At 40.3% G+C, this 72,089-nt stretch overlaps 1 long non-coding RNA gene across 1 annotated transcript; it reads right to left on the bottom strand.

Moving 5' to 3' along the window:
* Positions 1 to 14,527: 14,527 nt before the first annotated feature.
* Positions 14,528 to 38,651, bottom strand: LOC126427039 (uncharacterized). The gene is made up of 3 exons (XR_007576505.1): positions 38,447 to 38,651; positions 36,967 to 37,951; positions 14,528 to 17,031 (listed from the first exon to the last, which is right to left on the bottom strand). It is a non-coding gene; the product is annotated as an uncharacterized LOC126427039 (long non-coding RNA).
* Between the last annotated feature and the right edge of the window lie 33,438 nt (positions 38,652 to 72,089).

The following is a 72,089-nucleotide window of genomic DNA, read 5'->3' as shown; positions in this document are numbered from 1 at the left end:
TCAATTTATGTCTAGTTTCATAGGCATGTGTGAATGTATTTCCTTCAAACAGATGTGAGTTTTTCTGTTCAAAGAGAAGTATTTCATATGTGAAAATGGAAGTGATTATCATGAAGTCCAGGCTTTTGAATAGTGGTTTGCATGAATGTCTACTATTGGTTCCTGTCATTGCTGAGTTTTTTTTTTTTTTTTTTTTTTAAGATTCGAAGGAGGTTTGTCTTTTCAGCACCCCAAAATATTATTCCATATCTTATAAGTGTTATGAAATATGCGTGGTATACAGTTTTCTTCATTGTTAAATCCGTTACTTTGTGTAGTACCCTCATTGCATAAATTAAACTATTTAATCTCTTTAGTAAACTGTCCACATGGTCGGTCCATTGCAAGTTTTTACTTAAAGTTATCCCAAGAAATTTTACAGAATCAACTGTGGTCAGTTCTTTACCTGAATATTGTATTTGAGATATACATTCAGTAGTCTGTTTGGTCCTGAAGTGTATGATTTGGGTTTTTTCAAGATTTAATTTCATAGCATTATCTTTTATTCATTGTTCAAGTTCTTGTAGAGTTTGTTTCGATTAACAGCCTCAAAAGTAGAATGTAGTACATTGTCAACACCCACAAATGATAATGAAATATTAAAGGTGATAAAGAGTTTAAAATCAACAATGTCTGCAAGTGTGGATGAAGTGCCTGTGTCAGTAATAAAAAACATTGCACAACAGATTATAAATCCCTTGGTACATATTGCCAATTTGTCTTTCAGTGAAGGTGTGTTTCCTGAGAGGTTGAAAATTTCGAAGGTTAGATCTCTGTTTAAAAAAGGATATCCACACAAGGTACTAAATTATAGACTAATATCCCTCCTCCAATCATATTCCAAAATTCTAGAGAAATTAATGAGAACCAGACTCATAAATTACTTGATGCTTACAAACATCTGAACTGCAATCAACATGGCAATTGCTTAGGCCATAGCACAGAATCAGCTATCGGTGCCTATACTGAAGAGATTGTCAGGAATCTTGACACTATAAGACGTGTACTGTGAATTAACTTGAATCTTTCTAAAGCTTTTGATACAGTAAATCACCAAATTCTATTAAACAAGATGGCGGCAATAGGTGTAAGGGGAGTTGTGAGGCAATGGTCTGAAACTTACCTTCAAGATAGAACTCAGGTGGTAGAAATTATTGCAGAACGTAAAAAATCAGAAAATCAAGTGTGTTTCAGATGCAAAGAAATTGGAAAAAGGCGTCTCACAGGGCAGTGTTCTTGGTGCCTTATTATTCTTGCTTTATACAAATGACATAAGAAATCCAAATATTTCTACCAAAATAATGTTGTTCTCAGATGACACAAGCATAATTATAAGTGATAATAAAAAGTCATTAATCACCACAACTGACGTACTCCTGAATTATATACAGTGGTTTAATGCTATTGAGTTAATAGTTAATCTGAGTAAAACAAATTATATACAGTACGACAAAACAAACCAGATATGGACCTCCAGTTAAAATTAATTGATGAGGAGATAGAGAGTGTGCAATCCACAAAGTTTTTGGGCATGCACATTGTTCAAATCTTAAGCTGGAAAGACCATCTGAAGTATTTATCCCACAGGCTCAATTCGGCATGTTTTGCATTGAGGATATTATCTAGAGTATGCTGCACAGACTGTGCTAGACTAGTGTATTTTACTTTCTATCAGTCCATCATATCTTATGGCATAATGTTCTGTGATAAAACTAAATCAAGCTTAATAGATGTCTTCAAATTTAAGAAAAGAGCTATATGAATCATAACACACAATTCTCCAACAACTCATTGTAGGCCCCTTTCCAAACAGCTACAAACACTCACAATATCATCACTATATGTATCTAAAAGCATTCCGTGTACAAGAGCACATACGAAAAATCTAAGGACTGCCACAATTATAATACTACAGGGTGTATACGTGGACAAGGGAAAAAAAAATTCCTGATTTCTCCCGGATTTCCCGGTTAAAAATACACTTTCTCCCGGGTGAAAACATGCTTATTCCCTGTTAACTGACAGTATATTTTCTCTCGGAACTGTATAACTTATCAGTCCTTTGAATGATTATGGTTTTATTCATGGGCATAGAATTTCCCAGCGCTTTAGAAAACAAAGCTTTTGTAAGCCAGTCATAGCTCATGTCTCGAGATCTCGCCAGCCGATGACTGCGGGTATTCAGAGCTTAGGACACGTGATGTAGTCAGCCAATAGCAACAGCACTGTTAAGTAGTGCGAACACACAAACAGAAAAAGTTAATGGTTTAAATTAATATACATAGTGTTGCTACATGAAACGAAAAGCTTTCACATATGATATTGGTCTATACGATTAATAAGCTGCAAGAGAAGCTAAGCTTTCAAATATAATGTTGGTCTTTTGGCGCGTATTACAATTTACAATATATCACACAAATGTGCCAGTAAAATTTTTGATAACGACATAAATGTCTGATATTCTGGACTCGAAATTCATCTAAATGGCTCATTATCAAAGAGTTGAATTTAGGAAATTCGTCGTACATTCTCACACATAGTTCAACTTGCGTAAGAGGAAATGTGCTTTGATGGTAACGCTTTTGAAACCACCATTCGGAATATTTTTCCGCGACCTGTTAGAAACAGGTTCGTTTCTGCAGTTGCCAGAGAGTGCCAGATGGCAGGTGTCACCGCGCTTGCACAGCTATGGTGACGTAAGGAGCCCATATGTTCGTACGTGCAAAACATTAAAAGATCTTACATTATGTCATAAAAGAAACAAGACATCAGAGGATACTCCAAGAGCATCGGAATTTCGTGACCCATACTAAAATGTGCAGATTTAAAGTGCACATTCGTATGTCCAGATTCCCAGTGAAGTAGGCCACGACCTGATATTAAGCTTATCAATGTGGTTTTCGGGATGTAAATTTTCTTGGTCAGTTTCCTTAGCAAACTGACAAAAATAACTTCATTATTGTGCAAGGCAATTACTGCTTGACTGTCAGGAAGGTGGAAATAAAATAAAATCTGCAACTACCAACACATTTTAGCCTTCCATAATTATGTGAATATATTTTAATTCACTTGATAGCTCCCAGCCCCAGAAATCTGTTTTGTTTTCATTTGACGTGAGAGCAAAAAAATTGTTCAAATGGCTCTGAGTACTATGGGGCTTAACTTCTGACGTCATCAGTCCCCTAGAACTTAGAACTACTTAAACCTAACGAACCTAAGGACATCACACACATCCATGCCCGAGGCAGGATTCGAACCTGCGACCGTAGCGGTCGCGCGGTTCCAGAGTGTAGCGCCTAGAACTGCTCGGCCACCCCGGCCGGCACGTGAGAGCAGTAAACAAAGAGGAAACAGCAAAATCACTAAATGTAAACACGGGTCACGTGGAGACTACCCACTGTAACTCAGACTGCTCTGCGCATCAGCCCTGGGTTTATGATATTTCCGAACCGGGGCAATACCCCGCCACTCCCCGAGCGTTTGAGATAGGACGTCAAAAATTCCAAAAAGAAACGAATTTTCAAAAATATGTTCATTTTGTAGCGCTCAGCTTTCTGAAGAGTCTGAAAACATATGTGTTCAAGGAAATGTAAAAAGTTATTTGGTCTAAGTGTGCCAAAGTGCAGTGCCTCGCCTCCTCACACAGAATTCTTCTATCGCATGCCACTGCACTTCGCTCTGTCGAATTGAAACATGTATATTTTGTATTTTGTAATGGATGCCATCGAACCATATTCAGGACAATGGAAATTAAAATGACCTTTGGTGCCTCTCCTGCTTACAGTCAGCTGGTTTGAAATCCTGTCCCTCTTTTTTATTAAAAAAAATAACTCTTCAGAAAATATGCATTCTTTATTCCCTATCAGCTAACAACTTGCTGCTTTGTGTGACATAAAATTAAATATAGGACACAAAGACCCAGTAAAGACATGAGACAAGCAAGACAATATACAATCCTTAGCCCCTAGAACTTTTTTCTCTCTAATCTTGCTACAGCTTCATATGGCGTGCTTTCCTTTCTGCGAAAGTTCGTCAAACGTTTTGCTACATGAAAAATCGAAATGTTGCTCTCTAATACTGAAAAAGCTGTTAATACAAATAGGGCCCAAGACAGGTGTGGTTTCCCGATCTAATTACGTCTATTTTGTCACAGCAACAATTGTAACATACACTAAATGAACGAGACTGTTTTGGCACGAACGGTCTTTTTTGTAACGACAGAATTTAATTCACAAAGTACCAATATCAAATCCCTATTAGGCCTACTACAAGCAAAAAGCTTTACGTTAGGGGATAGTTTCACACTTCATTCATACGCTCCAGTTTCTCAAACATGATCGAAAAGTAGTAGTACGGAATTTTTATACAAACTTGGAATCGTCATATTGTTCCATAATTTGTGTAATGTCCCCGTTTCTTCTCCTTCCTCACTCTAACAAACAGGCTTGTTATCACTAATTCTGTAACTATTCCTGCCAATGTCAAAGCTTATTCACAGGTTAACTTCACTAACTCTGCTAGAATCACCGGTTTAGTTATTCCGCGGTTATTCTCTGGTTAGGCGTTGTTACATGTTCGTACAACGCGTTTTCCGCACTTCTTCCAGATTAGAACTTAAAGCGGCTGCTAGCTGGGCACTGTGCAACTGGCCCTTACTAGTATAGCGATCTGGCCAAAAATTTTCCGTCAAAATTTCATTTTCTTCGATACACCGAGAAGGGAATATGTAATCTTTATTACCTGTTATTCGTTTATTTCCACTTCTGTAGTCTGAATGTATGGATTTCACTAATTATTATAACAATGCTCATCATTCGCAAACCCAATCAACCAGACAATCAGACGGCGGTTGGCATTCAGCCATTCGGCTCTCCTCCGGTCAGCTCGTATAGCCGCTTTTGTCTGTAGGAACGTTTGTTTCTACATGCGACGAGGATTGCCCTGACAGAGTCATCATGTACACTATGCACGCATTCACAAATCAACTTATGATTCATTCAGAAATCAACTTATAATGTGTTCAAAAAGCGACAGGGATGCGTTTCAAAGTCATATGAATAATCGATAGACTTAAGTGCGCTGGATGCTAGTTGCTTTGTGAAACAACGTTTTTTCCCCCTCAAGAATATGAATTTGCCCACACCCCTCCCCCTCCTAGATCTGGACCTGCTGCACATGCATTAATCTGGCAACTTGGGCGCTCCAGTAAAATTTTTCCCGGTAGCATCTAGCTGCTTGCTGCGTCTGCTTACACAGCCAACAGCCACATTTCTGTAGCCAGAAGCGGGAGAAGGTATTACTCGACTGCGCATGCGCTTGATCCCGCTCGTAACTGCTAAAACGAATCTAATGTAAACAGTTGTGACGGCACGCTCGTCACAGGCAATTTGTTGTTAAGAAGCATCGCATGGTCTTCCTAAAGCCTTTGACTCATTTTGCTGTTGGTAGACGCTTGTATGAGCACTGTGTTTTGTTGCTGTATATGGTGCATTTCCTTTGCAATTTATGTTTTATTTTCGTTTTTTCTCTCGTTCATGTCTTATTGCTGCAGTGTTATCTGTAGTAGCGGGATACAGTAATATCCTTCGTTAGAGTATCAGTTCTTACCAGTCAAAATTACAAAAATTTAACTGATTTAACTGAAAACAAAAACAACGAAAAATTCCCAGGTTTTTCCTGGTTTTCTCCCGGATGAAGAAATTCCCTGGCTTTTCCCGTATCTCCCGGCTGTCCAGAGTTGTATACTCCCTGTACTAGAAGTCGTAAGAATTTGTATGTAGAAAGGGTATGGACACAACGAACGCAAAAGCATGTAAGTTATTTGAAATAAAACTATAGAATCCCCTTCCAGTGTACATAAAGGAATTAATAGATGAAGTAAAATTTAAGACTGAGCTTAAAAAATTACCTTTTAAGCAAAACTTTCTATGACATAGATGAGTACTTTGAATGCGTAGAAATTTATTGCCAAAAATTTGAATTTATATGTCTAAATTTGTACTTTTAAAATGCCTTAAAGTGATATTCCATTATTATGTTTGTAGTATTTGTACTTGTAGGGTAACTTTGTTGTGACAATTCCTACATCATGTAAATGATTTACAGGAAGATAATGAAATGAAATGAGACACTTTTATGTGAAACTTGAGGTTGTCTGTTACAGAGTGACACATCTACAGATTCAGTAAGATATCTCAATAAATTTCTGTATTATTCCAAAGTAGTAAAGTCCTTATTGACTAACCCTGTATAGGAGACCATGAGTTCCATGAAAATTTATTATTTATTTTTGTATCATGAGCCATTTGAGATTGGACAGTGACGCTGGCCAACTTTGCATGTGTGAGTCAACCAAGGAGAAGAAAAAAAAAGGAAACAAAAAATGCAATACCTCTACAGACTTTGGAAAACAAATGAAAATTGTAATATAGTCATTGTTCTGAGCTATCAGTCACTACTGTCAATTCATAATCACATTTTGAATTATGTTGATATTGGTGGAGTTCTAGAACAATGAAGTATATGTTGTTGGAAGATTATTGTAGTGAACTGTAAGAATATATGGCATTTGCATATGAGGACTTTGTCATATTTATTAGAGAAATATATGTATTGTTCTCTTTCACTGTCTTCCAGCACACATTGCAGGTCCAAGACAAGTAGTCCAAGATTTATGTATCCAGAGTGTACAAAGCAGTTGACAAATAACAGAATAATATTTTAGTGATCACTGCTTCAAATAAGCCTGAACATCAAAATAACCAAAGAGAACATTACTTCTCTAAATTCCCTGAATCTCTAGAAACAGTACATTTCAGTGTTGTATGAAAGCTGTTTACAAACAGATTGATCAAGAAACATTACTCTTCCCCAAAAGTTCTGGTCTGGTTTATTGAACATAATAAGACTTCATCTTGAGGCACAGTTAATAAATAAATAAATAAAACAAAACAGTGAAGCTGGTGCTTTCTTCATATTGGACTAGGCACAAACTATTTCTTAATTGCAGCACAAATTAAATTTTTGTGAAAAAAAAACAGTAAAATAGTTACTTGCAACTTGCCAGAACTCTCATATCTGCTAGGTTGAATGTAGTTGGACGTATAGATACATGTACTGAACTACTGATGATAAAATTTTGATAAAATGGTTTGATGTTGCACTAATTTCTCACTAAACTATTGTCTGGTGATCAACACAAGTTATTATGCTGAATCGATAAAATGGCTTCAGCCCCAGTAGTGGGTAGCTTCTCACTATAAATTAAATGAATTAATAAATGAGGTGGAAACATCAGACTGTGTTCACAGCTATAAAATAACTGATATTTCATTACCACTGTACTGACTAATTGACACAGAGATTCACTGTCCTAAATTCTGATTATTTAAGAAATTCAAATGAACTACTCACAATGTTGTTTGACACTTCAGTTCAACACTGTGCAAAATAAGCAGAGCCTGAACAATGTGAGAAAATTTCGAGTCCCACGGAATGTGAAATATTTCAAATACTTAACAAATGCAGCCGTACCACTCACGCCTATGCAGACGCTACTTCCGTTGACCATCCCAAACTGTGTCTGTCACCTTTCTGTACTGAGTGACCCTGACGAACGTGGCCACTGACCAATTTGATTAATCCTCGAGTGATTACCTCCTTTGTATAAAGTGTGCCAAATACAAAGAAAACTGTTTTGCTACATTCCATTGTTGTTTCACAACTGCAAGCCTATATCTATTCCTTCATTATCACTTCAGCTAACAGTCATAAGTGGTGTTGTTATACACAGGTGAGCAGTAGTAATTTAAATAAACAGAGGGGCAGATGGTAAGAAAATTGCAATCCGTGCAAGAAAATGACACTGATTCTGAGCTAGCAGAACAGTATCAAAGCAGGCAACTGTCTACAAGATAATTAGTAATCCAATAAGCAGCTGACTGGGATCTAATGCGACTGTGCTTTTTAATGCTTTTGAGGGGGGGGGGGGGGGGGGGGGGGGGAGATTACTGTGGTGAACACCTGTCCAAGGCAACAGAACAATATAATGAAAGTTTATTTCACTATTATTTAATCAAATAGTGATATACCTTTTTTATTTATTTATTTATTTATTTATCTATTTAAATTTTCTTTCTGTGGAGCTGTCGTAATGATGGCTTTTGCAAACGTCAGACTTAATCCTATGGTTATATTTATACTTATAAAATACACTATATTCTGTAGCTGTTGCTTCTTATGTCTATTTGTTACATTTATCATACTACAACTGATATGCTAATGCCTCATGTTACTATCACTATCTTAAAATTCGTTGAAAGAATATAAACATTTTTCTATTAGAAAAGATTTTAATTTTGTTTTAAAAACATTTCCCGTGTGCATTCATAGACAGTTTGGTAGCTTGTTATACCATGATTTTATTATCTGGTTTGTATTACAATTTAGTGCTTTGCTTACGATTCAGCAGATATGTGGTCAGAAGATTCACGGCTTGATCCCCAATACTATAAGGTTTTAGCTTTTTAAGAAGTACCCTGTGGTTTACCGTATCAAATGATCTTGTCAGGTCCAAAAATATACCTGCAATCTGCATCTTCTGGTCCAACAGACAGTACACTTCATGGATGAACTGTGTAACTGCTGTGGTTGTACTTAGCTCTTTTCAGAAGACATGCTGTGAATCTACAAACAGTTTACAATTTGTGAAAAAGGCACTTAGCTTTCGAATATCTCACTAAAAGTGCTTTATAAAGCTTATTCAGATCATGTACTTGCTGCCTGAGCCTAATCAGATTTGTTGGGAGTTTTAGTCTAGGATTACTTCCATTCTGACAGTGTTTAACTACCTTCTGGATTTCTCTGACTGGACAACTATATTCATAATGATGCAGTAGGGTTGAGTAGAATTCATTCCATTTCTCATCCGACCCTTTTACCTGGTACACAGAATCCCATTTCTCATTCACTAGTTTGTCTTTAAGAGCATTAATATTTGAGGTATTCAGCATTCGTTTCTGTAGCTCATTTTTTGTTAGTTTAGGCCCAACTGAATTTTTGTATTCTATCACCTGACAGAAGTTGTCAGAATAAAGAAAAATCTACATTACTGTATTTGACCTTATCTATAACATCTTTGTTGATTATAACATAATCTATTCTAGCGGAACATGTGTCCTTCACTCTGGTGTCTGAGTTCACTATATTTACAAGATTGTATGAGGTCAGTACATCACTGAGTTGCAAGTTTACTATACTAGTTGAGTTTGCATCTATCTTGAAAGTCACCTAATACAGTAAGGTCATCCGAACCACCCTGACAAACAACACTACTAAGTTTATGCATAAACAGCATCACATTAGCATTCGGTGGCCTATATACTCCAATCACTTTACGCTTTCGTAACTTAAGATTATTATTGTGGAGTACAATACCTGTCATTTCAATAGATCCTCCTTTGGTGTGGTGTTCAAGAAAGGAAATTTTTTTAGCTTCTATATCCTTATTAACATAAACTGCCACACCACCACCTTTATGGTTTTGCCTACAATAACTATTTGCTAGTATGTAACCTTCTAACCTATAATATATTATTTCACTGCACTTTAGCCCATGTTCCGTTATTACTAGTACATGTGGCAAATGTTCCTCTATGAATATTTGTAGAATGCCTAGTTTGTTTCTGCACATTTAAGTGCATTAACTTTAAGGGTGTTATCCCTTCTTGTTTATTTACCATCTTGTGTGAATCAAAATTGTCTGAGTTCAATTTTTCCGACATTTTGCATACACTGGTTTTTTAGAACTCACCTGCAATGGCTGATCACTTATTTCACAGCCTGGCTTTTCTTTGTATGAACGGGACTTAAGTCATATCAGACATACATCCCTGAAAACTATTATTATGGTCCTTTATTCTAAAAAAGTCTCATGGCTGTAGCCCAGAGCAATTGGAGCTTTCTCCACACTGTCTTTCTCACACAGTTTGCTTATGTGGGAAACTAGCTTGGCCTCCCCTTTGCTATTTAAGGGGAATCCGTGTTTTGTGTGTTTGTCACGATTCACTTTACTTAAGTCTATCAAATGGACATGGCTAAATTTATCACACAGTTTCTTTAGCTCGGAATTGTAGTGTAAGCTTATTTTATCATTGTTTAATTAAACTAAAAGTGAACTGCGATATTGCTCATACATACTTATGCCGGTAACATAATTACACGCATATGAAATGTGCCATGCACCTGTGCTTGTTGTTAAAATAGGATTTTGTCTCTTGTTTGCATTGCTGTTATGAGAATTCTTTAAATTTCAAGGAAATTTAAATCATGGGCAAAAAAAATATATATATATATATATATATATATATATATATATATATATATATATATATATATATATATATATAAAAATAGAGGGAAACATTCCATGTGGGAAAAATATATCTAAAAAAAAAGATGATGTGACTTACCGAATGAAAGCGCTGGTAGGTCGATAGACACACAAACAAACACAAACATACACACAAAATTCAAGCTTTCGCAACAAGCTGTTGCCTCGTCAGGAAAGAGGGAAGGAGAGGGAAAGACGAAAGGATGTGGGTTTTAAGGGGGAGGGTAAGGAGTCATTCCAATCCCGGGAGCGGAAAGACTTACCTTGGGGGAAAAAAGGACGGGTATACACTCGCACACACACACACATATCCATCCACACATATACAGACACATTTCATATGCGTGTAAGTTATGTTACCGGCATAAGTATGTATGAGCAAGTCTGTATATGTGTGGACAGTTAAGGACAATCTGTTACTACGAAAGGCCGGAATTTACAAGATACCGTGCCAATGTGGTATGGCTTACATAGGTCAAACCACACGCACCGTGAAAGAACGCTGCACTGAACATCAACGTTACACCCGCCTTTTGCAGCCAAGCAAGTCCGCTATTGCTGAACATTGTATTTCTACTGGACATTCAATGGAGTATGAGAAAACAATGATTTTGTCCACAGCAACGTCTTTCTGCGACTCCATTATTAAAGAATCCGTAGAAATAAGACTGGCGGAAAATCTGTTAAACCGTGACAGCGGCTACCAGCTGGACAGTGCATGGAATCCCATCATCTCCACGATTTGCTCAAATCAAAGACGACAGAGTGCGTCGACCGCCGTGGCAAACAGCAACGCACAGGGCGACTGAGTTCCGCTATTCCACCAGCGAGGGCGCTGCCGGCGGGCAGTGTTGGTTCAACTTTCAAGTTTTCGACGCATGTGCAGAATAGTTACAGTACGCTATATATTGCGGAACGGAGGACGTTTTCGCCAGTCTGCGACGGCTCACCTGAAGATGACTGGCAGGTGCCCAGTTGAAATATCGTGCGAAGTACTGAACGACGAGCGGCTGCAAGCCCGAAATTTGTTTGAACAGTCAATTCGCCGGGAAAATTTTAAAATTTATAAAGGACACAGTTTTCCAGTCATTGAGGGTCCAAATTATACAGTTACAAGCTCAGGAGATGCAGCAAAGGTAATGTCGTGCGGTTAGCAAAGACACTTGCATCAATTGTGTGCTGCTGTAGCCCATTAATGCCACATTTCGCCCCACTGTCCTAATGGATACATTTGTCATACACCCCACATTGATTTCTGCAGTTACTTCATGCAGTCTTGCTTGTATGTTAGCACTGATAACTAAGAAAATGGCACCGATCTGTCCTTAAGTGAATGCCGTCGGCCACTGCGCTGTCCGTAGTCAGAGGTAAATCCTGAAGTCTGACATCCTCGGCACACTCTTAGCACTTTGGATCTCAGAATATTGAGTTTGCTGATGATTTTCAAAACTGAATGTTCCACGCATCTAGCTCCAACTGCCATTCTACATTCAGAGTCTTAATTCCGATCGTGCGGCCATAACCACTTTGTAAATCATTTCACATAAATGACCTGAGAACAAATGACAGTTCTGCCAGTCCACAGCCCTCTTATGCCTTGTATACGAAATACTACCACCATCTGTATATGTACATATCACTGCCCCATGACTTATGTCACTTCAGTGTAATGAAACGGCAGAAGCTTAATTGAATTGCTGTTTGCATGATTAAGATTCATGAAGTTAACAATAGTCTCCTACATCTCCATATTTCACATAACATATTAGGGAGAGGCTCTCCATAGAAGCAGCAACAAAAGCAGCTCACCTCTGAAGGTAAAAGTAGATGAAGCAAAAGTGTATTATCAATTTGTACAGAAACAAGACTGCAATTATAACAGTTGAATGATGTGACAGGGAATCAGTAGCTGAGGAGGGAGGAACATAGTGTTGCAGTCTCTCCCTGTTGTTATTCTGTCTGCATATCGAGCAAGCAGTAAAAGAAACCGAGCAGAAATTTGCAGAGGGAATTAAGGTTTAGAGGAAATAAATAATAACTCTGCATTTTGCTGATGCCTTTGTAATTCTGTCAGAAACAGTAAAGGACACAAAAGAGCAGTTGAATGGAATGGGCAGTGTCTTTAAAAGTGGTTTCAGATGAATACAACAAAAGAAGGACAAGGGTAATGAAATTTACTCAAAGTAAATCAGGCAATGCTGAGATAAATAGATTAGGAAATGAGACACTAAAACAGCAGGTAAGATTTGCTGTCAGCGGCAAAATAACTGATGCTAATCACAGTAGATAGGAGTGTTTTGTTCGGAGGTGGTGGTCATTCAATTAAAAATTTAATAGATCAGACAGGCACACAACTGATTTGTTTTTTTCATTCACATCAAATGATCTATAAACACATTAATAGCTCAAAACTCTGCACAATTCCTAGACAAATATTTATTTAATTTACAGTAGTGTTACTGAACTATCAGTCTGATGTAGCACACAGCAGAAAAGCAAATACCTCATATAATTGATAGAAATGAAGACCAGGTTATTAAGTAAAGTTAAGTCACCAAGGTCATCGATGAAAAATCCCTAGTTAAGTGATTCTGAACTGGTGCCTTCACTTTTTTATGTGGTTGGAGATATTTACTTTGATATGATTGTACAGGGACTTGGTGATCACTGTCACTTTAATAGGTCTATTCCACTCCAACTGACTCCTCCTGCTGAAATTTGCTATTTTCTTTTTTTTCCTATGTGAAAGGCATTTATTTAGTTTATACAAGTTTTCGAAGAAAGATACTATCCGTGAGTCTATTCCATTCTGTTCTGAAATATTTTGCACTTAAGATTTTCCTTGTATGGCTAAATATGGATCTGAGGAGGGAGACAATGGAAGGTAATTAGCTCAAACCTGTCCTCAGATGATCTATCTTCAAACACATGGAAGTCCTGACACAAATACAGATGTAGTAATGTTATGAAATTGTTCATCATTTACCCTGCTTTACAAGAGTTGAGGCCTCATATAGCTTGTGAATTTTCCTCAGCTATTTTTCACCAACTTCGTTACCGTTAAAAATCTTTTGCACTTGAATTCACTTCAAGAATGAATAATACTAAGAAAGCATTTTGGTACTGGAAAATTTCCATTGGATGTAGAACAAGCTCAAACATGTTGTGGGGAGACGCCTGGCAAGAGGGTATATAAAATGAAGACTTGAAATAGTGAGGAAAGTATTTCTGAAAAGAAGTGGAATTCGTTAACATGTATGCTACTATATAAAGACAAGTTGCTGTTTAACATTGTTACCAAAAATCTCTAAGAGCACTTGCATAATACATTTTAGATTTTTAAACAATACTCTGATAAACATTCAACCTCTAATGGGACATCCTTCCCTAGCATTAATTTTCCTCAACAGCAGTTGTTGATACCACTATTAGCTTCCGAATTTTGGACAGGTTAATATTATCTCAGTTGCTTTTCTGAAAACTTTCATCTAATTTTATTTGCAGTATGCTATATTTCTAGATAAAAGTAATGAAATGGAATTACTTTATAAAATATTTTAGTTTCAATATCAGAATTGATAAGTATTAGTTCTGAATGTACACCTGAAATAATATTTTTGGGGAGATTTGAAATTATGATATACTTGCAGACTTAAAATGTCTATTCTTAATTATGCAATAATATACTGTTTACTGTCTTTATTTCTTGATTCATTTATGAAATAATAATCGAAATTAATAATGTAACAAAAACTAGAAGGAATTCATTTGTTAAGACAAGAAGGAACTTCAAGAATTCCACATATGACAACGCTGCTATCACCCATATCACTTTACATACATATCACTAATATTCCTTGATCATGCAAACAATCAACTGCCTTCGACAGGCTATTCCGAAGACTGTTTGGGTCTGCAAAGTTACCAGTTAAAAATGATGCCACAACCTGCATAAATTAACTTCTTGTTAACGGCTGGAAAAATACTAACTATTTTCACAAAGTTTACATGGCTCACAAAAAAAAGGCAAACTCTTAATACGATGAAAATTTTAGGACAACAGGAGTGATTGTTGCTGTAAAGAGATATGGAATTAAAATAACATTAGTTCACTCATTTTCTTTATTACAATTTTTTGTGAAGCTCATCAAATTACATGTGTATATCCCAATCATTACTTGGAATCTATGCACTGACTAATTTACTTAGGTGCTTGAAACTTCAAGGACACCTTAATGAGATATCTATCAAGAGAGCAGCCCACGCTCCTGTCATTTCAGGAACAAGTTTTTATTCTACTAATATTTACACCTGATAATCAAAATTAAGGCCACTGTTTTATAATTAATCAGTACATATCTTCCTTCCAGTAGATAGTACATTAGTGCCCAGTCTTCTCTCCAGTGAATAGTACCTATTACCTTCCAAACTGAAATTCGGAAAGAAATACTACACTGGGACCGTATGTAAATTCACTCCTCCGAGTCGGAAAACAATAAAAATTGGAAAAGCTCCTGTATAAATGCGAAATTCACATGTTGGCTGTATTAGAGGCCAGATTCCTAGATGAGCTCATTGTGGACTCACAACACCGTAGAGCATTCAAAGGAAAGCCAGCAATAAAAATAATGATTAACACCCCTCTCCTGGGTAGTACCTTTTACCTAAACAGAACCATAGTTAACAATGTCATGAGCTTCTCATCAAAATCTGGAAGGTTATCAATACTGACAATCAAGTGCATAAACAAGAAATATACTCCCATATACTGCCACAATCCAATTAACAAAGACAACAAGAACAACCTCCAAACAGCAGACGACTTCTGGGATCTACTGGAAACAAATCTCCAGCATACCTCTGAACCGTAGAAAATCCTTCTAGGTATCTTCAACGTACAGATCGAGAGAGAAAGAAAATATAAAGACATAGCAAGAGGCTGCTCAGCACACGGAAGAACAAATCAGACAGTAGAAATGCTCACTGGACGCTGCAAAACTTTCCAGTTGTAGGTAATGTCAACTCATTTTCGGAAAGTCCCAAGAAAAGCAAAGACTTGGGTATCTCCAAATCCCAACCTAGAATTCCAATTAGGCCATGTAGCAATACCAGGAAAAACACTAGACAAGTGATGAATGTTAAAGTAATCAGACAGTGAATTCGACTCTGATCACTACCTATGCAAAGTTAAAATGCATTTTCTCGCATCAAAATGAAACAGAGCCACTCATAGTGATCAAGTATAACACCAACCCAATGAACATCAACCGGGACATTCCAAATAACTTCAAAGAAGAAATCCGCTCATCTAGAATAGACCCCTGGCAATAACTCCGTACAGAGATCAACGATGCCGCAAAGAAAACACTGTCAGGCAATGACAAAACGGTTAATCTGGTGGAATGAAGAATGTGAGAAAGCACACGAAGTGAGAGACAACACATGGAACAATTCAGAAAACAAAGAAAAGAAACAGCAAGGATATCCTGCAGAGTCAAACGATCATTTGAGAAATAAAAATTAGAAAATCTCAAGAACAGCTACACAAAAAATAACAACAGAGACTTTTTCAAACTTTCAAAGATCGGATCAAAGGATACCAGGTCCCAAGTGTAAGTTTCAAAAATGAACAGGACAAAATTGGATTGAATAATGAAGAAAATTGCACTCTACTAATCAGACACTTCTACAAGCTGCTCAACTGCCCACCTCCAACCACCAAACTGGAACTTCTGGCTCCTCCTCAAAACCTAGAGGATGACATACCACCAACAGAAGAAGAAACAAAGGAAGCCCTAAAAAGTCCCAAAAACAACAAGGCCAGTGGAGAAGACCCGATATCAGCAGAAATGCTGAAATGGGCAGAACAGAAATCCTAGATGACCTACACCAAATCTTTCAGCAAATATGGGAGATAGTAAAACTGCCAGATGAATGGAAAACAGCACTGATCTACCCACTCCATAAGAAAGGTAGAAACAACTTGTAAACAACTACAGAGACATGTCACTACACCCAGTCATCGACAAGATCCTCCCAAGGACACTGCTGAATAGAACTGACTCGGTGGATAGAGAGACTCTAGATAGAATCATCACGGAATTTGGGGTCAGTAACAAGCTGGCAAACATTATCACATACATCTTAACAGGCACAACTTCCAAAGTGAAGTTTATGGGAGAACAGGTGTGTGACTGGGCGATGGATTATCACCAATACTGTTTAACTGTATCCTGGAGTAGATTGTGAGAAATTGGAATTCTGAACTTGAAAATCAAGGGATTGGCCCAATCTGTCTAGGAAGAATATCAGGAGGAATCAAAGTAAACTGCTTGGCTTTCACTGATGATTTTGTGACACTTTCAGAGAACTTAGGAGAAGCAGCCACACACACTAACCCACTAGAGAGGATGACTTGCAAAACAGGAAGTGTGTGTGAATTCCTAAGAAAGCGAACTGTTCAGCTAATCAGTCCCGGCATGTCATGCCATGACTTAGGATCTCTAAAGGGAAGACCAAAGTTATGACAAGTGACAAACATGGACCACAATTCCTTGGAACGGAGATTGGGTGGATTGAGAGGGTAAAAAAAAATCAAATACCTCGGTGAAGCCATACAAGACAACGGACTGGAGAAAGCCTCTGTGGGGGAACAGAGCTCACAAATGCATAGAGCTTACGGATTTACTACAAACTTTTAAAACAAAAAGTGCATCTCTTGGAATGTCACAATACAGCACTACAATGTTGTGGTAAAAACAGTGTGCCTGTATGCCAGTGAATGCCCCAATGAATTAGAAGTTGGAAAAGCTGGACTTACTAGGAAGATGAGTATTATGGGAAAATCATTGGTCAAACTCAGGTTGTAACTGGTTGGAAATTTTGGAGCAACAATGAAATCTACAATAAGGTGGAGAAAATTTCAGAGACCACGAACTAGCGGAGGTAATCATCTCTAGGACACTTGTACTGAATGGACAAAACCAGACTATCCAAAAGGATATTCGACTACCTGTGGAACAAGAACACAACAACGATAAGGATTGAGGAAGCTTGTAAAGATCTGGAAATGTTAACATTCAGAAAGTTCAGATGTAAAATAAGAATACATTGTGGACCATGACTACACATGAAAAGAAGAACCAAGACTAGAAAAGCTTGGACGGATGAACAGAAGCAACAGCACAGCATCCATATACAGGAGTACTGGAGAAAGAAGAAACATCATACAGAGAAGAAATGAAATTGTAGTACGATCCTAACTTGTCAATTCACACATAATTAAATGAATAAAAACTTAAGAGAATTTAATTCTTGGAAAATTTAACATAAACTGATATACTCAGCTCTTTTGTTCACAATATGCTCTGAAGTTGCATAATTTTCTTGGTTTCAGTGTTCCTCATCTTCTCACTTGTTCTTCTTATTTCTCCTTGTTATTCTGGTATCTTTAGTTGCCCCAAGATCCCACCTTTGAGCTTCAGCCACTCTCTTGGAATCAGTTGCAACCAACAGTGCCCATCTCATATTAAACCCGAATTATATTCCTACCAACTGTTGAATGTCACACCTGTTAACTGCCTCACACTGAAACAATTTATACACATAATAAATGTTGGGAATGACGAAATAGCAGCAATGCAAACTACATGAAAACTTTGTAAGGAAAGCAACAATCTAAGACCAAAGAAAGACACAGCAATAATGTGAGCATCACAAATGGTGTCTTCTAACAGGGATTTAAACTGGATAAACAGTTGCGTAGTATGTGTTTTTTGAACAGGAGCCTGACAACACTGACGTATGCAGGCAGGGAGAATGTTAGGATGGACAGACACTAGAAATCTCCAGATTGATTTTTAAACAACTTCCTGATGTCCAGTTCACTTCTCGTAACCACAGTTTTGTTCAAAAAACTCTAAACATGGTTTTAAGATGAAAAATAATTCATTTGTTGGGCTGATTCACAGGCTAGTTACCACGAAGCTCACACCACAAAAACCAAAGCATGGCCAGGAAGCTGCAGCTCTGCGTAACTATTCACATACAAATCGCATATATAGCTTTTTAAACCTTTATCACCTTCAACAAATTCTGTATCTGGCTTCAGTCCTCTTCCACAGTGTTCTTGCCAACAGCAGTGGGTAACTGGTGCTCCTCTGTAATTCATAATCATTTGTACCACCAAAAAATTTCACTTACAGAGCAAATCATATTTTCATTTGGTTGCTTATAAGGATATGGTCTGAATGTAAAAATGTGTTCAACTTGCTGTTCATTGCAGCTACCTTCTCTTTCATCACCATCAACACCTGTGAAAAGAGAAAAATGCTTTATATAGGCCTTCCATTAAATTGAATACCACGTAAATAACATTTACTGTAGATATCTTGCAGTTGTTTCTTATTAATGATAACAGTGAAATCACTATAAAATCTCAAATGCTTTCAGTCCCTTATCCAGGAACTGGAAATTTACAATATCTGCAGTTGTAATTTAGTGCAGGTCTCTTGTTTCATTCTGTCGTTTCTTCCTCAAACGGGTTGATGGCTGAAAATGTGGTTACACAACTCTATATTCACAATTAAAAATGTTCAAATAACGATCAAAGTTTAAGCAGGGCTTTCAGCAGTCATTTTACCAGAACCTGGCCTACGTTGCCTTTAACAGATCTGTATGTCAGCTGATCTTAAACATTACGAGGTGTGGCTAAAAAAAAAAAAAACCGGACTAGTACTGGTAAAACAATAAAACGAATGCAATAAGGCTGAAAGTCGCGTGGCCTGTCACGTGACTCTCGCTCCGCTTACTGCTCGAGTTTCATCTGCCTCCTGCACTCAGTCTGCCCATGGCGTCTGTTTTAAGTAGTTGACGTTTTGTCTGTGCGTCGGAAAATGTTGAGTGTACAGAAAGAACAGCGTGTTAACATCAAATTTTGTTTCAAACTAGGAAAATCTGCAAGTGAAACGTTTGTAATGTTACAACAAGTGTACGGCGATGATTGTTTATCGCGAACACAAGTGTTTGAGTGGTTTAAACCATTTAAAGATGGCCGCGAAGACACCAGTGATAACACTCGCACTGGCAGACCATTGTCAGCAAAAACTGATGCAAACATTGAAAAAATCGGTAAACTTGTTCGACAAGATCGCCGTTTAACAATCAGAGCAGTGTCTGAGTTAACAGGAATTGACAAGGAAAGTGTTAGGCAGATTCTTCGTGAAAGTTTCAACATGAACAAAGTGTGTTCAAAAATGGTTCCGAAGTGTCTCACAATTGAACAGAAGGAACGCCGAAGAATGATTTGTTCTGACATCCTGGAAAACATTGAAAGTGATCTCACCTTCTTACAAAATGTTATTACTTGCGATGAATCGTGGTTTTTCACTTACGATCCCGAAACTAAACGCCAATCGATGCATTGGAAAACTCCTGGTTCTCCACGACAAAAAAAAGCACGAATGTCAAAATCGAAATTCAAGGCAATGATGATTGGTTTTTTTTTTTTTTTTTGACATCAAAGGGATTGTGCACATTGATTGGGTATCAGAGGGACAAACAGTGAATCAGCATTACTACATTAGCGTCCTGGCTACCCTACGTGAGCGAGTACGGAGAAAACGGAACGATTTGTGGAGAAAAAAGTTATGGATCCTTCACCAAGACAATGCCCCAGCTCACAGTGCGTTGTCAGTGAAGAGGTTTTTGGCAAAACACAACATTCCCATCTTAGATCATCCACCCTACTCACCTGATTTGGCCCCCTGTGACTTTTTTCTTTTCCCTAAAGTCAAGTCAGCTTTGAAAGGAACTAGATTTGAGACTGTTGAAGCAGTAAAAAAAAAAAGCGACGGAAGTAATGTATGGACTTACCGAAAATGATCTGCAGCATTGCTATGAACAGTGGAAAATTCGTATGGAGCGGTGTAGAGACCGAGGAGGAGAGTACATTGAAGGAGATAACATGAAATTGTAAATAATTGTAAATAAATGTTTTTTCCAGCATCAGTCCGGTTTTTTTCTAGCCGCACCTCGTATAGTCGCAAGTATTTCATTTTATCAATGACAGTTTAACCACTCGCATGCACTACACAGTGAAATCATGGTTTGTTTCTTTACAACATTCCCAACCACAAAAATGCACTTGCACCTACAGTACATGCATAATATAATGACTTGGTATGTCTGGAGAGACGCTTGCTATCTTTCACTGACTACAAAACGAAGCCACAAAATGCACAAATCCATGTTGTCGAAAAACTGCAAGACAGGACAGAACTGACGATCAACATAAACTAAAATTACATAGCAGTTGTGTTTTAAACAGGGACGACACCGTTTAATTCAGAGCACTTAAAACGCCTACCAAACATTCCACAGTCAAGAATTAAAGATTGCAATCGTGTTCTATCAAAAACATGGATACTTGTAATCTGTGAGACACTGATGAAAGTATTACTTACACTAATACCCTTTTTTATTACTATCCTTGCTTCTGGTTATTTCCATTTCGAAGGATTTAGAACTTCGAATTTCATAGGAACTGCTTTCTGTTTTAACAGATCTCTTCCAGCAGGTCGCTCTTCAACTCCAACTGCGCATCTTCAAAGTGAAACTTAAACAAATCGTAACCGTACACATTATACAAAAAAAACACACGATATTTCAAATGTGATTACTTTCAACGGTTAACCACCTCCTCTACCTCTTTTACAGGTCTATAATCATTTTGCTCTCTAATGTTTAATTGCTCTAACTCAAAATGACGTGAACTATTTAGACGAACTGTTGGAACGAGTCGGTACAGCTCAGCAATCCGTTTCAGAATTTTGTAACCAAAATTTTACTTTCTCCCCACAAACAATACACGAAAACAGCCATCTACTGTCACCAACAGGGCTGCCATTGCATTTGCATTTGCAAGGAAAGGAAACACGCATATGCATTTAGCATTACGAGGCTTGTCCTGCCATCTATTGGTAACCTCGAACAACAGATGTGTGGATACGAATTTACAACTGGTAGATGATTTTATGTTGCATTTTGAATTTTCTGTAGTATTAGTTGTTATAAGACACACTTAATGATCTCAGCATTTATTTTTTTATTATTGAAGTTGCTATAAAGGAACATTAATTTCAACTATTTATGATGAGACTGCTACGTACTCGTTTCTATTATTACGGCAAAGGCTATATATTCCCTATGCGGGCATAGGTTGTCACGAATATTCGTCCTGCTAAATATCACAATTTTTGGAAAGCTCTGACTGTAGTTCGGTCTGAGCTGGTTTTTCGAAGTTCCGTAGTTTCTCTGGCTGTGGCTGTTATCGTTCAATTGACTTGAAAGATTCGAGTATTATTGATTTGCTTGACATTTTCTCTTAAAGGAAATTGGAGAATTTAGTTATTCATCATCAGTTATCTGCTCTATTAGCTAGTCCTTTGCATCTCCATTTTCTGCGGTCCATTGCTACCGTCTTAGGCTACTGTATGTTGTACCATCATGTCATCCAGTATCTGGAATCTCTTCCGTCCTCACTTCCTTTTCCCTTCTACATAACCTTCTAAAACTGTTTTTATCAGTCCGTCATGCTTTCTTAATATATGCCCAACCCAATTTTTTTATCTTCTCTTTATTACATCTAGTAACTGTCTTTTCTTTCGCACTCTTCATTTTTTACTCTGTCCATCCAACTTATTCTTTCCACCCTCCACCATGTCCAGATCTCAAAAGCCTCTAGCCTTTCTCTTTTTTTTATTTCCCCATAGTCGACGTTTCAGCGCCATATGAAGAACACTCCATACAAGACATTTTATGAGTCTCTTTCTGAGTTCTCTGTCCAAACCGCTGCAGAAAATTCTCCTTTTCTTATAAAACGCCTCTTTTGCCGTTGCCATCCTTGTTATAATTTCTGTGGTGCACTTCCAGTCAGTGTCTATCCTGCTTCCAAGATACATAAAATTTTGCACCTGTTATAGTATTTCTCCGTTCAGCATAATTTTTATTTTCTCCTAGTGCCAATTTTTTTGTTTTATTTGTGTTAATTTTCATTCCATATTTTTTCCGTTAGTTGCAATGGTGTCCACGAAATCCTGTAATTCTTTTTCCCCTGTGGCTAGAAGGACCATGTCATCAGCAGACCTCAAACACCCTACTCTTCTTCCTCCAATTTCTACTTCTTTGCATCTAATGAGCATTGGTCAATCATATTTTCCAAGTAGAGGTTGAAAATAGTAGGTGATAGACAGCATCCTTGTCTGACTCCTTTTCCTAGTCTGATCCAGTTTGTACTTGCTCCTCTCACTCTAACTGAAACTTTTTGATTAAGATATAATGAGTTTATGTCTTCTGGTTTTCCGATAAACTCTCTTTTACCTCATTATAGTCGCCAGCTTGTCCCAAACCACATTGTCAAATGCCTTTTCTAGATTCGTAGGAGCCCTATTGCATCTCTGGTGCCCGTATTCCGTCTAAAGCCAAACTGCTCCTCACCAAGATTCTCCTCCATTACTTTTTCAAGTCTTTTATTAATTATTCTTAACATCACTGGCTGGATGTGAAATGAGGCTGATTGTCCTGTATTCGCTGCATTTCTTGGTTCCTTGTTTTTTCGGTAATGGAATCATTACTGTTGTCAGAAAGTCCTCTGGCCATTCACCATTGTCATATATTTTATTACATAACCTCAATATTTCTCTTATTCCATGTTGGTTCAAGCATTTTAGTATTTCTCCTGGTATTGTATATGTACCTACCGCTTTGCCATTTTTCATTGCAGCTATGGCAGACTTTACTTCTTCCAGTATGGCGGTTGGTCCTTTCTCGTCACCACTTACACTGTTGTGTGATTTAAGTTCCAGAGTTTCTGCTTTCCTATTTGTGTCATATAGCTCTTTTAAATATTCTTCCCATCTCTGGAGGACATCGTCACGATCTTTGTACACTACCTCTTCGTTTTTACTAAAAATTTCCACAGTAGCACTTCCTGCTCTATTTTGTTCCCATGTCATAGTCTTCACTCTGTTGTATAGTAAGTCGTATCTTCCCTTCCTGTCCAGTTCTTCAATTACATCACATTCCTCTTTCAGCCATTTTTTCCTAGCCCGCTCTGTTTCTCTTTGCAGTTTATTATTTAACCTTCGGTATATCTTTCTTGCATTTTCAGTGTTCTTTTTCTTTTTTCAATTTTCTTGTCTCCTCCATCTTGGAAATCATTTCTTGTGTGACCCATGGTTTTTTTTTTTTTTTTTTACCTTTTCCCTTTTACATATCCTATATTTTGATGTCCTGCTTTAATGATTCCTTCTTTCAGCATATTCCACTACTCGGCATTATCAGGTGGTTTCTTTGTCTCGTGATGTGTTTAGAAACTCCCAAGACAGCATTTCTGTAATTTGTTCTTTGTTGGATCTTATCTTCTCTAAATTCCACTTCTTCACCACGGTCGCCTTCTTCAGTTTTTTCATTCTTATTTCTATTTTTGCCATAAGTAAGTTGTGGTCACTATTAGTATCTGCACCTGGTAATGTGTGCACCTTCTTGATTCCATTCTTATATATTTCTTCCACCAGTATAAAATTGATTTGGTTTCTGTATTTATCCCCTGGTGATTTCCAAGTGTAGAGCCTCCTCTTGTGGTTCTTGTACCATGTGTTTGCCACTATCAGCTGCCTTTCCCTGCAGAAGTCAATTAACCATTCACCTCTGTCATTTCTCTTTCCAAGACCATGACTGCCTACTGTGTTTCCCTCTTTCCCTTCTCCCACAATGGCGTTCCAGTCTCCCATTACTATTTTGCAGCATTTTTTATTTTCCTCCATTATTCTCTCTATTACATTGTACGTTTCCTCTACAATTTGGTCATAATGTCCTGAAGTTGGCATATACACCTGGACAATCAGTAAACCTTTTTGTGCTCCTTTCAGCCTTACACCAATGACCCGGTCATTTGTATAGTCTGCATATTCCACACATTTAGCCAATTCCTTTGTCATAATCATTCCTACTCCATTCATTCCTTTTACTTCTCCTCCTGAGTAATACAATAATATTCATCTGACTGCAACTCTCCATGTCCATTCCATCTTACCTCAGCAACTCCTACGAGGTCCATATGATTCTTTTCCATCTCTCTTTTATGGTTTTCTAGTTTTCCTGCTTGTAGCAGAGTTCTAACATTCCAGGTCCCAATTCTCGTTTTGATTTTTTGCGCCTCCTTTCAAGCTGTACCCCCCGGAGATCCGAATGGGGGACTATTTTACCTACGGACACTGATTTAACATGAAAGGAAGCCATTTTTGTGCATAAAATGGAGACTACATTATGCAGGGAAGATAATCTGTGGTGGTATTTCTTTGCCTTCCGCAGTTCTGGAGGCCACGCCTAACATGGGATACAGACGCCTTTTGCAGCCACCCGCTCTGGGTCGGATGCTGCATGAGAAGTATAGGTTGGAAAATGAAAGACCCCTAGCTCTCGAAACCTAATAGCGACAGGGTCAGAAAAGAACAAGAGCTGGACAAGGGTGGCCAGGTAGGAAAGATAAAACTGAGGAGCCTGGCACAAGTAAGCGGAAGCAATGCCAGGACTCAGCTCGGGGCCCCGTGGTTGCCAGCCACGTATCACTAGGTGTGTCTTTGAATATGTCTGCTTGTGTCTGCAAATGTGTGGATGGATACGTGTGTGTGTGCGAGTGTATACCCGTCCTTTTTTCCCCCTAAGGTAAGTCTTTCCACTCCCGGGATTGGAATGACTCTTTAACGTCTCCCTTAAAACCCACATCCTTTCGTCTTTCCCTCTCCTTCCCTCTTTCCTGATGAAGCAACCGTTGGTTGCAAAAGCTAGAATTTTGTGTGTATGTTTGTGTTCGTTTGTGTGTTTATCGACCTGCCTGCGCTTTCGTTTGGTAAGTCACATCATCTTTGTTTTTAGATATATTTTTCCCACGTGGAATGTTTCCCTCTGATATATATATATATATATATATATATATATATATATATATATATATATATATATATATATATATGTGTGTGTGTGTGTGTGTCTGTGTGTGTCGCCGTAACGAGATTGAGAATGCGTATGCCGATCACCATCTGGCAGAGCTTGCTCACCTGCAATGGACCCACTTTATATTGTACATGGTGGCAGAGGAATGGAAAGTAGTTATGTGGACACAGTCTCTGCTGTACAAAAGAGTGGTTTCTGCTGATCGTCATCTGACAGTTTGAATGTATTGTACAAAAGATCATATCAGGGGCAAGCTTACAACTCTCAAACTCTGCAGAAAATACAATATTCCAAATGGTTTACAATTTGTCTTAACAAATGAATTCCTTCTAGTTGTTGTTACATTATTAATTTTGATTATTATTTCATAAATGTATCAAGAAATGAACATAGTAAAAAGTACATGATTGCATGATTAAGAATAGACATTTTAAGTCTGCAAGTATTTCATAATTTCCAATTTCCCTAAAAAATATAATTTCAAGTGTACATTCAGGACTAACACTTATCAATTCTGATATTGAAACTAAAATATTTTATAAAGTAATTCCATTTCATAACTTTTATCTAGAAATATAACATACTGCAAATAAAATTAGATGAAAGTTTTCAGAAAAGCAACTGAGATAATATTAACCTGTCCAAAATTCGGAAGCTAATAGTGGTATCAACAACTGCTGTTGAGGAAAATTAATGCTAGGGAAGGATGTCCCATTAGAGGTTGAATGTTTATCAGAGTATTGTTTAAAAATCTAAAATGTATTATGCAAGTGCTCTTAGAGATTTTTGTTAACAATATTAAACAACAACTTGTCTTTATATAGTAGTATACATGTTAACAAATTCCACTTCTATTCAGAAATACTTTTCTCACTATTGCCAGTCTCCATTTTATATACCCTCTTGCTAGGCATCTCCCCACAACATGTTTGAGCTTGTTCTACATACAGTGGAAATTTTCCAGTAGCAAAATGCTATCTTAATATTATTCATTCTTGATTATGAGTGAAAGTCAAGTGAAAAAGATTTTCAATGGTAACAAAATTGGTGAAAAATAGGTGATCAAAATTTACAAGCTATATGAGGCCTCAACTCTTGTAAAGCGGGGTAAATAATGAACAATTTCATAACATTACTACATCTGTATTTGTGTCAAGATTTCCATGTGTTTGAAGATAGATCATCTGAGGACAGATTTGAGCTTATTAGCTTCCGCTGTCTCCCTCCTCAGTTCAATATTTAGCCATAGAAGGAAAAACTTAAGTGCAAAATTGCTGTGCCTGAACTATTTCAGATCAGAATGGAATAGACTCAAGGACAGTATCTCTGTTCGAAAACTTGTATAAAGTAAATAAATGCCTTTCACATAGGAAAAAAAAAGCAAATAGCACATTTTAGCAGGAGGAGTCAGTTGGAGTGGAATAGACCTATCAAAGTGACAGTGATCACCAAGTCCCTGTACAATCATATCAAAGTAAATATCTCCAACCACATAAAAAAGTGAAGGCACCAGTTCAGAATCACTTAAATAGGGATTTTTCATCGATGACCTTGATGACTTAACTTTACTTATTAATCTTGTCTTTGTTTCTATGAGTTATATGAGGTATTTGCTTTTCTGCTGTGTGCTATGTCAGACTGATAGTTCAGTAACACTACTGTAAATTAAATAAATATTTATCTAGGAATTGTGCAGAAATTTGAGCTATTAACATGTTTATGGATCATTTAATGTGAATGAAAAAAAAAACATATCAATTGTTGTGTGCCTGTCTGATCTATTAAAATTTTTAATTGAATGACCCTCCACCCCCCAAAAATACTCCTCTCTACTGTGATTAGCATTATTTATTTATTTATTTACATTCATTTTGCGTGGTGCCATTGTAATGATGGCTTTTGCAAATGCCAGACTTAATACCATGGTTATATTTATACTTATAAAATACACTATATTCTGTAGCTGTTGCTTCTTATGTCTATTTTTTACATTTATCACATTACTACTGATATGCTAATGCCTCATGTTACAATCACTATCTTAAAATTCTTTGAAAGAATATAAACATTTTTCTATTAGAAAAGATTTTAATTTTGTTTTAAAAACATTTCCCGTGTGCATTCTTAGAGAGTTTGGTAGCTTGTTATACCAAATCAAACCACTGATATATGGACTTCTATAAGTCATTTTTAACGTTGTTATTTGTGCTGCACAAACACTTCACGACATGAATCTCTATGTCCCATCCCATGTATATGTCTTATTGCTCTTTTCTGTAGTAGTAGTATTCCTTTCGAATGTACATCAGTTGCACAGCCCCGTAGTTCAATTTCATAACTGAGAAAGGGGTAATGTGTTTCATAATATACTAATTTCAGTGCTCAGCTAGAACTATCTTTGCGAGCTGGCTGAGGAGATATATGACACTACTGACTTTCCCGTGTACGAAATTAATGTGGTATGTCCACTGCAAATTTTCATCAACATACACACCCAGGAATTTACAACTACCATTTCTGTTGCAGAGATATTACACACACTATTCGAATTGTTGTGGTGAGTAATGCCTGTTTTAAATGTCAGTAGTTGAGATTTGGTGACATTCAAGAGATTCTAGCTCTTTAGATTCGCCCCCATAAAATAAGATTGACGTGTCATCTGCATAGCTTACAATACGGGAGTTAATGGGTTGTGCAATGTCGTTAATATATATATATATATATATATATATATATATATATATATATATATATATATATATATGTGTGTGTGTGTGTGTGTGTGTGTGTGTGTGTGTGTGTGTGTGTGTGTGTGTGTGTGTGTGTGTGTGTGTGTGTGTAAGGAAGAAAAAGGGTCCAAGGATTGAGCCATGTGGTACACCTTGTAATACAGGTTCACTGGTGGACTGGGAGCTCATGATTTTATTATCTAGTTTGTATGACAATTTAGTGACTTGCTTATGATTCAACAGGTACGTGGTTAGAAGATTCGTGGCTTGGTCCCCAATACTATAAGGTTTTAGCTTTTTAAGAAGTACCCTGTGGTTTACCTTATCAAATGATCTTGCCAGGTCCAAAAATATACCTGCAGTCTGCACCTTCTGGTCCAACAGACAGTAAACTTCATGGATGAACTGTGTAACTGCTGTGGTTGTACTTAGCTCTTTTCAGAAGACATGCTGTGAATCTACAAACAGTTTACGATTTGTGAAAAAGGCACTTAGCTTTCGAATATCTCACTAAAAGTGCTTTATAAAGCTTATTCAGATCATGTACTTGCTGCCTGAGCCTAATCAGATTTGTTGGGAGTTTTAGTCTAGGATTACTTCCATTCTGACAGTGTTTAACTACCTTCTGGATTTCTCTGACTGGACAACTATATTCATAATGATGCAGTAGGGTTGAGTAGAATTCATTCCATTTCTCATCCGACCCTTTTACCTGGTACACAGAATCCCATTTCTCATTCACTAGTTTGTCTTTAAGAGCATTAATATTTCAGGTATTCAGCATTCGTTTCTGTAGCTCATTTTTTGTTAGTTTAGGCCCAACTGAATTTTTGTATTCTATCACCTGACAGAAGTGGTCAGAAAAAAGAAAATCTAAGTTACTGTAATTGACCTTATCTATAACATCTTTGTTGATTATAGCATAATCTATTCTAGTTGAACATGTGTCCTTCACTCTGGTGTCAGAGTTCACTATATCTACAAGGTTGTATGAGGTCAGTACATCACTGAGTTGCAAGTTTACTAAACTAGTTGAGTTTGCATCTACATTAAAGTCACCTAATATAGTAAGGTCATTAGAACCAGCCTGACCAGCAACACTACTAAGTTTATTCATAAACAGCATTACATCAGCATTTGGTGGCCTATATACTCCAATCACTTTACGCTTTCGTAACTTAAGATTATTATTGTGGAGTACAATACCTGTCATTTCAATTGATCCTCCTTTGGTGTGGTGTTCAAGAAAGGAAATTTTTTTAGCTTCTATATCCTTATTAACATAAACTGCCACACCACCACCTTTATGGTTTTGCCTACAATAACTATTTACTAATATGTAACCTTCTAATCTAAAATATATTATTTCACTGCACTTTAGCCCATGTTCCGTTATTACTAGTACATGTGGCAAGTGTCCCTCTATGAATATTTGTAGAATGTCTAGTTTGTTTCTGAGATATTGCACATTTAAGTGCATTAACTTTAAGGGTGTTATCCCTTCTTGTTTATTTACCATCTTGTGTGAATCAAAGTTGTCTGAGTTCTCTTTTTCCGACATTTTGCATACACTGGTTTTTTAGAACTCACCTGCAATGGCTGATCACTTATTTCACAGCCTGGCTTTTCTTTGTATGAACGGGACTTAAGTCATATCAGATATACATCCCTGAAAACTATTATTATGGTCCTTTATTCTAAAAAAGTCTCATGGCTGTAGCCCAGAGCAATTGGAGCTTTCTCCACACTGTCTTTCTCACACAGTTTCCTTATGTGGGAAACTAGCTTGGCCTCCCCTTTGCTATTTAAGGGGAATCCGTGTTTTGTGTGTTTGTCACGATTCACTTTACTTAAGTCTATCAAATGCACATGGCTAAATTTATCACACAGTTTCTTTAGCTCGGAATTGTAGTGTAAGCTTATTTTATCATTGTTTAATTAAACTAAAAGTGAACTGCGATATTGCTCATACATACTTATGCCGGTAACATAACTTACACGCATATGAAATGTGCCATGCACCTGTGCTTGTTGTTAAAATAGGATTTTGTCTCTTGTTTGCATTGCTGTTATGAGAATTCTTTAAATTTCAAGGTTATTTAAATCATGGGCAAAATATACATACATACACACACATATATATATATATATATATATATATATATATATATATATATATATATATATATATATATATATATATATATAATAGAGGGAAACATTCCACGTGGGAAAAATATATCTAAAAAAAAAGATGATGTGACTTACCGAATGAAAGCGCTGGCAGGTCGATAGACACACAAACAAACACAAACAAACATACACACAAAATTCAAGCTTTCGCAACAAACTGTTGCCTCATCAGAAAAGAGGGAAGGAGAGGGAAAGACGAAAGGATGTGGGTTTTAAGGGGGAGGGTAAGGAGTCATTCCAATCCCGGGAGCGGAAAGACTTACCTTGGGGGAAAAAAGGACGGGTATACACTCGCACACACACACATATCCATCCACACATATACAGACACATTTCATATGCGTGTAAGTTATGTTACCGGCATAAGTATGTATGAGCAAGTCTGTATATGTGTGGACAGTTAAGGACAATCTGTTACTACGAAAGGCCGGAATTTACAAGATACCGTGCCAATGTGGTATGGCTTACATAGGTCAAACCACACGCACCGTGAAAGAACGCTGCACTGAACATCAACGTTACACCCGCCTTTTGCAGCCAAGCAAGTCCGCTATTGCTGAACATTGTATTTCTACTGGACATTCAATGGAGTATGAGAAAACAATGATTTTGTCCACAGCAACGTCTTTCTGCGACTCCATTATTAAAGAATCCGTAGAAATAAGACTGGCGGAAAATCTGTTAAACCGTGACAGCGGCTACCAGCTGGACAGTGCATGGAATCCCATCATCTCCACGATTTGCTCAAATCAAAGACGACAGAGTGCGTCGACCGCCGTGGCAAACAGCAACGCAGAGGGCGACTGAGTTCCGCTATTCCACCAGCGAGGGCGCTGCCGGCGGGCAGTGTTGGTTCAACTTTCAAGTTTTCGACGCATGTGCAGAATAGTTACAGTACGCTATATATTGCGGAACGGAGGACGTTTTCGCCAGTCTGCGACGGCTCACCTGAAGATGACTGGCAGGTGCCCAGTTGAAATATCGTGCGAAGTACTGAACGACGAGCGGCTGCAAGCCCGAAATTTGTTTGAACAGTCAATTCGCCGGGAAAATTTTAAAATTCACAAAGGACACAGTTTTCCAGTCATTGAGGGTCCAAATTATACAGTTACAAGCTCAGGAGATGCAGCAAAGGTAATGTCGTGCGGTTAGCAAAGACACTTGCATCAATTGTGTGCTGCTGTAGCCCATTAATGCCACATTTCGCCCCACTGTCCTAATGGATACATTTGTCATACACCCCACATTGATTTCTGCAGTTACTTCATGCAGTCTTGCTTGTATGTTAGCACTGATAACTAAGAAAATAGCACTGTTCTGTCCATAAGTGAATGCCGTCAGCCACTGCGCTGTCCGTAGTCAGAGGTAAATCCTGAAGTCTGACATCCTCGGCACACTCTTAGCACTGTGGATCTCAGAATATTGAGTTTGCTGATGATTTTCAAAACTGAATGTTCCACGCATCTACCTCCAACTGCCATTCTACATTCAGAGTCTTAATTCCGATCGTGCGGCCATAACCACTTTATAAATCATTTCACATAAATGACCTGAGAACAAATGACAGTTCTGCCAGTCCACAGCCCTCTTATGCCTTGTATACGAAATACTACCACCATCTGTATATGTACATATCACTGTCCCATGACTTATGTCACTTCAGTGTAATGAAACGGCAGAAGCTTAATTGAATTGCTGTTTGCATGATTAAGATTCATGAAGTTAACAATAGTCTCCTACATCTCCATATTTCACATAAAATATTAGGGAGAGGCTCTCCATAGAAGCAGCAACAAAAGCAGCTCACTTCTGAAGATAAAAGTAGATGAAGCAAAAGTGTATTATCAATTTGTACAGAAACAAGACTGCAATTATAACAGTTGTATGATGTGACAGGGAATCAGTAGCTGAGGAGGGAGGAACATAGTGTTGAAGTCTCTCCCTGTTGTTATTCTGTCTGCATATCGAGCAAGCAGTAAAAGAAACTGAGCAGAAATTTGCAGAGGGAATTAAGGTTTAGAGGAAATAAATAATAACTCTGCATTTTGCTGATGCCTTTGTAATTCTGTCAGAAACAGTAAAGGACACAAAAGAGCAGTTGAATGGAATGGGCAGTATCTTTAAAAGTGGTTTCAGATGAATACAACAAAAGAAGGACAAGGGTAATGAAATTTACTCAAAGTAAATCAGGCAATGCTGAGATAAATAGATTAGGAAATGAGACACTAAAACAGCAGGTAAGATTTGCTGTCAGCGGCAAAATAACTGATGCTAATCACAGTAGATAGGAGTGTTTTGTTCGGAGGTGGTGGTCATTCAATTAAAAATTTAATAGATCAGACAGGCACACAACAACTGATTTGTTTTTTTCATTCACATCAAATGATCTATAAACACATTAATAGCTCAAAACTCTGCACAATTCCTAGACAAATATTTATTTAATTTACAGTAGTGTTACTGAACTATCAGTCTGATGTAGCACACAGCAGAAAAGCAAATACCTCATATAATTGATAGAAATGAAGACCAGGTTATTAAGTAAAGTTAAGTCACCAAGGTCATCGATGAAAAATCCCTAGTTAAGTGATTCTGAACTGGTGCCTTCACTTTTTTATGTGGTTGGAGATATTTACTTTGATATGATTGTACAGGGACTTGGTGATCACTGTCACTTTAATAGGTCTATTCCACTCCAACTGACTCCTCCTGCTGAAATTTGCTATTTTCTTTTTTTTCCTATGTGAAAGGCATTTATTTAGTTTATACAAGTTTTCGAAGAAAGATACTATCCGTGAGTCTATTCCATTCTGTTCTGAAATATTTTGCACTTAAGATTTTCCTTGTATGGCTAAATATGGATCTGAGGAGGGAGACAATGGAAGGTAATTAGCTCAAACCTGTCCTCAGATGATCTATCTTCAAACACATGGAAGTCCTGACACAAATACAGATGTAGTAATGTTATGAAATTGTTCATCATTTACCCTGCTTTACAAGAGTTGAGGCCTCATATAGCTTGTGAATTTTCCTCAGCTATTTTTCACCAACTTCGTTACCGTTAAAAATCTTTTGCACTTGAATTCACTTCAAGAATGAATAATACTAAGAAAGCATTTTGGTACTGGAAAATTTCCATTGGATGTAGAACAAGCTCAAACATGTTGTGGGGAGACGCCTGGCAAGAGGGTATATAAAATGAAGACTTGAAATAGTGAGGAAAGTATTTCTGAAAAGAAGTGGAATTCGTTAACATGTATGCTACTATATAAAGACAAGTTGCTGTTTAACATTGTTACCAAAAATCTCTAAGAGCACTTGCATAATACATTTTAGATTTTTAAACAATACTCTGATAAACATTCAACCTCTAATGGGACATCCTTCCCTAGCATTAATTTTCCTCAACAGCAGTTGTTGATACCACTATTAGCTTCCGAATTTTGGACAGGTTAATATTATCTCAGTTGCTTTTCTGAAAACTTTCATCTAATTTTATTTGCAGTATGCTATATTTCTAGATAAAAGTAATGAAATGGAATTACTTTATAAAATATTTTAGTTTCAATATCAGAATTGATAAGTATTAGTTCTGAATGTACACCTGAAATAATATTTTTGGGGAGATTTGAAATTATGATATACTTGCAGACTTAAAATGTCTATTCTTAATTATGCAATAATATACTGTTTACTGTCTTTATTTCTTGATTCATTTATGAAATAATAATCGAAATTAATAATGTAACAAAAACTAGAAGGAATTCATTTGTTAAGACAAGAAGGAACTCCAAGAATTCCACATATGACAACACTGCTATCACCCATATCACTTTACATACATATCACTAATATTCCTTGATCATGCAAACAATCAACTGCCTTCGACAGGCTATTCCGAAGACTGTTTGGGTCTGCAAAGTTACCAGTTAAAAATGATGCCACAACCTGCATAAATTAACTTCTTGTTAACGGCTGGAAAAATACTAACTATTTTCACAAAGTTTACATGGCTCACAAAAAAAAGGCAAACTCTTAATACGATGAAAATTTTAGGACAACAGGAGTGATTGTTGCTGTAAAGAGATATGGAATTAAAATAACATTAGTTCACTCATTTTCTTTATTACAATTTTTTGTGAAGCTCATCAAATTACATGTGTATATCCCAATCATTACTTGGAATCTATGCACTGACTAATTTACTTAGGTGCTTGAAACTTCAAGGACACCTTAATGAGATATCTATCAAGAGAGCAGCCCACGCTCCTGTCATTTCAGGAACAAGTTTTTATTCTACTAATATTTACACCTGATAATCAAAATTAAGGCCACTGTTTTATAATTAATCAGTACATATCTTCCTTCCAGTAGATAGTACATTAGTGCCCAGTCTTCTCTCCAGTGAATAGTACCTATTACCTTCCAAACTGAAATTCGGAAAGAAATACTACACTGGGACCGTATGTAAATTCACTCCTCCGAGTCGGAAAACAATAAAAATTGGAAAAGCTCCTGTATAAATGCGAAATTCACATGTTGGCTGTATTAGAGGCCAGATTCCTAGATGAGCTCATTGTGGACTCACAACACCGTAGAGCATTCAAAGGAAAGCCAGCAATAAAAATAATGATTAACACCCCTCTCCTGGGTAGTACCTTTTACCTAAACAGAACCATAGTTAACAATGTCATGAGCTTCTCATCAAAATCTGGAAGGTTATCAATACTGACAATCAAGTGCATAAACAAGAAATATACTCCCATATACTGCCACAATCCAATTAACAAAGACAACAAGAACAACCTCCAAACAGTAGACGACTTCTGGGATCTACTGGAAACAAATCTCCAGGATACCTCTGAACCGTAGAAAATCCTTCTAGGTATCTTCAACGTACAGATCGAGAGAGAAAGAAAATATAAAGACATAGCAAGAGGCTGCTCAGCACACGGAAGAACAAATCAGACAGTAGAAATGCTCACTGGACGCTGCAAAACTTTCCAGTTGTAGGTAATGTCAACTCATTTTCGGAAAGTCCCAAGAAAAGCAAAGACTTGTGTATCTCCAAATCCCAACCTAGAATTCCAATTAGGCCATGTAGCAATACCAGGAAAAACACTAGACAAGTGATGAATGTTAAAGTAATCAGACAGTGAATTCGACTCTGATCCCTACCTATGCAAAGTTAAAATGCATTTTCTCGCATCAAAATGAAACAGAGCCACCCATAGTGATCAAGTATAACACCAACCCAATGAACATCAACCGGGACATTCCAAATAACTTCAAAGAAGAAATCCGCTCATCTAGAATAGACCCCTGGCAATAACTCCGTACAGAGATCAACGATGCCGCAAAGAAAACACTGTCAGGCAATGACAAAACGGTTAATCTGGTGGAATGAAGAATGTGAGAAAGCACACGAAGTGAGAGTCAACACATGGAACAATTCAGAAAACAAAGAAAAGAAACAGCAAGGATATCCTGCAGAGTCAAACGATCATTTGAGAAATAAAAATTAGAAAATCTCAAGAACAGCTATACAAAAAATAACTACAGAGACTTTTTCAAACTTTCAAAGATCGGATCCAAGGATACCAGGTCCCAAGTGTAAGCTTCAAAAATGAACAGGACAAAATTGGATTGAATAATGAAGAAAATTGCACTCTACTAATCAGACACTTCTACAAGCTGCTCAACTGCCCACCTCCAACCACCAAACTGGAACTTCTGGCTCCTCCTCAAAACCTAGAGGATGACATACCACCAACAGAAGAAGAAACAAAGGAAGCCCTAAAAAGTCTCAAAAACAACAAGGCCAGTGGAGAAGACCCGATATCAGCAGAAATGCTGAAATGGGCAGAACAGAAATCCTAGATGACCTACACCAAATCTTTCAGCAAATATGGGAGATAGTAAAACTGCCAGATGAATGGAAAACAGCACTGATCTACCCACTCCATAAGAAAGGTAGAAACAACTTGTAAACAACTACAGAGACGTGTCACTACACCCATTCATCGACAAGATCCTCCCAAGGACACTGCTGAATAGAACTGACTCGGTGGATAGAGAGACTCTAGATAGAATCATCACGGAATTTGGGGTCAGTAACAAGCTGGCAAACATTATCGCATACATCTTAACAGGCACAACTTCCAAAGTGAAGTTTATGGGAGAACAGGTGTGTGACTGGGCGATGGATTATCACCAATACTGTTTAACTGTATCCTGGAGAAGATTGTGAGAATTTGGAATTCTGAACTTGAAAATCAAGGGATTGGCCCGATCTGTCTAGGAAAAAAATCAGGAGGAACTAAAGTAAACTGCTGGGCTTTCACTGATGATTTTGTGACACTTTCAGAGAACTTAGGAGAAGCAGCCACACACACTAACCTACTAGAGAGGATGACTGGCAAGACTGGAAGTGTGTGTGAATTCCTAAGAAAGCAAATTGCTCAGCTCATTAGTCCCGGCATGACATGCCATGACTTAGGATCTCTAAAGGGAAGACCAAAGTCATGACAAGTGACAAACATGGACCACAATTCCTTGGAACTGCGATTGGGTGGATTGAGAGGGTAAAAAAAAATCAAATACCTCGGTGAAGCCATACAAGACAACGGACTGGAGAAGGCCTCTGTGGGGGAACAGAGCTCACAAATACATAGAGCTTACGGATTTACTACAAACTTTTAAAACAAAAAGTGCATCTCTTGGAATGTCACAATACAATACTACAATGTTGTGGTAAAAACAGTGTGCCTGTATGCCAGTGAATGCCCCAATGAATTAGAAGTTGGAAAAGCTGGACTTACTAGGAAGATGAGTATTATGGGAAAATCATGGGTCAAAGTCAGGTTGTAACTGGTTGGAAATTTTGGAGCAACAATGAAATCTACAATAAGGTGGAGAAAATTTCAGAGACCACGAACTAGCGGAGGTAATCATCTCTAGGACACTTGTACTGAATGGACAAAACCAGACTATCCAAAAGGATATTCGACTACCTGTGGAACAAGAACACAACAACGATAAGGATTGAGGAAGCTTGTAAAGATCTGGAAATGTTAACATTCAGAAAGTTCAGATGTAAAATAAGAATACATTGTGGACCATGACTACACATGAAAAGAAGAACCAAGACTAGAAAAGCCTGGACGGATGGACAGAAGCAACAGCACAGCGTCCATATACAGGAGTACTGGAGAAAGAAGAAACATCAGACAGAGAAGAAATGAAATTGTAGTACGATCCGAACTGGTCAATTCACACATAATTAAATTAGTAAAAACTTAAGAGAATTTAATTCTTGGAAAATTTAACATAAACTGATATACTCAGCTCTTTTGTTCACAATATGCTCCGTAGTTGCATAATTTTCTTGGTTTCAGTGTTCCTCATCTTCTCACTTGTTCTTCTTATTTCTCCTTGTTATTCTGGTATCTTTAGTTGCACCAAGATCCCACCTTTCAGCTTCAGCCACTCTCTTGGAATCAGTTGCAACCAACAGTGCCCATCTCATATTAAACCCGAATTATATTCCTACCAACTGTTGAATGTCACACCTGTTAACTGCCTCACACTGAAACAATTTATACACATAATAAATGTTGGGAATGACGAAATAGCAGCAATGCAAACTACATGAAAACTTTGTAAGGAAAGCAACAATCTAAGACCAAAGAAAGACACAGCAATAATGTGAGCATCACAAATGGTATCTTCTAACAGGGATTTAAACTGGATAAGCAGTTGCGTAGTATGTGTTTTTTGAACAGGAGCCTGACAACACTGACGTATGCAGGCAGCGAGAATGTTAGGATGGACAGACACTAGAAATCTCCAGATTGATTTTTAAACAACTTCCTGATGTCCAGTTCACTTCTCGTAACCACAGTTTTGTTCAAAAAACTCTAAACATGGTTTTAAGATGAAAAATAATTCATTTGTTGGGCTGATTCACAGGCTAGTTACCACGAAGCTCACACCACAAAAACCAAAGCATGGCCCGGAAGCTGCAGCTCTGCTTAACTATTCACATACAAATCGCATATATAGCTTTTTAAACCTTTATCACCTTCAACAAATTCTGTATCTGGCTTCAGTCCTCTTCCACAGTGTTCTTGCCAACAGCAGTGGGTAACTGGTGCTCCTCTGTAATTCATAATCATTTGTACCACCAAAAAATTTCACTTACAGAGCAAATCATATTTTCATTTGGTTGCTTATAAGGATATGGTCTGAATGTAAAAATGTGTTCAACTTGCTGTTCATTGCAGCTACCTTCTCTTTCATCACCATCAACACCTGTGAAAAGAGAAAAATGCTTTATATAGGCCTTCCATTAAATTGAATACCACGTAAATAACATTTACTGTAGATATCTTGCAGTTGTTTCTTATTAATGATAACAGTGAAATCACTATAAAATCTCAAATGCTTTCAGTCCCTTATCCAGGAACTGGAAATTTACAATATCTGCAGTTGTAATTTAGTGCAGGTCTCTTGTTGCATTCTGTCGTTTCTTCCTCAAACGGGTTGATGGCTGAAAATGTGGTTACACAACTCTATATTCACAATTAAAAATGTTCAAATAACGATCAAAGTTTAAGCAGGGCTTTCAGCAGTCATTTTACCAGAACCTGGCCTACGTTGCCTTTAACAGATCTGTATGTCAGCTGATCTTAAACATTACGAGGTGTGGCTAAAAAAAAAAACCGGACTAGTACTGGTAAAACAATAAAACGAATGCAATAAGGCTGAAAGTCGCGTGGCCTGTCACGTGACTCTCGCTCCGCCTACTGCTCGAGTTTCATCTGCCTCCTGCACTCAGTCTGCCCATGGCGTCTGTTTTAAGTAGTTGACGTTTTGTCTGTGCGTCGGAAAATGTTGAGTGTACAGAAAGAACAGCGTGTTAACATCAAATTTTGTTTCAAACTTGGAAAATCTGCAAGTGAAACGTTTGTAATGTTACAACAAGTGTACGGCGATGATTGTTTATCGCGAACACAAGTGTTTGAGTGGTTTAAACCATTTAAAGATGGCCGCGAAGACACCAGTGATAACACTCGCACTGGCAGACCATTGTCAGCAAAAACTGATGCAAACATTGAAAAAATCGGTAAACTTGTTCGACAAGATCGCCGTTTAACAATCAGAGCAGTGTCTGAGTTAACAGGAATTGACAAGGAAAGTGTTAGGCAGATTCTTCGTGAAAGTTTCAACATGAACAAAGTGTGTTCAAAAATGGTTCCGAAGTGTCTCACAATTGAACAGAAGGAACGCCGAAGAATGATTTGTTCTGACATCCTGGAAAACATTGAAAGTGATCCCACCTTCTTACAAAATGTTATTACTTGCCATGAATCGTGGTTTTTCACTTACGATCCCGAAACTAAACGCCAATCGATGCATTGGAAAACTCCTGGTTCTCCACGACAAAAAAAAGCACGAATGTCAAAATCGAAATTCAAGGCAATGATGATTGGTTTTTTTTTTTTTTTTTTTTTTTTGACATCAAAGGGATTGTGCACATTGATTGGGTATCAGAGGGACAAACAGTGAATCAGCATTACTACATTAGCGTCCTGGCTACCCTACGTGAGCGAGTACGGAGAAAACGGAACGATTTGTGGAGAAAAAAGTTATGGATCCTTCACCAAGACAATGCCCCAGCTCACAGTGCGTTGTCAGTGAAGACGTTTTTGGCAAAACACAACATTCCCATCTTAGATCATCCACCCTACTCACCTGATTTGGCCCCCTGTGACTTTTTTCTTTTCCCTAAAGTCAAGTCAGCTTTGAAAGGAACTAGATTTGAGACTGTTGAAGCAGTAAAAGAAAAAGCGACGGAAGTAATGTATGGACTTACCGAAAATGATCTGCAGCATTGCTATGAACAGTGGAAAATTCGTATGGAGCGGTGTAGAGACCGAGGAGGAGAGTACATTGAAGGAGATAACATGAAATTGTAAATAATTGTAAATAAATGTTTTTTCCAGCATCAGTCCGGTTTTTTTCTAGCCGCACCTCGTATAGTCGCAAGTATTTCATTTTATCAATGACAGTTTAACCACTCGCATGCACTACACAGTGAAATCATGGTTTGTTTCTTTACAACATTCCCAACCACAAAAATGCACTTGCACCTACAGTACATGCATAATATAATGACTTGGTATGTCTGGTGAGACGCTTGCTATCTTTCACTGACTACAAAACGAAGCCACAAAATGCACAAATCCATGTTGTCGAAAAACTGCAAGACAGGACAGAACTGATGATCAACATAAACTAAAATTACATAGCAGTTGTGTTTTAAACAGGGACGACACCGTTTTTTTTTTTTTTTTTTTTCTTTATTGTATTTCAATTCCCCATCGGGGCGGGCTGGCAGCAGCATATGCGCTGCTCTTCAGCCGAAAGACATAGAACAAAACAAGAGAAGACATTTAAAAACAGCAAAGGAGAGAAGAAGGCGAACATAGATATAAAAAGGGAGAACATCATGGAAGGCAATATACAAAAAACGGGGTGACTGTAAAATGGAGATAAAAAACTGTTTAAAAGTAGCACACACAAAAAGCCACACACTGCGACGATTAAAAGAACACAAGGCACAGTATGACTGGAGCATAAAGGTGTTGACGGATGGCATAGCACACAGCGTAGCACTGACGGCGAACCTCAAGGCAGTACACAAAATCACACCTCTTGACGCACACGAGAAACAGCACGAAACACAACACTGACGTGGCACACTGATGATGAGCAATACAGAGGATCTGCCAGGTTCAAGGAGATGAGGGAGACCTGAAGAAGGGAGGGAGGGGAAGAGATGGGGGAGGGGAATGGGGGGCGCTCGGAAGAGGGCCAGGTAGGGAGGGATGTGGGAAGGAGAGAGGCAAGTATGGGGTGCAGGGTCTCAGGGGAGGGGGGGGATGGAGGAAAATCCGCTCTGGGAGAAGGAAGAAAGAGGAGAAGGGGGCCCTGGGGAGGGGGGGCGGGGAAGAAGGCCGGGTTATAGTTGGAAGGAAGGGTATATGTCACGGCGAAGTTCGTCATCCGGGAGGGGAAGGCGTTGGAAATTGCCCTGATGAAGGAGATGGAGGGTGTGGAAGTGGAGAGAGGGAGGGATACAGCGATAGAGGCGCGGCAATGGGCGGGGGGTGGAGAGGAAGGAGGAAACCAGAGGGTGGGGGGGATCAAGCCTGCGAACAATGTAAAGGATGCGGAGATGTTGGAGGAACAAGAGGAGGTGGGGGAAGGGGATCAGTTCATACAGGAGCCGTGAGGGGGAAGGAAGGCGGATACGGAAGGCAAGGCGGAGCGCATGGCGTTCAAGGATTTGGAGAGCCTTGTAAAAGCGGGTGGGGGCGGAGATCCAGGCGACGCTGGCATAACAGAGGATAGGATGGATGAGGGATTTGTAGGTGTGGAGGATGGTAGAAGGATGCAATCCCCATGTCCGGCCGGACAGGAGTTTCAGCAGGCGGAGGCGGGAATGGGCTTTCTGCTGGATGGTCAGGAGATGAGGGGTCCAGGTGAGGTGTCGGTCAAGGGTGAGGCCAAGGTATTTCAGGGTGGGGGTGAGTTGGATAGGACGACCATAAAGGGTGAGGTAGAAATCTTGGAGGCGAAAGGAGCGAGTGGTACGGCCTATGATGATTGCCTGGGTTTTGGAGGGGTTGAGACGGAGGAGCCACTGATTACACCAAGTGGTGAACTGGTTAAGGTGAGTTTGGAGGGTACGTTGAGACCGTTGAAGGGTAGGATAGAGAGCCAGGAAGGCGGTGTAATCAGCATATTGGAGAAGGTGAACTGGTGGGGGTGGCTTGGGCATATCAGCTGTATACAAGAGATAAAGGAGAGGGGAGAGGACAGAACCCTGGGGGACGCCAGCCGTGGGATAAAAGATACGGGAGTTGGTGTTGTGGAGGGTGACATAGGAAGGACGGTGCGAGAGGAAGGAAGCGACCAGACGGACAAAATTGATAGGCAGGGCGTAGGTTTGGAGTTTAAAGAGGAGACCGGGATGCCATACACGGTCATAGGCATTTTGGAGGTCAAGGGAAACAAAAATGGCGGAGCGACGTGAGTTGAGCTGGAGGGACAGAAGGTGAACAAGGTTGAGGAGTTGGTCGTCAGCAGAGAAGGAGGGTCGGAAGCCACACTGGGTAAGGGGGAGGAGGTGGTGTTGAGCAAGGTGCCGATGGATACGGTGGGAGAGGATGGATTCAAGGACCTTACTGAAGACGGAGGTGAGGCAGATGGGACGATAGGAAGAGGCGGCAGAAGGGGGTTTGTTGGGTTTGAGGAAGAGGAGGACGCGGGAGGTCTTCCACAGGTCAGGGTAGAAGCCAGTAGAGAGGATGACATTATAGAGATGGGCGAGGACAGTTAGGAAGGAATAGGGGCTTTCTCGAAGGTGACGGTAGGTGACACAGTCGTGACCAGGGGCCGTGTTGTGTTTGGACTGGAGGAGAAGTTTAATGTCTTGTGCTGTGATGGGAGTGTTGACGTCGGAGGGGGGCAACTGCCCCAAGTACTGGAGACTAGGAGCAAGTGGAGCGACTGAGGTATCAGCACGTGCCATGACAGTGGGGAAAAGAGAATAATCAAAGTGGGGATCATCGGGGATGGAGAAGACCTCGGAAAGGTGGGAAGCGAAGTGGTTGGCCTTACTGAGGTTGTCTGGAAGGGGGCGATCGTTATGGAGAAGGGGGTAGTGGGGAGCGGAAAGGGAACCAGTAAGACGATGGAAGGCAGACCAGTACTTGGAGGAGTTGATAGGGAGGGTGGCATTGAGTCGTGTGCAGGTCTGGCGCCAGTCCCGGCGTTTCGTTGCTGTAATAAGGTTCCGTACGTGTCGCTGTATTTGCCGGTGGCGTTGGAGTGTATCCCTGTCACGAGTGCGGAGGAAGGAGCGATAGAGGCGGCGGGATTCACGGAGGAGGAGGACAGCCCGCGGAGGGAGAGTGGGACGGTGTGGGTGGATGGTTTTAGTAGGAACATGGGCCTCCACGGCGTCAGTAATTACCGTCTGAAGGAAGGACAAGGCGTGGATGATGTCGTCAGGATGGCGATAGGTAAGAGGGTGGCTTTCGACCTGGGTGGAGATGGAGTCCCGGTAGGCATCCCAGTTGGCACGGCGATAGTCATGGACGACCTTGGGAGGGGGTGCAGGTTGCGGAGCCGGAGGGGGGCGGTTGGCAGACGTTATGGTGAGAAGGACAGGGAGGTGATCGCTACCTGTGGGGTCAAGGACGGCGACAGTGATACGCCCAAGGAGGTTGGCGGAGGCAATGACAACATCGGGGGTGGTGTTACTTTCGGGTCGGGTGTGCTGGGGAATGGGAACAAGGTCACCCTGGATTGTGGAGAGGAACTGATGCCACCGCCGAAGGGCAGCAGGAGTGCGGCTATGGACGTTGAGGTCGGCGGCAATCACATAGGTGGAGAAGGTGCGGTCAATGTGTGAGATGAAGTCATAAGGAAGAGGAGCAGTGGAGCGGACATAGATGGTGGCACAGGTAATGGTGATGGAGGGGAAGAAGACGCTAAGGATAAGGTGTTCAGTGGGGTCATTGAGGAGAGGTTGTGGCCGGACGGGGATATGCTTAAGGTGGCCAATCGCGACTCCACCCTGCGCACGAGGACCAGGAGCATCAGTGCGGTGGAGGATATAGGGGGAGGTGCGGATAGAATGGTGGGGCTGGAGAAAGGTTTCGTTCAAGAGGAAGGTGTCGACCTGGTGGTGGGAGAGGGTGTGCAGGAGGAGGTATTTGTTGGAGCGGAAGGAGCGAATGTTCTGGAAGAGGATGCGAGACTCGTGCCGCGCCATGACGGGAAGGAGGGGGGGGAAGAGAGGGAAGGGAAGAGACTTAAACTAGGGTGTCGAGGCGGGTGAAGGTGAAGTGGGCTTGGTTGTGGGAGTAAGTGGCGACAGTGTTCAGGTGGAAAACAGAGCGAGCAGCAAGGGATATTTGTTGGAAGGTGTGCGGGCGCTGAAAAGGGTGAATGTTTTGGAGTACAACGGTAATGAACCGGATGATGTCCTCGGCCGTGGGGGGTGGACGGAGGGAATTGTTAGGATGGACAGGAGGATCGACGGGACGAACTGGGACTGTAAGTTCAGGGGTGGCTGGAGGGGGTTTAGCTTTACACTTGTGGGAGTATGTGGGATGGGGGCCATTGCAGGTATTACAGGAAGGAGGAGCAGCGAGGTTGGGGCAGTTCTTGAGAAAGTGGGAGGCCTTGCAATGGGGACATGTGGGGGGGTTTTTGCAGTTGGGAGTCAGGTGGTCATTGTACATCAGGCACCGTTGGCAACGGTAGGATTGGGGAGGGGATTTGGAGGATTCAACAGGGTGGCGACGGTGGTATATCAGGGCACCCTGGGTGAGGAGATGGTCTATGGACGGGGCAGACTCGGAGAATACCCGCATGAGGTAGGTGGGACCAGAGGCATTGTGGATACGGCGGGCAGAGCGGATTTCCAAGTCCGGGTGGGAGTTCAGTTCTACCAACACTTCATCCTCTGTGATCACCGGGCTGAGCTTGGTGATCACAGCGGTGTAGGTGGGGGGGCGACGGGGAGGCTGGGGCTGACGAGGAGTGGAAGCGGAAAGGAAGGGTGTCAGAGAGGCGTGGGGGCCAAACATAACTCGTGGGAGTTTTCGCAGGAGGTCTGTGTGAAATGATGGGGACGGGGACTTGATAAGGACTGAGTCCCTGCGGGGAATGAGTTGGGAGATGGGAGCACCAGGTAAGTACTTTCGTATTTCCTTGGTGAGGGTACGAGCGTCGAGGAACTTAGGATCGGGAGTGGACAGGACAAAGGTGTGGAGGGTGGGGGCCAAGGTAGGGGTGGCAGGAGGAGGGGTGGTGTCCATGGTGACGGCAGGGGGAGGGGGAGGTGGCGTTGATTTCTTGTGGGAAGTGGCGGGAGCAGAGTCGGTGAGGACGCGCTTTTGGGGTTTTTTGGAGACTGGAGGCTGGGAGGAGGGGAGAGGGACGGGGAGGAGAGGGAGGTGGCGGGTGGCAGATCCCTGTGGCGTAGTGGAGGCACCGGGAGAAGCAGCTGGTTCAGTGGCGGCGATGGTGGCTCGGCGCAACGTGATGCGTGCGGGAGATGCAGAAGACGAAGCGACGGGGTCGGTGAGAGAGGGGAAGCCAACCACCTGAGGGGCGGCAGCAGAGGCGGCAACAGATGCGTACGTGAGGGAGGGGGTAGGAGTGGGAGCTGTTGAGGGTGCGGAGGCTGGGGGAAGGGAGTAGAGGTGTGGGTATACAGCAGGGGAGGAGATAGGGGGGTGTGTAAGTGGGGGAAGGGAGGGGGAGGTGGAAGGAGGGAGGCCAGAGGCGGCACTCCAGGAAGTGACTGTGGGAGAGGGGGAGGGGGAGGTGTAGATGACGGTGGAGGTGGGAGTACTCATTGCAGACGAACGGCGACGGACAGACGGACGTGCAGCAGGCGGCGTCGGCGTCGGCGGCGAACAGACTGACGAACAGCAGGCGGCGGCGGCGGCGGCGGAGGCAACGGTTACGACGACGGCGATGGACAGCCAGCAGGCGGACGGACGGACGGACGGACGGAACGAACGAACGAACAGCGGGCAGACACACAGACAGGCAGGCAGGCAGGCAGGCAGACAAACAAACAAACACACACAATCTTCGAAGACGGAGATTCCACCCTGAGAGTAGCCCAGGCTTTGCAATCTGACGCTTTCGAAGGAGGGGATCCAACCCTCTAGATGTGGACGACACCGTTTAATTCAGAGCACTTAAAACGCCTACCAAACATTCCACAGTCAAGAATTAAAGATTGCAATTGTGTTCTATCAAAAACATGGATACTTGTAATCTGTGAGACACTGATGAAAGTATTACTTACACTGATACCCTTTTTTATTACTATCCTTGCTTCTGGTTATTTCCATTTCGAAGGATTTAGAACTTCGAATTTCATAGGAACTGCTTTCTGTTTTAACAGATCTCTTCCAGCAGGTCGCTCTTCAACTCCAACTGCGCATCTTCAAAGTGAAACTTAAACAAATCGTAACCGTACACATTATACAAAAAAAACACACGATATTTCAAATGTGATTACTTTCAACGGCTAACCACCTCCTCTACCTCTTTTACAGGTCTATAATCATTTTGCTCTCTAATGTTTAATTGCTCTAACTCAAAATGACGTGAACTATTTAGACGAACTGTTGGAACGAGTCGGTACAGCTCAGCAATCCGCTTCAGAATTTTGTAACCAAAATTTTACTTTCTCCCCACAAACAATACACGAAAACAGCCCTCTACTGTCACCAACAGGGCTGCCATTGCATTTGCATTTGCAAGGAAAGGAAACACGCATATGCATTTAGCATTACGAGGCTTGTCCTGCCATCTATTGGTAACCTCGAACAACAGATGTGTGGATACGAATTTACAACTGGTAGCTGATTTTATGTTGCATTTTGAATTTTCTGTAGTATTAGTTGTTATAAGACACACTTAATGATCTCAGCATTTATTTTTTTATTATTGAAGTTGCTATAAAGGAACATTAATTTCAACTGTTTATGATGAGACTGCTACGTACTCGTTTCTATTATTACAGCAAAGGCTATACATTCCCTATGCGGGCATAGGTTGTCACGAATATTCATCCTGCTAAATATCACAATTTTTGGAAAGCTCTGACCGTAGTTCGGTTTGAGCTGGTATTTCGAAGTTCCGTAGTTTCTCTGGCTGTGGCTGTTATCGTTCAATTGACTTGAAAGATTCGAGTATTATTGATTTGCTTGACATTTTCTCTTAAAGGAAATTGGAGAATTTAGTTATTCATCATCAGTTATCTGCTATATTAGCTAGTCCTTTGCATCTCCATTTTCTGCGGTCCATTGCTACCGTCTTAGGCTACTGTATGTTGTACCATCATGTCATCCAGTATCTGGAATCTCTTCCTTTTCCCTTCTACATAACCTTCTAAAACTGTTTTTATCAGTCCGTCATGCTTTCTTAATATATGCCCAACCCAATTTTTTTATCTTCTCTTTATTACATCTAGTAACTGTCTTTTCTTTCGCACTCTTCATTTTTTACTCTGTCCATCCAACTTATTCTTTCCATCCTCCACCATGTCCAGATCTCAAAAGCCTCTAGCCTTTCTCTTTTTTTTATTTCCCCGTAGTCCACGTTTCAGCGCCATATGAAGAACACTCCACACAAGACATTTTATGAGTCTCTTTCTGAGTTCTCTGTCCAAACCGCTGCAGAAAATTCTCCTTTTCTTATAAAACGCCTCTTTTGCCGTTGCCATCCTTGTTATAATTTCTGTGGTGCACTTCCAGTCAGTGTCTATCCTGCTTCCAAGATACATAAAATTTTGCACCTGTTATAGTATTTCTCCGTTCAGCATAATTTTTATTTTCTCCTAGTGCCAATTTTTTTGTTTTATTTGTGTTAATTTTCATTCCATATTTTTTCCGTTAGTTGCAATGGTGTCCACGAAATCCTGTAATTCTTTTTCCCCTGTGGCTAGAAGGACCATGTCATCAGCAGACCTCAAACACCCTACTCTTCTTCCTCCAATTTCTACTTCTTTGCATCTAATGAGCATTGGTCAATCATATTTTCCAAGTAGAGGTTGAAAATAGTAGGTGATAGACAGCATCCTTGTCTGACTCCTTTTCCTAGTCTGATCCAGTTTGTACTTGCTCCTCTCACTCTAACTGAAACTTTTTGATTAAGATATAATGAGTTTATGTCTTCTGGTTTTCCGATACACTCTCTTTTACCTCATTATAGTCGCCAGCTTGTCCCAAACCACATTGTCAAATGCCTTTTCTAGATTCGTAGGAGCCCTATTGCATCTCTGGTGCCCGTATTCCGTCTAAAGCCAAACTGCTCCTCACCAAGATTCTCCTCCATTACTTTTTCAAGTCTTTTATTAATTATTCTTAACATCACTGGCTGGATGTGAAATGAGGCTGATTGTCCTGTGTTCCCTGCATTTCTTGGTTCCTTGTTTTTTCGGTAATGGAATCATTACTGTTGTCAGAAAGTCCTCTGGCCATTCACCATTGTCATATATTTTATTACATAACCTCAATATTTCTCTTATTCCATGTTGGTTCAAGCATTTTAGTATTTCTCCTGGTATTGTATATGTACCTACCGCTTTGCCATTTTTCATTGCAGCTATGGCAGACTTTACTTCTTCCAGTATGGCGGTTGGTCCTTTCTCGTCACCACTTACACTGTTGTGTGATTTAAGTTCCAGAGTTTCTGCTTTCCTATTTGTGTCATATAGCTCTTTTAAATATTCTTCCCATCTCTGGAGGACATCGTCACGATCTTTGTACACTACCTCTTCGTTTTTACTAAAAATTTCCACAGTAGCACTTCCTGCTCTATTTTGTTCCCATGTCATAGTCTTCACTCTGTTGTATAGTAAGTCGTATCTTCCCTTCCTGTCCAGTTCTTCAATTACATCACATTCCTCTTTTAGCCATTTTTTCCTAGCCCGCTCTGTTTCTCTTTGCAGTTTATTATTTAACCTTCGGTATATCTTTCTTGCATTTTCAGTGTTCTTTTTCTTTTTTCAATTTTCTTGTCTCCTCCATCTTGGAAATCATTTCTTGTGTGACCCATGGTTTTTTTTTTTTTACCTTTTCCCTTTTACATATCCTATATTTTGATGTCCTGCTTTAATGATTCCTTCTTTCAGCATATTCCACTACTCAGCATTATCAGGTGGTTTCTTTGTCTCGTGATGTGTTTAGAAACTCCCAAGACAGCATTTCTGTAATTTGTTCTTTGTTGGATCTTATCTTCTCTAAATTCCACTTCTTCACCACGGTCGCCTTCTTCAGTTTTTTCATTCTTATTTCTATTTTTGCCATAAGTAAGTTGTGGTCACTATTAGTATCTGCACCTGGTAATGTGTGCACCTTCTTGATTCCATTCTTATATATTTCTTCCACCAGTATAAAATTGATTTGGTTTCTGTATTTATCCCCTGGTGATTTCCAAGTGTAGAGCCTCCTCTTGTGGTTCTTGTACCATGTGTTTGCCACTATCAGCTGCCTTTCCCTGCAGAAGTCAATTAACCATTCACCTCTGTCATTTCTCTTTCCAAGACCATGACTGCCTACTGTGTTTCCCTCTTTCCCTTCTCCCACAATGGCGTTCCAGTCTCCCATTACTATTTTGCAGCATTTTTTATTTTCCTCCATTATTCTCTCTATTACATTGTATGTTTCCTCTACAATTTGGTCATAATGTCCTGAAGTTGGCATATACACCTGGACAATCAGTAAACCTTTTTGTGCTCCTTTCAGCCTTACACCAATGACCCGGTCATTTGTATAGTCTGCATATTCCACACATTTAGCCAATTCCTTTGTCATAATCATTCCTACTCCATTCATTCCTTTTACTTCTCCTCCTGAGTAATACAATAATATTCATCTGACTGCAACTCTCCATGTCCATTCCATCTTACCTCAGCAACTCCTACGAGGTCCATATGATTCTTTTCCATCTCTCTTTTAAGGTTTTCTAGTTTTCCTGCTTGTAGCAGAGTTCTAACATTCCAGGTCCCAATTCTCGTTTTGATTTTTTGCGCCTCCTTTCAAGCTGTACCCCCCGGAGATCCGAATGGGGGACTATTTTACCTACGGACACTGATTTAACATGAAAGGAAGCCATTTTTGTGCATAAAATGGAGACTACATTATGCAGGGAAGATAATCTGTGGTGGTATTTCTTTGCCTTCCGCAGTTCTGGAGGCCACGCCTAACATGGGATACAGACGCCTTTTGCAGCCACCCGCTCTGGGTCGGATGCTGCATGAGAAGTATAGGTTGGAAAATGAAAGACCCCTAGCTCTCGAAACCTAATAGCGACAGGGTCAGAAAAGAACAAGAGCTGGACAAGGGTGGCCAGATAGGAAAGATAAAACTGAGGAGCCTGGCACAAGTAAGCGGAAGCAATGCCAGGACTCAGCTCGGGGCCCCGTGGTTGCCAGCCACGTATCACTAGGTGTGTCTTTGAATATGTCTGCTTGTGTCTGCAAATGTGTGGATGGATACGTGTGTGTGTGCGAGTGTATACCCGTCCTTTTTTCCCCCTAAGGTAAGTCTTTCCACTCCCGGGATTGGAATGACTCTTTACCGTCTCCCTTAAAACCCACATCCTTTCGTCTTTCCCTCTCCTTCCCTCTTTCCTGATGAAGCAACCGTTGGTTGCAAAAGCTAGAATTTTGTGTGTATGTTTGTGTTCGTTTGTGTGTTTATCGACCTGCCTGCGCTTTCGTTTGGTAAGTCACATCATCTTTGTTTTTAGATATATTTTTCCCACGTGGAATGTTTCCCTCTGATATATATATATATATGTGTGTGTGTGTGTCGCCGTAATTAGATTGAGAATGCGTATGCCGATCACCATCTGGCAGAGCTTGCTCACCTGCAATGGACCCGCTTTACATTGTACATGGTGGCAGAGGAATGGAAAGTCGTTATGTGGACACAGTCTCTGCTGTACAAAAGAGTGGTTTCTGCCGATCGTCATCTGACAGTTTGAATGTATTGTACAAAAGATCATATCAGGGGCAAGCTTACAACTCTCAAACTCTGCAGAAAATACAATATTCCAAATGGTTTACAATTTGTCTTAACAAATGAATTCCTTCTAGTTGTTGTTACATTATTAATTTTGATTATTATTTCATAAATGTATCAAGAAATGAACATAGTAAAAAGTACATGATTGCATGATTAAGAATAGACATTTTAAGTCTGCAAGTATTTCATAATTTCCAATTTCCCTAAAAAATATAATTTCAAGTGTACATTCAGGACTAATACTTATCAATTCTGATATTGAAACTAAAATATTTTATAAAGTAATTCCATTTCATAACTTTTATCTAAAAATATAACATACTGCAAATAAAATTAGATGAAAGTTTTCAGAAAAGCAACTGAGATAATATTAACCTGTCCAAAATTCGGAAGCTAATAGTGGTATCAACAACTGCTGTTGAGGAAAATTAATGCTAGGGAAGGATGTCCCATTAGAGGTTGAATGTTTATCAGAGTATTGTTTAAAAATCTAAAATGTATTATGCAAGTGCTCTTAGAGATTTTTGTTAACAATATTAAACAACAACTTGTCTTTATATAGTAGTATACATGTTAACAAATTCCACTTCTATTCAGAAATACTTTTCTCACTATTGCCAGTCTCCATTTTATATACCCTCTTGCTAGGCATCTCCCCACAACATGTTTGAGCTTGTTCTACATACAGTGGAAATTTTCCAGTAGCAAAATGCTATCTTAATATTATTCATTCTTGATTATGAGTGAAAGTCAAGTGAAAAAGATTTTCAATGGTAACAAAATTGGTGAAAAATAGGTGATCAAAATTTACAAGCTATATGAGGCCTCAACTCTTGTAAAGCGGGGTAAATAATGAACAATTTCATAACATTACTACATCTGTATTTGTGTCAAGATTTCCATGTGTTTGAAGATAGATCATCTGAGGACAGATTTGAGCTTATTAGCTTCCGCTGTCTCCCTCCTCAGTTCAATATTTAGCCATAGAAGGAAAAACTTAAGTGCAAAATTGCTGTGCCTGAACTATTTCAGATCAGAATGGAATAGACTCAAGGACAGTATCTCTGTTCGAAAACTTGTATAAAGTAAATAAATGCCTTTCACATAGGAAAAAAAAAGCAAATAGCACATTTTAGCAGGAGGAGTCAGTTGGAGTGGAATAGACCTATCAAAGTGACAGTGATCACCAAGTCCCTGTACAATCATATCAAAGTAAATATCTCCAACCACATAAAAAAGTGAAGGCACCAGTTCAGAATCACTTAAATAGGGATTTTTCATCGATGACCTTGATGACTTAACTTTACTTACTAATCTTGTCTTTGTTTCTATGAGTTATATGAGGTATTTGCTTTTCTGCTGTGTGCTATGTCAGACTGATAGTTCAGTAACACTACTGTAAATTAAATAAATATTTATCTAGGAATTGTGCAGAAATTTGAGCTATTAACATGTTTATGGATCATTTAATGTGAATGAAAAAAAAAACATATCAATTGTTGTGTGCCTGTCTGATCTATTAAAATTTTTAATTGAATGACCCTCCACCCCCCAAAAATACTCCTCTCTACTGTGATTAGCATTATTTATTTATTTATTTACATTCATTTTGCGTGGTGCCATTGTAATGATGGCTTTTGCAAATGCCAGACTTAATACCATGGTTATATTTATACTTATAAAATACACTATATTCTGTAGCTGTTGCTTCTTATGTCTATTTTTTACATTTATCACATTACTACTGATATGCTAATGCCTCATGTTACAATCACTATCTTAAAATTCTTTGAAAGAATATAAACATTTTTCTATTAGAAAAGATTTTAATTTTGTTTTAAAAACATTTCCCGTGTGCATTCTTAGAGAGTTTGGTAGCTTGTTATACCAAATCAAACCACTGATATATGGACTTCTATAAGTCATTTTTAACGTTGTTATTTGTGCTGCACAAACACTTCACGACATGAATCTCTATGTCCCATCCCATGTATATGTCTTATTGCTCTTTTCTGTAGTAGTAGTATTCCTTTCGAATGTACATCAGTTGCACAGCCCCGTAGTTCAATTTCATAACTGAGAAAGGGGTAATGTGTTTCATAATATACTAATTTCAGTGCTCAGCTAGAACTATCTTTGCGAGCTGGCTGAGGAGATATATGACACTACTGACTTTCCCGTGTACGAAATTAATGTGGTATGTCCACTGCAAATTTTCATCAACATACACACCCAGGAATTTACAACTACCATTTCTGTTGCAGAGATATTACACACACTATTCGAATTGTTGTGGTGAGTAATGCCTGTTTTAAATGTCAGTAGTTGAGATTTGGTGACATTCAAGAGATTCTAGCTCTTTAGATTCGCCCCCATAAAATAAGATTGACGTGTCATCTGCATAGCTTACAATACGGGAGTTAATGGGTTGTGCAATGTCGTTAATATATATATATATATATATATATATATATATATATATATATATATATATATATGTGTGTGTGTGTGTGTGTGTGTGTGTGTGTGTGTGTGTGTGTGTGTGTGTGTGTGTGTGTGTGTGTGTGTGTAAGGAAGAAAAAGGGTCCAAGGATTGAGCCATGTGGTACACCTTGTAATACAGGTTCACTGGTGGACTGGGAGCTCATGATTTTATTATCTAGTTTGTATGACAATTTAGTGATTTGCTTATGATTCAACAGGTACGTGGTTAGAAGATTCGTGGCTTGGTCCCCAATACTATAAGGTTTTAGCTTTTTAAGAAGTACCCTGTGGTTTACCTTATCAAATGATCTTGCCAGGTCCAAAAATATACCTGCAGTCTGCACCTTCTGGTCCAACAGACAGTAAACTTCATGGATGAACTGTGTAACTGCTGTGGTTGTACTTAGCTCTTTTCAGAAGACATGCTGTGAATCTACAAACAGTTTACGATTTGTGAAAAAGGCACTTAGCTTTCGAATATCTCACTAAAAGTGCTTTATAAAGCTTATTCAGATCATGTACTTGCTGCCTGAGCCTAATCAGATTTGTTGGGAGTTTTAGTCTAGGATTACTTCCATTCTGACAGTGTTTAACTACCTTCTGGATTTCTCTGACTGGACAACTATATTCATAATGATGCAGTAGGGTTGAGTAGAATTCATTCCATTTCTCATCCGACCCTTTTACCTGGTACACAGAATCCCATTTCTCATTCACTAGTTTGTCTTTAAGAGCATTAATATTTCAGGTATTCAGCATTCGTTTCTGTAGCTCATTTTTTGTTAGTTTAGGCCCAACTGAATTTTTGTATTCTATCACCTGACAGAAGTGGTCAGAAAAAAGAAAATCTAAGTTACTGTAATTGACCTTATCTATAACATCTTTGTTGATTATAGCATAATCTATTCTAGTTGAACATGTGTCCTTCACTCTGGTGTCAGAGTTCACTATATCTACAAGGTTGTATGAGGTCAGTACATCACTGAGTTGCAAGTTTACTAAACTAGTTGAGTTTGCATCTACATTAAAGTCACCTAATATAGTAAGGTCATTAGAACCAGCCTGACCAGCAACACTACTAAGTTTATTCATAAACAGCATTACATCAGCATTTGGTGGCCTATATACTCCAATCACTTTACGCTTTCGTAACTTAAGATTATTATTGTGGAGTACAATACCTGTCATTTCAATTGATCCTCCTTTGGTGTGGTGTTCAAGAAAGGAAATTTTTTTAGCTTCTATATCCTTATTAACATAAACTGCCACACCACCACCTTTATGGTTTTGCCTACAATAACTATTTACTAATATGTAACCTTCTAATCTAAAATATATTATTTCACTGCACTTTAGCCCATGTTCCGTTATTACTAGTACATGTGGCAAGTGTCCCTCTATGAATATTTGTAGAATGTCTAGTTTGTTTCTGAGATATTGCACATTTAAGTGCATTAACTTTAAGGGTGTTATCCCTTCTTGTTTATTTACCATCTTGTGTGAATCAAAGTTGTCTGAGTTCTCTTTTTCCGACATTTTGCATACACTGGTTTTTTAGAACTCACCTGCAATGGCTGATCACTTATTTCACAGCCTGGCTTTTCTTTGTATGAACGGGACTTAAGTCATATCAGATATACATCCCTGAAAACTATTATTATGGTCCTTTATTCTAAAAAAGTCTCATGGCTGTGGGAAACTGGCTTGGCCTTCCCTTTCCTGTTTAAGTGGAATCCGTGTTTTGTATGTTCACGACTCATCTTACTTATGTCCATCAAATGTATATGGCTAAATTTATCACACAGTTTCTTAAGCTCAGAATTGTAGTGTCGAATCTCTTTGTTTACACACGACCACAGTGGTAGATCATGTCGCACTGGCACGTTTGTGATGACAATGTACGATTGAAATAGTTTTGCTAATATGTTATGGAAGCCTCGCGGGGCTGTCTTGCATTCATTTTTGTATACGTCGTTGCCGCCGCCAATAATCACAACGTGAGCGTCTTTGTCCAATTGACTTGTTTCTGATGTAATGTTCTCCACCACTGCATTTAACATTGCACCAGGCTTGATTTTCGCGAAAACATTTGGATAGATCTTTTCCATGACTGTCGGCATACAGAAGAAGCCCTTTGGTGCATTTTAAGGTTGGCAAGTTCTTTTTTTGTTCTGTAGCGGGAGTTTTGTGATTACTTTCTGTTTTTTTATGTGTATTGTGTTACCACAATCCCCTACAAGTGCTGAGAATATGTTTGATGAAGGTATCACCGGGGCTGTACTTACATGTGGTTCTTGCTTGTTTTTTTTTCGGCACACGCCACATTTTCTGCGCGGAATGACTAGTAACAACGGCGTTGTCTTGAGTTGGGCGATTATTCCGATCCACAGCTTTATATTTAGTTTCCAGCTCTTGCTATTTTCTCAGAAGTTCTTGATATTTTGTATTGATTGATACTAAATCATCTGTTAACACGCTTATTATTTTTTCTTTTGTCTTTAGCGTGTTCGTTATTTCGTTTTCCGCGGCACTTACGAAGCACTGTCGGCATGTCCAGGCATGTTCGTCTTTTATATATTTCAAATTGACTTTGACACATTTATCGTGGTACCAGTACTTGCAGTCGGCGCACAGGATACCTCTTTTGACTTTGTTCACGCAAATTTTACAAATCTCACTATCGCTTTTTAAAGAAACTAGGACATCACTACACAAAAAATGTTCGCTCGACGCCATCTTAGACAGACATCAGTTATTTTGCTGCCAACAGCAAAACTTGCCTGTTGTTTTAGTGTCTCATTTCCTAATCTATTTATCTCTGCATTGCCTGATTTACTTCAAGTACATTTCATTACCCTTGTCCTTCTTTTGTTGTATTCGTCTGAAACCACTTTTAAAGACACTGCCCATTCCATTCAACTGCTCTTTTGTGTCCTTTACTGTTTCTGACAGAATTACAAAGGCATCAGCAAAATGCAGAGTTATTATTTATCCTCTCTAAACCTTAATTCACTCTGCAAATTTCTGCTCGGTTTCTTTTACTGCTTGCTCGATATGCAGACAGAATAACAGGGAGAGACTGCAACACTATGTTCCTCCCTCCTCAGCTACTGATTCCCTGTCACATCATTCAACTGTTATAATTGCAGTCTTGTTTCTGTACAAATTGATAATACACTTTTGCTTCATCTACTTTTACCTTCAGAACTGAGCTGCTTTTGTTACTGCTTCTATGGAGAGCCTCTCCCTAATATTTTATGTGAAATATGGAGATGTAGGAGACTATTGTTAACTTCATGAGGTTAATCATGCACACAGTTATTGAATTAAGCTCCTGCCGTTTCATTACACTGAAGTGACATAAGTCATGGGACAGTGATATGTACATATACAGATGGTGGTAGTATTTCGTATACAAGGCATACAAGGTCTGGCAGAACTGTCATTTATTCTCTGGTGATTTGTTGTTGTTGTTGTGGTCTTCAGTCCTGAGACTGGTTTGATGCAGCCCCCCATGCTACTCTATCCTGTGCTAGCTTCTTCATCTCCCAGTACCTACTGCAATCTACATCCTTCTGAATCTGCTTAGTGTATTCATCTCTTGGTCTCCCTCTACGATTTGTACCCTCCAATGCTAAATTTGTGATCCCCTGATGCCTCAGAACATGTCCTACCAACTGGTCCCTCCTTCTTGTCAAGTTGTGCCAAAACTCCTCTTCTCCCCAATTCTATTCAATACCTCCTCATTGGTTATGTGATCTACCCATCTAATCTTCAGCATTCTTCTGTAGCACCATATTTCGAAACCTTATATTCTCTTCTTGTCTAAACTATTTATCGTCCTTGTTACACTTACATACATGGCTACACTCCATACAAATACTTTCAGAAACGACTTCCTGATACTTAAATCTATACTCGATGTCAACAAATTTCTTTCTTCAGGGACGCTTTCCTTGCCATTGCCAGTCTACATTTTATATCCTCTCTACTTTGGCCATCATCAGTTATTTTGCTCACCAAATAGCAAAACTCCTTTACTCCTTAAAGTGTCTCACTTCCTAATCTAATTCCCTCAGCATCACCCGACTTAATTCGTTTACATTCCATTATCCTCGTTTTGCTTTTGTTGATGTTCATCTTGTATCCTCCTTTCAAGACACTGTCCATTCCGTTCAACTGCTCTTCCAAGTCCTTTGCCGTCTCTGACAGAATTACAATGTCATCGGCGAACCTCAAAGTTTTTGTTTCTTCTCCATGGATTTTAATACCTACTCCGAACTTTTCTTTTGTTTCCTTTACTGCTTGCTCAATATACAGGTTGAATAACATCAGGGAGAGCCTACAACCCCTTCCCAACCACTACTTCCCTTTCGTGCCCCTCGACTGTCATCTGGTTTCTGTACAAATTGTAAATAGCCTTTCGCTCCCTGTATCTTACCCCTGCCACCTTTAGAATTTGAAAGAGAGTATTCCAGTCAACATTGTCAAAAGCTTTCTCTAAGTCTACAAATGCTAGAAATGTAGGTTTGCCATTCCTTAATCTTTCTTCTGAGATAAGTTGTAAGGTCAGTATTGCCTCACGTTTTCCAACATTTCTATGGAATCCAAACTGATCTTCCCCGAGGACAGATTCTACCAGTTTTTCCATTCGTCTGTAAAGAATTCGCGTTAGTATTTTGCAGCTGTGACTTATTACACTGATAGTTCGGTAATTTTCACATCTGTCAACACCTGCTTTCTTTGGGATAGGAATTACTATGTTCTTCTTGAAGTCTGAGGGTATTTCGCCTGTCTGATACATCTTGCTCAAAAGTTGGTACAGTTTTGTCAGGACTGGCTCTTCCAAGGCCGTCAGTAGTTCTAATGGTATGTTGTCTACTCCCGGGGCCTTGTTTCGACTCATGTCTTTCAGTGCTCTGTCAAACTCTTCACGCAGTATTGTATCTACCATTTCATTTTCATCTACCTCCTCTTCCATTTCCTTAATATTGTCCTCAAGTACATTGCCCTTGTATAGACCCTCTATATACTCCTTCCACCTTTCTGCTTTTCCTCCTTTGCTTAGAACTGGGTTTCCTGCTGAGCTCTTGATATTCATACAAGTGGCTCTCTTTTCTCCAAAGGTTTCTTTAATTTTCCTGTAGGCAGTATCCTAGTGATTTAAGCCTCTACATCCTTACATCTGTCTGCTAGCCATCCCTGCTTAGCCATTTTGCACTTTCTGTTGATCTCATTTTTGAGATGTTTGTATTCCATTTTGCGTGCTTCTTTTACTGCATTTTTATATTTTCTCCTTTCATCAATTAAATTCAATATTTCTTCTGTTACCCAAGGATTTCTACTAGCCCTCGTCTTTTTACCTACTTGTTTCTCTGCTGCCTTCACTACTTCATCCCTCAGAGCTACCCATCCTTCGTCTACTGTATTTCTTTCCCCCATTCCTGTCAGTCGTTCCCTTACGAAGTATATGTTGTTGGAAGATTATTGTAGTGAACTGTAAGAATATATGGCACACACGTATGAGGACCTCATCATATTTATTCGAGAAAAATTTGTATTATACTCTTTCGCTGTATTCCAGCACATACTGCAAGTCCAAGATAAGTAGTCCAAGCTTTATGTATCCACAGTCTACAAAGCAGTTGACAAATAACAGACTAATATTTTAGTGGTACTGTTTCAAATAAACCTGAACATTGAAATAACTTCTCTAGATTCCTTGAATGTCTAGAAACAGTACATTACAGTGTTGCGCGAAAGTTGTTTTCAAACAGATTGATCAAAAAACATTACTCTTCCCCAAAGTTTCTGGTCTGGTTTATTGAACCTAATAAGACTTCATCTTGAGGCACAGTTAATAAAAAGAAGAAATAAAAAAACAGAACAGTGAAGCTGGTGTGTTCTTCATATTGGACTAGTCATAAACTTCATATTAATTGCAGCACAATTTAATTTCATGAGAAGAACAATAAAATAGTTACTTGCAACTTATCAGAAATCTCATATCTGCTAGGTTGAATGTAGGTGCCACTATAGAATCATGTAACCAACAACTGATGTTATAATTATAATAAAATGGTTTGATGTTGCACTAGTTTCTCACTAAACTGTTGTCTGGTGATCAACACAAGTTATTATGCTGAATGGATAAAATGGCTTCAGCCGCCAGTAGTGGATAGCATCTCACTATAAATTAAATAAATTAATAAATGAGGTGGAAACATCTGACTGTGTTCACAGCTATAAAATAATTGATCTGTCCTGACCTTTGTACTGACTAATTGACGCAGAGATTCACTGTCCTAAATTCTGATTATTTAAGAAATTCAAATGAACTACCCTCAATGTTGTTTGACACTTAAGTCCAACACTGTACAAAATAAGCAGAGTCTGAACAATGTGAGAATATTTCAAGTCCCAGGAATGTGAAATATTTCAAACACTGAACAAATGCAACTGTACCACCCACACCTATGCAAACGCTACTTCTGCCAACCGTGCCAAAGTGTGTCTGTGGCCTTCTTGTACTCTGTAACCCTGAGGAATGTGGCCACTGATCATATAAAGACTCGGTCACCTCCTCCAGAAAAGTGTCATTGTTCTCCAGCTCTTGGTACCACCAGCTGTGAAAAGTGCACCCACTGATGTTACGTAAGGGCCTCATTTGGTCACAAGTCATTTTGTACAACTTTTGATACGTAAGTTTGATTAATCCTCGAGCAATTACGCCTATGTATAAAGTGCGCCAAATACAAAGAAAACTGTTTTGCTACATTTCATTGTCGTTTCACGACTGCAAGCCTGTGTCTATACCTTCATTATTGCTTCAGCTAACACAGTGATAAATTGTGTTGTCATATGCAAGTGAACATTAGCAATTTAAATAAAAAGGGAGATAGGTAGGAAAAAATCGCAGTCTGTGCAAGAAAGTGACACAGATTCTGTCCTAGTAGCAAAATTTCACAAGGAGGCAACTGTCTACAAGATAATTAGTAATCCAATAAGCAGCTGACTGGGATCTAATGCAACTGCGCTTTTTAATACTTTCAGTGTCATGTTACTGTGGTGAAAACCTGTCCAAGGCAACATAATGATATAGAGGAAGTTTATTTCATTATTTTTTAATCAAATAGTGATATACCTCATATTATGTAAGAGAAGGAAAATTGCTACTCACCATATAGAGGAGATGCTGAGCCGCGATAGGCACAATAAAAAGATTCACACAATCATAGCTTTTGGCCATAAAGGCCTCTGTCAGCAGTAGACACTCTCTCTCTCTCTCTCTCTCTCTCTCTCTCTCTCTCTCTCTCTTACACACACACACACACACACACACACACACACGCACACACACACACACAAGTGCAACTTGCACACACGTCTGCAGTCTCAGAGAGCTGAAACTACATTGCGATCAGCAACACCAGTGCATGATGGGAGTGGCGATTGGGTGGGGGTAAGGAGGAGGCTGGGGTGGGGAGGGGGGGGATAGTATGGTGGGAGTGGCGGACAGTCAAGTGTTGTAGTTTAGACAGAGGGTAGGAGAGAAGGTGCAGAGGGGGGAGGGGATAAGTAGCAAAAAGGAGAGAAATAAAAATAAAAGAAATTAAAAGATGGTGTGGTGGTGAAATGACAGCTGTGTAGTGCTGGAATGAGAACAGGGAGGGGGAAGGATGTGTGAGGACAGCGACTAACGAAGGTCAAGGCCAGGGGGGTCACAGGAATGTAGGATGTATTGCAGGGAAAGTTCCCACCTGCGCAATTCAGAAAAGCTGGTGTCGGTGGGAAGGATCCGTACGGCACAGGCTGTGAAGCAGTCATCGAGATGAGGGGTATGCTGGGCAGCGTGTTCAGCAACAAGGTTGTCCACTTGTTTTTTGGCCACAGTTTGTCGGTGGCCGTTCGTGCGGACAGACAGCTTGTCGGTTGTCGTGCCTACGTAGAATGCGGCACAGTGGTTGCAGCTTAGCTTGTAGATCACATGACTGGTTTCACAGGTAGCCCTGCCATTGGTTTGATAGGTGATGTTAGTGACCAGACTGAAGTAGGTAGTGGTAGGAGGATGTGCCTATCGTGGCTCAGCATCTCCGCTATATGGTAAGTAGCAACTTTCATTCTCTCATATTATTACATTCCATGCTGGATTTTCCCTTGTTTCATATTATGTTATCACTGTTTAATTAAACTAGGATTAAACTGTGATTTAGCTCATACATACTTACGCCGGTAACGTGACTTACACGCGTATGAAATGTGCCATTCACTTGCTCTTGTTATGAAAATTGGCACGTCCTCTCAAGAGTTACAATTCTGTTTATACCACTAACTGTGCGCTAAAATTCCACACTAGAAACGTATACAATAATAATTCCTACGTGGCATAGTTTGTCCTCAAATAAAAGTTTAACTACTTACAGTTTGTGCCTGCAATAGTGAGAATTACTTATTCTCATAGTACCTTTACTACTGACTGATAACCTTACAGTTTAGTCCCTTTAATCTACAAACCAACTAACCTTTCCTACTTACAATACCATTATGGATGGTACATCATTTTTATAGGATTTTGTCTCTTCTTTGCATGGCTGTTATGAGAATTCATTTAATTTTAAGGAAATTTAAATCATGGGCAAAAAAACAAGTAAAAATAGGCATTAAAAGTAGTAAATCTTAATATCTAATTGGTTTGTGTGGTGAACAGTAATCACTACCAACACATGCTGCCTTGCTGTTGGTGTATCTGTGTTCGTTCAAAAGATGTGCCGATTTTAATTAATTTTGAAATTAAAATGTCTCCATAACTTAATTATTAGTTACTGAACACAAAGTATTCCTGTCAATATGTCTTATCAAGATCTAAAAACTGAGTGCTTGATGTATGTGTTGGGATGAATGGTTTAAAAGCTATAAATTATTAATGACGTCACTTGTATTCAAATGTATTTGTCTCTGTATCTCCTGTGGTATTACATTGCAAGATCTTATCTCCATACCAATGGCTTCATACTGAAAATCTCATGCCCCCACTGGAGGGGTGCCTGCAGTCAACAACTGGATTCAGATGGGCCATCCGTGTAAGTACAACCCACACCATTATCAAACCACCACCAGCTTACATAGTGCTCTATTGACAACTTGGGTCCATAAATTCATGGCCTCTGTGCCACACCCAAACCCTACCATCAGCACTTACCAACTGAAATTGGGACTCACCTGACAAGGACACAGTTTTCCAGTCATCTAGGGTCCAAATTATACGGTTAAGAGCTCAGGAGATGCAGCACAGGTAATGCCGTGCTGTTAGCAAGGACACTTGCATCAATTGTGTGCTGCTGTAGCCCATTAATGCCACATTTTGCCACACTGTCCTAATGGATACATTTGTCATACACCCAACACTGATTTCTGCAGTTACTTCATGCAGTCTTGCTTGTATGTTAGCAATGATAACTCTAAGCAAATGCCACCGTTCTGTCCTTAAGTGAATGCCGTCGGCCACTGTGTTGTCCGTAGTCAGAGGTAAATCCTGAAGTCCGGCATCCTCGGCACACTCTTAGCACTGTGGATCCCAGAATATTGAGTTTGCTGATGATTTTCAAAACTGAATGTCCCACGCATCTAGCTCCAACTGTCATTTTGCATTCACAGTTTCTTAATTCCCATCATGTGGGCAGAATCACTTTGTAAATCGTTTCACATAAATCACCCGAGAACAAATGACAGTTCTGCCAGTCTGCAGCCCTCTTATGCCTTGTATATGAAATCCTACCACCATCTGTATATGTACATATCACTGTCCCATGACTTATGTCACTTCAGTGTAATGAAACTGCAAGAGCTTAATTGAATTACTGTTTGCATAATTAACCTCTTGAAGTTAACAATAGACTCCTACATCTCCATATTTCACACAAAATATTAGTGAGAGGCTCTCCATAGAAGTAGTAAGAACAAAAGCAGCTCAGTTCTGAAGGTAAAAGTAGATAGAGCAAAAGTGTATTATCAGTTTGTACAGAAACCAGATTGCAATTATAACAGTTGAATGACGTTGTGGCGCCGATGAGGTCAACCCCAGCATCGATATACGTTTGTCTCTAGTCTCCGAGCATCGTCTTTGGACTGTTCCGCCATGTCAGTTCTTTGTAAGCCTTTGATGTGTTTAAGTGAATAAACAAACTACGGTTAAATTTGTGTCGTTTGGTGGAACCAACCCGAATATCCACCTCACTGGTGACCCCGACGTGACACATCGGTCCGGGCTCATCTCACCCGTACGTGCTCGTCTCTGTCGATGATGCTGCAAGAAACAGTGCAGAAGTGCATTGTCGAATTCGAAAACTGCACTCGCCTACACGAGGAAAACTTCGAGCTCTCCCTACAGCTCCACGAAACAGCTCCAGCTCTCCGATGCAGCAAAGTAATTACAGACACTACAGCAAGGTCAGTAAGTGCACCGAATCTGCTTGCAGTCCCAGCCTCCTTGTGCTTACCTCCCACTACCTCTCGCAACTGTACTAGCAAGTCTGCCAAAACATGTACTGACAGTTCCACAGGGCCACTCCCCCCCCTAACATGGCAGCATTTGACACTCGGCCTGACACAAGTGCGCATGCGCGACGAGTGTCACGTGTTCCCGAACTGACAGCTCCTACCCCGCCCCTCTCGGACAGCACCTCAAACTGTGCAACATCGGCTCCTGCGCGCCGCCATGGGACCGCCATGGACAACACAAACAGTGCACTCACACCAAGCGCTTCACCCGCGACTGTGCTGCCACAGGCCGCGCCCTCGGACAATGGACTCACTAACGGCTCACGAGCTCACGTGACCACGGTGCCACTGCTTCGGGTCGGCAGCCATCTTGTCGTGGCGAATCCTCGGACACTTTGCCGCCTCGGTTCCCGTCGGATCCGCCGAGTGGCTCCGAACACCACTACCGTGCCTTGCCTGCCCCGCCTGCCACACATTGTAAACAAACTGCCTCCCACACTGCCGGCAACATTTCGGTCGTCACCACGGTTCACAGGCTTCGCCTCGTGCCAGGTCCCTCGATCTCCAGTAAACCACATCGACTTTGTCCGGAGTGGCTATCCGACCTTAAAAATTAGATTTCTGAACTACTAAGCTCCGGCATCACTGAACACTCTGCCAGTAGCTGGTCTACGCCCATACATATGACACCCAAGAAAGACGGGTCTTGGTGCACGTGCGGCGACTACCGTCGTCTAAACGCACGAACGCTTATGGACACCTACCCCGTACTCAACATTGCCAACTTTACCAGTTCCCTCACAGGTGCGACTACGTTCTGTCATTGATTGCAAACGGGCCTACCACTGGATCCCCACGGCACCTGAAGACATCGAGAAGACAGCAATCACCACCCTGATCGGGTTATTTCAGTTTCTATTTGTGCCCTTCGGTCTGAAAAACGCAACCCAGACCTGGCAACGCTTCATCGACGAAGTGCTATTCGACCTAAAATTCTGCTTTGCATATCTTGATGACATTCTTGTGTTCAGCTCCTCCGTCGAGGACAACATTCGACACGAGCAAACTGTTACGAACACTCTCGCGGCAGCAGCCATCGAGACCGACCGGGACAAATTGCAGCTACATCGACCCGCAGTCACTTTTCTTTGTTTTCGGGTCTCTGCTGACGGCATTTCGCCATCCCCTGAGAAAGTACAGACAATACTAAACCTACCCAGAACTTCGTCATTCAAAGAGCTCCGGCGCTTTCTGGGGACGGTTAATTATTATCGTCGACACCTACCTCGGGTTGCGGAGATTTAGGATCCACTGACGGACGTCTCGGCAGGCACCAACACTTCTGGATCTCGGCCCGTTCCGTGGACCCCTGCTATGACTGACTCTTTCACTGCCCTCAAAAATCTTATTTCCGAGGCACGCAACATCGCACATCCTCATCCGAATACGTAGCTTTTGATCACCACAGATGCGAGTGATACTGCCATCGGCGCAGTCCTCGGCCAGACAATCGACAGCCAAATTGCGCCTCTGCAGTTCTTCTCGCGCAAGCTCACCAATGCACAACGGAAATATTTCGTGTTTGACAGGGAGTTGCTCACGGTCTACAAAGCGATTAAGCATTTTAAGACAGATGTTGAGGGACGCGCCTTCTATGTTTTAGCAGACCACAAAGCCCCGCCAGCTGAGCCGCCTCCTCCCCGCTTCAGATACGTGGACTTCATATCTCAGTTCACCACCAATGTCAGACACATAAAGGGTGCTGACAATATAGTTGCCGATTTCCTTTCACGAGTCGACGCAGTCCATTCGCAGTTGGACCTCTCTCAACTGCCTAACCTCCAACCCGCCGACTAGGAAACGCAAAACCTGATTTCAGACTCTACCTCTTCACTACACTTCATCCGCACCATCTTCCCTGGTATCTCTGGTGAGATCTGGTGTGACAACAGTACGGGCACGTTATGCCCCCTCATCCCAACCGCGCTCCCTCGAGCTGTCTTCAACGCATTACATAATTTAGCACACCCCGCCTCGTAGCGGAGTGCTTTGTCTGGAGAAATGTCAACAAGGACTGCCACCAATGGGCATGCTCCTGTGTCGCGTGCCAACACTGCAAAGTACACAAGCACACTTCACCCCCCCTCGGCTCCTTTTCGATCCCTCCTGGGCGTTTCCAGCATATTCATATTCATATTGTCAGCCCTCTCTCCCCCTCTAACGGCTCTCGTTATGTTCTCTCGTCTATCGACCGAACAACTCGCTGGGTCGAGGCTGCCCCCCTCCCCAATATTACGGCAGAAACGGTCGCTTGAGCTTTCGTCGAGTCACGGGTATCGCGTTTCGGATGTCCGGCTATCGTCACGATTGACCGAGACAGACAATTTGAGTCGGCCCTGTTCAACAGGATCTCTAACATTTGCAGCATCCGGTACATCCGTACCACAGCATATCATCCTCATAGTATCGGGCTAGTCGAGCGCTGGCACCGCACTCTCAATGCGGCTCTTCGATGCCACGACTCAACGGACAGAGGCCCTTCCCCTTGTGCCACTCGGCATTCGTGCGATCTATAAGGAAGACCTCAAAGGCACAATAGCCGAGTTCGTATACGGCCAGAACATTGTTCTCCCTGGCGAACTCGTGAGCCCGTCTGCTTCTCTCCCTCAGTCTGACTTACCTTCCTTCGTGGACCACATCAGACGCCACTTCGTCAACCTCCACATCCCTCCACCCACCAGCCATTCCCGCCCTAAGGTTCACATCCAGAAATCTCTGGACAATTGCGAGTACGTCATACTCCAAATGACACTGTCCGTGCTCCCCTCCGACCTCCATATAGCGGCCCGTACCGAGTTCTCCGGCGCTCCGTCCACACCTGTGACCTCCAGATGAAAAATTCAGCTGTCACAGTCTCTCTCAACAGACTTAAGCCTGCTCGTGTCGAGCCTCCTTCTACCCCCATTCAGGCCACGACCACGCCACTCACTGTCGTGGCTCTCGACCCTCCGACCACTCCCTCCAGGTCGGACTTACACACTCGATCGAGTGACTTCCAGTTCCGATCGTCGAGCTCTCCTCCGACCTCGCCCCCTACTCCAGTCGTACGCACTCCGTCGAGTGACTACGTGCTCCCCATGTCGAGCTTACCTACGATCGCGCCCTCGCCGCCGGGCCCTTCGCCGGTCCCTTCGACCTCTCCACATTCGCCTGCCTCGCCCTGTCGAGGTTTCTCACGCGCCCCACATCTTGAACGTGCGCTCGCTCGAGGTGCTTGTGCCTGTCCCCTGGACGTAATGCACGACATCTCAATAATACTATGCGATTATACACTGTTCGTCATGCGTTTCCCTTCAGCCAGTGCTCGTGACACAACCTCCGCCATTCCCTGCCACTTGGTGAAATGTGTTCCCCTCTCGCCCGACGTCGACCTGGACGTGCTTCGTGTGTTTGCCACGCCCACTGGAGACATTGTCGTCATCACTCCATTCCAGCCGCAAACCACTGGCCTACCTGTCGCCACATGTCCAGCACACCCAGTAGGACGCCTGACGCGCTTCGACGACTTCCAGGTTCGGTGGCCGAACCTTCCTTCATGACATCTACCCACGCAGCTCCCTGACGACACTGTCGAGCTGACCGTGGTCCGGCTCCTGCGGACCACCCCTGCCGACGTCTTAGTCACCTTCCCCCCCCCCCTCCCTCTGGCCTCTCGAGAGAATTGCAAGAAAGGTGGGGGGGGGGGGGTTCTATGTGGCGCTGATGAAGTCGACACCAGCATCGATATACGTTTGTCTCTAGACTCCGAGCATCGTCTTTGGATGCTGAGATTTGTATTTGGGCTGTTCAGCTATGTCAGTTCTTTGTGAGCCTATGATGTATTTAAGTGAATAAATGAACTACTGTTAAATTGGTGTTGTTTGGTGTAACCAACCCAAATTTCCACCTCAACGTGAAAGGGAAGCAGTAGTTGAGGAGGGAGGAACATAGTGTTGCAGTCTCTCCCTGATGTTATTCTGCCTGCATATCAAGCAAGCAGAAATTTGCAGAGGGAATTAAGGTTTAGAGAGAATAAATAATAACTCTCCATTTTGCTGATGCCTTTGTAATTCTGTCAGAAACAGTAAAGGACACAAAAGAGCAGTTGAATGGAATGGGCAGCGTCTTTAAAAGTGGTTTCAGATGAATACAACAAAAGAAGAACAAGGCTAATGAAATGTACTCTAAGTAAATCAGGCAATGCTGAGATAAATAGATTAGGAAATGGGACACTAAAACAGCAGGCAAGTTTAGCTGTCAACAGCAAAATAACTGATGCTAATCACAGTAGAGAGGAGTATTTTCTTGGAGGGGTAGCGGGTCATTCAATTAAACCTTTTAATAGATCTAACAGGCACACAACAATTGATTTGTTTTTTTTTTCATTCACATTAAATGATTCATAAACACGTTAATAGCTCACATTTCTGCACAATTCCTAGATAAATATTTATTTAATATATAGTAGTGTTACTGAACTATCAGTCTGACATAGCACACAGTAGAAAAACAAATGCCTCATACAATGCAAAGAAACAAAGACAAGGTTATTAAGTAAAGTGAAGTCGTCAGGGTCATCAATGAAAAATCCCTATTTAATTGATTCTGAACTGGTGCCTTCACTTTTTTATGTGGTTGGAGATATTTACTTATGATTAGAAGGTTATGTAGAAGGGAAAAGGAAGCGAGGAAGGAAGAGATTCCAGATACTGGATGACATGATGGACGGTACAACATACAGCAGCCTTAAGAAGGAAGCAATGGATCGCAGAAAATGGAGAGGCAAAGGACCTGCTAATATAGCAGATAACTGATGATGATGATTGTACAGGGACTTGGTGATCACTCTCACTTTGATAGGTCTATTCCACTCCAACTGACTCCTCCTGCTAAAATTTGCTATTTTCTTTTTTTTCCCCCTATGTGAAAAGCATTTATTTACTTTATACAAGTTTTTGAACAGAGATACTATCCTCGAGTCTATTCCATTCTGTTCTGTAATAATCCAGACACAGCTATTTTGCACTTAAGTTTTTCCTTGTATGGCTAAATATGGAACTGAGGAGGGAGACAATGGAAGCTAATTAGCTCAAACCTGTCCTCAGATGATCTATCTTCAAACACATGGAAGTCTTGACTTTCAGTCATAATCAAGAATGAATAATATTAAGATAGCATTTTGCTACCTGAAAATTTCCACTGTATGTAGAACAAGCTCAAACTTTTTGTGGGGAGATGCCTAGCAAGAGGGTATATAAAATGAAGAGTGGCAATAGTGATAAAAGTATTTCTGGAAAGAAGTGGAATTCGTTAACATGTATGCTACTATATAAAGGCAAGTTGTTGTTTAACATTGTTATCAAAAATCTCTAAGAGCACTTGAATAAATCATTTTAGATATTTAAACAACACTCTGATGAACATTCAACCTGTAATGGGACATCCTTCTCTAGCATTAATTTTCCTCAACAGTAGTTGTCGATACCACTATTAGTTTTCGAATTTTGGACAGGTGAATATTATCTTTTTTTAAACTTTCATCTAATTTTATTTGCAGTATGTTCTATTTCTACATAAAAGTTATGAAATGCAATTACTTTATAAAATATTTTAGTTTCAATGTCAATATTGATAAGTATTAGTTCTGAAGGTACAGCTGAAATTATATTTTGAGGGAGATTTGAAATTATGAATTACTTGCAAACTTAAAATGTTAGTTCTCAACTATGCAATCGTGTACTGTTTACTATCTTTATATCTTGATTCATTTATGAAATAATAATCAAAATTAATAATGTAACAGAAACTAAAAGGAATTTATTTGTTAAGACAAATTGTAAACCCTTTGGAATATTGTTTTTTCTACATAGTGTGAGTCGATAGCTTGCCTCTGATATGATCGGACATTTTTTTGTACAATACATACGAACAATGTAATTTCGGCTTTGCTAATGCGAAAAAACAAAAGACTCTATGATATAATGAAATGTGAGAAAATATATTTACGTACAAAAAATATTCTGCAAAAAATCTACAAATTTACTTAACACAAACCAACCACGAGGACCTGATGTGAAATTTTTACCATCAAGGATCAGACCCCAAGACAATTAGAACTGGAGCGATCTCAACATTACGAGCTAAGTAAACTTTAAAGTTTATCGTATTCTTCGCTCATCTCAATATCTTCATAAAGACTTTACTTATTAACTACTTGGACTGGGCATTTTTTAATGTGGACAATAGCTGGAAGAATAATGAGAGTTCAATTTGCATCTTGAGGAGTTTGAGGGGATCTGTGTTATTGCTGTATCAATAAAGTCCCTCATTCCTGATCAGGTCCATCAGGTTTTTTTAGTCATTGATGTTGCTGAAATTCACCTTGCAAAGGTCATTTCTGGCAGTGGCAGCTGTCATAGACTCGACCCTTTCAATCTTCAGCACGAAATCCTCGTACAGTCCCCCCACTGGACGAAGACTGATGGAGGAGGAGGCGGCTTCCCCTCCCGTGACAGCTCAGCGTCACTTACACCGGTGTCAGCCGATCCCGAGATACCGCCGAGTCTGTGTGACATCTGCATCGGTTGTACCAGCTCGAGTACTTTGGCCCCAATTTTGTGCCTCCAGCTGGGGACACCGAGTCCCTCTCAGCTGTCGTCCAGGTCTGGAGCAGGACAGCAGCTCCCTACTGCACCTTTTTTTTTTTTGGCTACAACTTAGTACAGTCTGCCTGAGTTGAGGGGTGACCCTTATCATAAACAGCTCGGCATTCCCGTGAGAACTGCGTGACCGCCATCTGTTCTTCTCGTAGGGCACTCTTAGCGAAATCCCATTAAGTATGTCAGTGCGGTTGCAGCTCACTGCGTCACTATTTCTGATTTTGTGGCAATCTGTTTGGCAAACGTGTTCTGGCCAGCTGCGTGCCGGCCACAGCTGAGAGTTCCAGACAGTAACGATGGTTCTTGCTTCTCACTGTTGGTGGTAGAGGTGGCCACCAGAAGCTGTGTGGCGCATGGCAGTATTGTACATGTCAACTGAGTGTGTACGATTTGTCAGGTCGTGTAATGGACAGGTGGTTCTGTGTCCTCTTCTTGTGTCTGTGATCTTCCTGCAACACAGCGCGAGTGCAGATGGTGGCAGGCAGGGTGAGGCTGCAGGCAGAGCCCCATCTGTCAGACGACGATCAGTAGAAACCACTCGTTTCTACAGCATAACCTGTGTCCACATAACGAGTTTCCGTTCCTCTGCTACCGTCTACAATAGAAAGCTGCTCCGTCGTAGGTGACGGGTAGGACTGCAGCTGAGAGAGTAAGCTGTCCCGGGCGAAGATGCGCCACACCCTTGCCTCCCTCACAGAGTACCTCTCCACTTGCCATATCGCTAATGACCTGTGGTTACGATATCCTGGACCACTGGGTGTGATATATATATATACATATATGTTGGTCGTCTGCCACCTCGACTGATCCCATGTATCATATGATAGTCTCATTATATACACAGTGTCAATGGTGGGGTGTGTTGTGCAAAATTTTTCGATCTCTCGATTTTATTTTCTGATTGGTTTCAAGGCAATCAATCATTCATTCATTCATGGGTATACTTGGCAGTACAATTAAATCAGAGGTATACCCATTATCAGCCAATCTATTTAATTTTTAGTGCCTTTTTACTTGTACAACTAGATTAACTTGAAATCTCTGTATCATTGAGCAGATAATGACGTCAAACAAAATTTTAAATATTGTTTGAATCAGGATCTTAGGAACAGGCCATATTGTAAAAAGTTCAGCCGTTTGTTATGCATAGGAATCCTCCGTTGGTTTCTTCCGTTAATGACGGCGAAAGTATAGTTGAAAAAAGTCCAATCAGACCCACTGCAGGCCTCATTAAATGCTCCATTTTTCTAAGCAGGAGGAAGTGCGTAATATTCATATTTTAATCCTATAGGCTACTGTAGGATTATGACGACTCAATTGGTCCCTAGACAAAGGGCTATCCAAATCACGTGACCTTGCTTTTTTTTATCACCAATAGAATTCGAGATATGAGCAGAAGAAAATCCTGTTT

The sequence above is a fragment of the Schistocerca serialis genome, chromosome 11 (genome assembly GCF_023864345.2).
Source record: "Schistocerca serialis cubense isolate TAMUIC-IGC-003099 chromosome 11, iqSchSeri2.2, whole genome shotgun sequence".
NCBI classification, from domain to species: Eukaryota; Metazoa; Arthropoda; class Insecta; order Orthoptera; family Acrididae; genus Schistocerca; species Schistocerca serialis.
Note: the sequence above shows the minus strand (reverse complement) of the source record. Positions and strands in the feature narration are given on the sequence as shown.